At 44.8% G+C, this 72089-nt stretch overlaps 1 long non-coding RNA gene across 2 annotated transcripts; it reads left to right on the forward strand.

Moving 5' to 3' along the window:
• Nucleotides 1-9148: 9148 nt before the first annotated feature.
• On the forward strand, nucleotides 9149-27074 carry LOC309868691. Of its 2 annotated transcripts, none has more exons than XR_014313785.1 (3): nucleotides 9149-9381; nucleotides 10051-10187; nucleotides 26933-27074. It is a non-coding gene; the product is annotated as an uncharacterized lncRNA (long non-coding RNA). The 2 variants fall into 2 exon arrangements; XR_014313786.1 differs by lacking the exon at nucleotides 26933-27074 and adding an exon at nucleotides 16485-16756.
• Nucleotides 27075-72089: the final 45015 nt, after the last annotated feature.

Genomic DNA, 72089 nt, shown 5'->3' on the forward strand with positions numbered 1-72089 from the left:
ACACAAACATTCAGGCGATAACATATAAAGTAAGACCAGCAGGAGATCAACATGATTGGATTATCAGCTGTGAATTTTAAAATGATTAAGTTTAATATGCTTGAATATAAAACACAGGACAAAACAACAAAGGACAAACAAAAACAACAATTTAAAAATCAGCAAAACATTTCTCTAGGGAAAATGTATAAATGGTCAGAAAGTACGTTTTCTAGACATTTCTCTAAGGAAGGTACATAAGTGGTCAGAAAGTACATGAAAGGAGGTTCAACATCATGAATTATTAGTGAACAGAAATAAAAACCACAATGAGATACCACTGCCTGCCCTTGAGAGCACAATTGCTATCAAACAAGCAAGCAAATGAACAAAACAAGACCAGTGAGTGGACAAACAAGATGTGATCTATCTGTACAAGGGAGTGTCATCTAGTCCCCAAAATGGAGGGAATTTTGATATAACAGGTGAACCCTTAAGAATTTGCTCAGCGAAATAACCCGTCACAAAAGAACAAGACTATCTGGTTCCAGTTACATGCAGGACTTAGAGAAAATTCACAGAAACAGAAAGTAGACGGTGGGTGCTGGGGCTGGGGTGGGGAGCTATTTAGTGGATTTGGGGTGCCAGGTTGGGTTGATGATGGTCTCTGGGGGTAGAGGCTGGCGGTCTTTGGGAAACAGGGTGAATGTGTTGAATGCCACTGAATCGTCCACCTCACAAGTGTTCAACTCCTAATTTCTGCAGTATGTATGTCATACCACAATTAAAGATAAATTAAAATGAAAATAGTAAAATTCTTTACAGATAATTTCTGAAGAGAACTGAAAGTGACATAAAAGAATCTTACTAAAAAACCCAGCACTTAAAAACACAGTAACGGTAATTACAATGATCAGAGAATTTAACAGCATATTAAAGACAGCTGGAGCTAGAGCTGACAAACATTTTAAGCCTGAGGCACAAAGAGAGAGGAGAAGTCAGAAAAAATGAAAAGGAACCAGGACATCGAGTCCAGCTCATTTGTAAAAGCCATAGTCTCTGTAGAACTGATTTGAGACTGCAAGCTACAGATTTGAAAACCTCCACAAACTCAAAACAGGGGAATGAAGGGGAAACCACCCAGGTTTAGCCTCGTAAAAAGTGCTGTAAAGCAAACCCAGAAGAAGTCTTAAAAATATCCAGACCAAAAAAAAGTCATTAACTTCCAAAGAAGAGTATAGTATCTGACATCTAATGTCTCAACAGCAGCTGTAAAAGCCAGGAGACAGCAGGATGACATTTCTAAGACGTTGACAAGAATTATGCCAACACAGAGTCCTATTGCAAGGGAATGCCTTCTTCACAAATGAAGGCAAAATAAAGATGTTTGGGGGAAAGCAAAAACTAAGACAATTGTTTATGAGCAAATACCCAGACATTTGAGGATAATTTTCAAATAGGAAGAAAATGATCCGGCATGGAAGGAAGGTGACAATCATCAACAGAAAGAGTCCATGAGTGGGCAAATCTAAACAAATGCTGATTGTACTAAATAATTAAATAATGCCATGTGAGATTGAAACTATGTAGAAAATCTAAACACATACAAATTTCACAGACCAGTTTTGCTAACCTTCACCCTAGTCTTGAGTTAGATTTCTAAAAGACCAGATAATGCAGAAGCTCAAAGACTAGGGAATAAAAGTAGAAAACATTAGTGCAATTCAATTAAAATAGACAAAGTGAAATTGAATACTGTAATAGGAGAGGTAACTAGAATAACCTTTAAAATTAAGACAGAGACTGGGAATTCGTTATGGGACAAAACACAGACGTTTAAGAGAGACATAGCATTAGCTATAGAAACAGAAAGTTGGAAATATTAGTACGGAAAAAGTTATACCATACCATAACTCCCCAAAATAAAAATATGTTATTATCTTAATATCAAAGTAGACTTCCTTAAGCAAAGATGCAGTATGGGAGATACAGAGGAAAATATTTTAAGGTAAGATTTTAACTTCCCAAGAAAAAGTTTGTCCCTTTAAAAAATAGTGTTACTATCGCCATTAAAATCTGTCTACAATAGACTATTATACAAGTGGTACCTAGTGGTATGTAAAGAGCTAATAGTACAAAGACACCAAATTCAGAAAGGTTGTAAAATGTTTGAACTACACGATGAACTAATGTTATCTCACCAAACATGAAAATCACTGCACCTGAACAACTCCCGGGTACACGTTTCTCTCAAAGACCCAAGATATACTTCCTAAGACCAACCATAGGCTGAGGCACAAAATAAGTGTCAACAATTACCAAATGACTCACTTCAAACAGACAAGAGTTTCTATATTCAGTGAAATTAAAATGTACAGGGATAAGGAATCCATTTTTTAGAGTGGCGGGAGGGGTGGAGAGAGAGAGAGAGAGAATATCAAGCAGATTCCCCTCAATTCAGAGCCCAAGGCGGGGCTCCATCCCACATCCCCGAGATCATGACCTGAGTTGAAATCAAGACTTGGACGCCTAACTGACTGAGCAACCAATGTGCCCCTAAAAATTTTTTTTTTTTTTTTAAGATCTTACTCATTTATTTGCCAGAACGAAAGAGGGAGAGAGCGAGAGAGAGAGAGAACACGGGAGCGCACAAGCAGGGGGAGGGGCAGAGGCTGGGGGAGAAGCAGGCTCCCCACGGAGTGCAGGGCTCGATCCCAGGACCCCGAGATCATGACCTGAGCCGAAGGTGGAGGCTTAACCCACTGAGCCACTGAGGCATCCCCCTAAAATAATTTTAAATTCCACTTGTATTTGAAGATTAAGCAGTACATTTTCTGGATAACTTAGAGGTCAAAGTATAAGTCAGTGTGTATCAGAGTGTCTAATTCACAACATCAGAGTCTATTTTGAACTAAACAAAAGTTTTAAAAAATATGGCATCGATGTCAATCTGAGCTTTAGAGAAAATTAAATCTTTCAGTATGTATATTAAAAGAGACTAGCTTGGGGTGCCTGGGTAGCTCAGTGGGTTAAGCCGCTGCCTTCGGCTCAGGTCATGATCTCAGAGTCCTGGGATCGAGTCCCGTATTGGGCTCTCTGCTCAGTGGGGAGCCTGCTTCCCTCTCTCTCTCTCTCTCTCTGCCTCTTTGCCTACTTGTGATCTCTCTCTGTCAAATTAATAAATAAAATATTTAAAAAAAATAAAAAAAAATAAGAGACTAGCTTATAAACAGGTATGTCAGCATTGACGTCAAGAAGCTATAGAGAGCACAGCAAATTAAGCCCAATGCAATCACTCTATTTGTGTAAGAAACAAACTCAAATTTTCATCCAAGTAATGAAACAAAAGACATTTAAGAAAACAAAACACTAATTTGTGACAAAAATCTATTAGCAAATCAGGTAACAGAAAAAAAATCTCTTTGCTATGATAGATTATCTCAAAAAAAAAAAAAAAAAAAAAAAAAAAAAAAAAAAAAGAGGAAAGAGCAAGCTCAGCCACCGTAATAGCTAACAGTGAGAGCCCAGCAAATTCCCTCTGAGATTAGAAACAGGACAAAGATGGATTGAATTGATTCACCAATTCAAGAAATCATTGTTCTAGAGGTCCTAGTCTGTGTAACAAGGCACAGAAAAGATAGCAAACAAATACAGATTATAAAGGATTAAAGAAAACCAACATTAATCATAGATGTCATGTTTGTTTTTGGAGAAAATCCAAGTGTGCCTCCTCCAAAGAAGGAATTAGAATTCCACAAAGTTAGCAATAAGACTGACTATAAATTGTATATATTCCAAAAAGGAATTTTATTTTATAAATGCCTACATGTAACAATTAAACAACAATGTTTTAAAAATAAAATTAAAAAAAAAAACCGTACTGTTTACAATGACATCCAAGCCACAGGGCTTATGAATAAATCTAATAAAAGACAGGCAAGAATCTACTGAAATTGAAACTGCTAAGACAGACGAAGACATACTTTAAATAAAAGGAGTAATATTCCATGCACATATTTTGAAAGGCTTTAAATTATAAAATGGTCTCTCACAAAATTCTGCAGAGATTAAATGAAATCTCAAATAATATCCAAGATAGTTTTTCTTTTATTTTTTTCCCCAGTGAGGTAACTGACGGGCATACATAACATACACACGGGAATGTAAAAGGCCAATGTGTTGAAGAAAAATTTTAAGTAAAATATGTTGGGGAACTTAAGTTACCAGTACTGAGACATTTTAAAGAGACCTTCATGAAGATGGTGTGATGTTAGCACGCGGGGAACCAGCTAGGCCAACAGGATTGAACGGGCAATACCAAATATAACTAGATAGCTAACTAAACAAACAAGTAAAACACCAACAATTGATTTAAGACAATGCCTAGACCTAATACAATAGGAAGAAGGGGAGTCTCTCTCCGTAATCTGTGCTTGTCTAATTAAAGACACCCACATAGAAAAAGAAGGGGGGGAAAGTAGAGTCTTCCTACCACCTCACAACATACTCCCAGACTAATTCCAAATGAATTGTTGAGAAAACTGTGAGAGATCAACACGACGCGTTTTCAGTAAATGTCAAGATGGTGAAGCAATACGGCTCTGCCATCCCTAAGATCTCCGTGGCAACTGATCACCTACACCTTTGCGGGGAGAAGGCAGCTGCGTTTAGGATGGGCAAGGCTGGTTGTAGCCTGTAGGAACAGTTAAGGAGAACGGATTCATGACCACATTGTAAAGAAGGATTTGTTGAATACAGTGCAAAAAATGGAGCCTTAAGGGAAAAGAGGAACAGTATTGATTACGTCTAAATTAAGAATTTCTTTGCATCTAAGGATGTCATTGAGAGAAAAAAAAAATTGCAAGTCGCTGGCTGAAGTGACCCACAGCGTCCTAGTTCCCTGCCCCGGGGAGCACAGGTGGAAACCATGCTGGGAAGTAGTTTATCATCGTCTCGGAAGATGAAGGCTCCTGCTCTGCTGCTGTTTGTAGGTCCACCCTTGCGGGACGGATGTTTACAGACACAGGCACAAAAGTGTGTGGCTACATTCAGAACAACGTTATCTTTGTCGGCGACCTAAATGCAACAACCCAAGATCCTCCCCACATGGAAAAACAATGGGAAACCTTGGAGTATTACATTGAACTGAAAAGGAGCCGCTAACGCTGCACGAACGTGGAAGAATGAAATATGGACATACTGATGTGGAATGAAGCAAACAACAGAAAATAGACCTGATCTGACTATAAAACAGACCACATCAGTGAAATTGGGAACAGGTTGATATAATGATTGGAGTAGAAAATTGGGGGTGTCTGATACACTATTAATTGGCCTGCATGGTGTTTACACGCTCTAATAGTTCATCTAGCTGCATACCTTGATTTATGTAATTTCCCATATTTATGCTAAGTGACTTTATTTTTCTTTAAGAGGAATTAATAGATACTGTTTTTTCCAATATTCCTTGAGGTTAAAATATCCAACTTTTAGCTCTGGGATTGTATTTAGAGTGCTCGGAGCACAATCTCGAGAGCCAGACATTCCAGGTTCAAGTCCTGAATTGCTTTGTACTGACCATATGACCTTGGGCAAGGTGACTGACATTTTTGTCCTTCAGATTCCTCAGCTGAAATGAAAAAGCTTATGATTTCTGTTGAGAATCGCACACCATAGTGTGTGGACACACACAGAGCACGACACAGAGTAAACACTGAACTTGGGTGGATTTTTCTGCATTTCAATTTACATTTTATTCTTATCAGGTTTAAATCTTGAGTGTGTTTCAGTGTTGTCGATTTTCGTGACCCTTCCAGTACAGGAGCTTTAGCCAGCGGTCATTATCTGGATGTAGCAATTATTGAAACATCGACAATAAAACATAATTGATGCCAGCTTGTTGTTTCGTAATCTGCAATACTAGCAAAGTGTATTTGCATAAAAATGTGTGTTTTAATGTTCAATGTTTGCTCTATAAATCCCTAGCATAAATGGGAGTCAAAAATAAGCTAATTTTTTTTTTCAGTTATGATTTTGTGTGGTGGTCGTAACAGATTCTGTTCAGCAGGCAGCACTCGGGGGTGGTGAAGTTTCAAGAAGTGTGCTGGCCTCTTTTTAACTTCTGTGTCCAAAAAAATGAGCCACTGGCTCCAGTGAGCGGCCAGTTTTGCTTGACAACTCGCACAATCTTCCCTTGTGTTATTCTGATGCCATTCATGGAATCTAGGAGAACATTCCCCCTCTTTTTCTTGGATAAATTGTTTTATTTAACACAAGAAAAAATACTCGACTTCCCTTTGTCACTGGTGAAGACACAATGCAGAATCAGCTATGTTGGTGAACTAGCTATATTCATAGTAGAGTTGCAAGGATATTGGGGCAGTTAAGCAAGGAATTTAGATGGAAGGAACCCATATGGATTTGCTCCAGTAGCTTGTTGACGATGCCACGACATTCTCCTAAGAGCGTCTCCTCAACCCACAGCAGAAGCAAACAAAGAAGCCAGCTATCGACAAATCAACAGAAGGGAGCACGTGTTTTCTGGTTGAAACAGAGGATGCAAGGAACGTATGAAGTAGGACGTGTCTACGCAACCAGCCCCATCAGGGCACCCAACCCAGGCTTGGGAAGATCAGTGTGAAGCAGAGGGGCCAGGGTGAAAACAGGAAATGCAAATGTGTTGCCTTTCACCATTTTACCTAGAATCGGCTGTGGCTTTGTGCTGAAGCCTTTTTAGAAAGATACGAAGCATTAAAATTACTAATTATAAGCACACTTTACACCATTCCGTGAGGCCTTTATGATTACAGAAAAGCAGCACACTTTCTAATTGCTGCTAAGGGACCTGTGGTGTCTAATATTGTATTAAACCACGGTACCAACCTTTTAGTTACTTATGCAAAAACCACATCTGCAATTGATAGAAATATTTATCAGTGTGTTCACTAAAATGAAAAAGCACTGAAGCAAGTAATAACATTTAAAACAAATAGGAAAGTCCAAATGAAAATGAAGCATTTGAATAATTACACAGTGTGTAGCCCAGAATAAATGATATCAAAATCCACTTGTGTTTCAAATCAACAACACTGAAATGTGACAGAATCTTGATGATACAGTATGACAGAAATTTAATCCATAAAAATATACTTGTAAAACATTGCAAGACAATGGGAAATTTGCCACTTTTCTTTAGTGGAGAACCATTGGATGCTGGGAAGCATTACTTTTTCATAGTTTATCGTCTCGTGTAACGCATATGGTCCAGATTAAGATTCTGGTGCTTTCAAGACTGTAGGGGTTAGTGTAGGTTTGCATTTATTTCAGAAGATTGTGAAGTCGGAGGCACGAGCAGATGATCTGTCAATCCGGCGTCACGTCCAAGTGCGAGTGCACACACCAGATGCCCTTCCGGTTGTTTGAAACCACTTCAGGTTAGCGATTTCCAGCAACCCGACCTCGTCTCTTCCCCCAGTCCTCAAAGAGCTCATCATGACAACATTGCAGGAGGCTTCCTGGTGTCTTTCCAGCCAGTGGTCAGTTCCCCAGCAGCGAGACGGTGGAAGTGCACAGATCCTACTGATGTTGTCTAGCGCAGAAAACGAGCTTCCGTGTGGGTATTCGTGGTGACCGAAAATCAGCTTCCAGGCTCCTGTTTATGTCCTCAAAGAAAGGTTTCTGGTTTCAGAACTTCATGGCAAACCCTCACCTTGTTCTGGCAGAGTCTGAGTGTGAGGAGCAGGTCCCCGCAGGGCCAGCCAGACCAGGCTGGTCCCTTTCCAGGGGCTGGACCTGCGGGGAGGTGACAGGCCGTCCAGGAGCATCTGTAGGAGCAGAGAAAGCCGCTTAAGCTCGGAGTGAACTGGCAGAAGGCAAGCGCAGAGCGTGGACAGGACTGTGACAGCCTCCAGGACGCCTTCGTGCCGGCTGGGCGTTGGCAAGTCGGGGTTTTTTCCAGCTTTCCTGAGGCTTAATTGACAAAGAGAAATTGTCTTGTTTAAGGTATACAAGGTGTTGTTTGATATGCATGTAGACTGTGAAATGATCTCCACAATTTAGCTAATGAACACAAGCATCACTCACATCGTTACTGTTCTGCAGCCTGTGCAGAGAACATGGTCTCATCTCCCAGCAGATCGCAAGTATGCAATGTAGCACGTTAACTGTTGTCAGCAGTGCTGTGGTTACATCCCCAGAACTTACTGGTCTTGTCACTAGAAGCCTGTTCCCTTCGACCAAAATCTCCCCATCTCCCCAACCCCCCCCCCCATTTCCTGACAACCACCACTATACTCCGTTTCCAAGAACTCACCTTTTTCAGATTCCACATGTACGTGAAGCCGTTGTGACTCCCATTTCCCTGAGGATGGGTGATGCTGAGCCCCTGTTCAGGTCCCATGGGGGAGGGCCGTAGGTCTTATGACCGACACTCGGTTGGTGCTTTTTCCATCACACACACTTCTCACACCACGGGTCCTTCATGATAGCAAGATCTCTTACGATGGCTAGAGTCCTCAACTTGACAGATCATTGCTCGCACGTGTGCGTGTCAGTTATCCCCACTTGTCAGCAGACGCTGGTGAGTCCCCATGGAAATGGCTGGCATCTCCCAAACACACAGCTGGGCTCTGATGATGAAGATTCCAGAATCCAGGTCCTTAGGAGAGAAGTCTCGGGCTCTTTGAGTTGTGAGGTAATAGAGGGGCGGCACACTGGAGAGGTCAGCCCATCAGTGGGGAAACGGGTGAAGTCATCTGCTAGGGCTGCCGCCACCAAGTACTACAAAGGGGGTGAATTGCAACAACAGAAATGTAGGGTCTCACAGCTCTGGAAGCTGGAATCTCAGGATGAAGGCATCATCAGGATGGCTTCTTCAGCCAAGGCTGCTTCAGGACTCCCTCCTGGCCTCTGGTGGTGGCGGCCGTCGTGAGCCTTCCTTGGCTGACAGACGCTTCCCTCACGTAGCCCATCTCCAAGGTTTTCCCTTTGTCTCCATCTCTGTGTCCACAGTTCCGTCTTTATTAGGAAGCTGGGCTTGGATGAGGACCCACACTCATGATGTCAACGTAACTTGGTCCCTCTGTAAACACCCTATTTCCAAGGAAGGTCTCCTTCCAAGGTACGGAGGGTGAGGATTCCAATGTAACTATTTTAGGGACACATTTCTCTTCCAGCTTGATCCCCTGAAAAGCTGGTGTTCAAGATACAATTTCAAGTTGTCTTAAGTGCAGCAGCGCTGGCCTTGACCTGTGCAAACAGCTGGGATTGAAACACGCAGACGCCGGTCCCCACGCACAGAGGGGAAGCTTGGAGGTGCTCAGCATAATGGATTTCCGTGCTCAGCTCTCGCCAAATCCACGGCTGTGTTCAGCGCCCCCCTTGCTGGGGCTGCTGCTGGCACAGGTTCGGCATAGGTGCCCTCCACCCCTCGGCAACAGGCGGGCTGGCCACGTCCCAGGAGCAGCAGCTCAGCTCCGAGCCACGCTGGGGCCTCGGCCCCCGGTGCCTTCTGGCTCCTTCTCAGATGGGACAGAGAAGCAGCCACAGGAAAAACCATGTCTGAGGCTCCAAGGTCCTTCTTACTCAGTGAGGATTTACATGTCCAGACTTGGAGATTATTTAAAGTGGGAAGACACTGCACTCATTCTTGTCGTGTAAGAGCAGAAATGAAATGATTTTTTTTTCTAAATCCCAAAGATGGTCGTCCAGTCAGTAGAATCCAGTGGTCCCCGATGGTCAAATCCAAGGAGAAATATATATTTTTTTGTACAACTCTGATCGACCATCTTAGAATAGAGTAAAAAGCTTAACATACATATGAGGCCTCATGCAGCTTCGATTCTAGTTGATAATTTCACGTAAACCACCGGCAACTCCGTTAAATACAAATTTAACGGCCAGTTGGTGTAACACAGCCAAGAACATGCAGAACGAGGACAGGAGGGTCTGACTTCAGGCATTTCCATCTCCGTTTCTCTGAGTTTTCATCTGCCCGGAGCTGGAAGCAGCACAGAATGTATCCTCTAATGAACTGGAACTTTGGATTTTTTTTGTTTTCTCCGACCATGCCAGGAAGGATGATCCGCCAGTTGCATTGTACGCTGATAAGATGTTCAGTGGTAGGAAACAGGCATGTGCTCCAGCCGCCAATGGACCAGGTGTTCTACGAGTTCTGCCTCCTACGGGGCTGTGTGACCCGAGGCAATCAGGTTTGTGAATTTCATCTCCAGTGAAATTAATGCTGAATTCACACTTTCTGACATAAGATACGTGGGACTTCTCAGAGTAGGACACGTGTCACAGACCCCGCAACTCAGGTTTGCTTCCGTGGTTTTTTTTTTTTTCAATTTATTTATTTTCAGAAAAACAGTATTCACTATTTTTTCACCACACCCAGTGCTCCATGCAATCTGTGCCCTCTCGAATACCCACCACCTGGTACCCCAACCTCCCACCCCCCTGCCACTTCAAACCCCTCAGATTGTTTTTCAGAGTCCATAGTCTCTCGTGATTCACCTCCCCTTCCAATTTACCCCAACTTCCTTCTCCTCTCTAACTTCCCATGTCCTCCATGCTATTTGTTATGCTCCACAAATAAGTGAAACCATATGATAATTGACTCTCTCTGCTTGACTTATTTCACTCAGCATAATCTCTTCCAGTCCTGTCCATATTGCTACAAAAGTTGGGTATTCGTCCTTTCTGATGGAGGCATCATACTCCATAGTGTATAAGGACCACATCTTCCTTATCCATTCATCCGTTGAAGGGTATCTTGGTTCTTTCCATAGTTTGGCGACCGTGGCCATTGCTGCTATAAACATGGGGTACAGATGGCCCTTCTTTTTACCTCATCTGTATCTTTGGGGTAAATACCCAGGAGTGTAATTGCAGGGTCATAGGGAAGCTCTATTTTTAATTTCTTGAGGAATCTCCACACTGTTCTCCAAAGTGGCTGCACCAACTTGCATTCCCACCAACAGTGTAAGAGGGTTCCCCTTTCTCCACATCCTCTCCAACACATGTTGTTTCCTGTTTTGTTAATTTTGGCCATTCTAACTGGTGTAAGGTGATATCTCAATGTGGTTTTAATTTGAATCTCCCTGAGGGCTAGTGATGATGAACATTTCTTCATGTGTCTGATAGCCATTTGTATGTCTTCATTGGAGAAGTGTCTGTTCATATCTTCTGCCCATTTTTTGATATGTTTGCCTGTTTCATGTGTGCTGAGTTTGAGGAGTTCATTATAGATCCTGGATATCAACCTTTTGTCTGTACTGTCATTTGCAAATATCTTCTCCCATTCAGTGGGTTGCCTCTTTGTTTTTTTGACTATTTCCTTTGCTGTGCAGAAGCTTTTGATTTTGATGAAGTCCCAAAAGTTTATTTTCGCTTTTGTTTCCTTTGCCTTTGGAGACATATCTTGAAAGAAGTTGCTGTGGCTGATATCGTAGAGATTACTGCCTATGTTCTCCTCTAGGATTCTGATGGATTCCTGTCTCACGTTGAGGTCTTTTATCCATTTCAAGTTTATCTTTGTGTACAGTGTAAGAGAATGGTCGAGTTTCATTCTTCTACATATAGCTGCCCAGTTTTTCCAGCACCATTTATTGAAGAGACTGTCTTTTTTCCACTGTATATTTTTTCCTGTTTTGCCGAAGATTAATTGACCATAGAGTTGAGGGTCCATATCTGGGCTCTCTACTCTGTTTCACTGGTCTATGTGTCTGTTTTTATAACAGTACCATGCTGTCTTGGTGATCACAGCTTTGTAGTAAAGCTTGAAATCAGGTAATGTGATGCCCCCAGCTTTATTTTTGTTTTTCAACATTTCCTTAGCGATTCGGAGTCTCTTCTGATCCCATACAAATTTTAGGATTATTTGCTCCAGCTCTTTGAAGAATACCGGTGGAATTTTGATCACTTCCGTGTTTTATGTCAGTGATGTGCTGGGGTAACGGGCAGACAAACTAGCTGTTATTTCCCATTGGAAAGCCCTTAGTTAAAATTTAAATGGTGAGGGGCACCTGGGTGGCTCAGTAGGTTAAAGCCTCTGCCTTCGGCTCAGGTCATGATCTCAGGGTCCTGGGATCGAGTCCACATCAAGCTCTCTGCTCAGCAGGGAGCCTGCTTCCCTCTCCCTCCCTGCTTGTCTCTCTGCCTACTTGTGATCTCTGTCTGTCAAATATATAAAATATTTAAAAAATAAATGGTGAAATAGACCATTTTGAAGTATCTATAGACTGATATACAATTATAAAAGCTCACAAAGGTTCATTATCACTTTTTCTGTATTTCCAAATTCTAAATATTTCTAAAAGCCTAAAGATTTCACTTTTTGCAAGTTGGCATCCACACATATATTTTTAAAGATTTTATTTATGTATTTGATACAGAGAAAAAGAGAGACACTCCCACAAAAAGGGGTGGGAGAGGAAGAAGCAGGCTCCCTGCTCAGGGAGCCCAACTTGGGGCTTGATCCCAGGACCTTGGGACCATGACCCGAGACGAAGCAGATGTTTAACTGACTGAGCCACCCAGGGGCCCCTAATCCCAACATTTTTAGAGACCAAACTAAAGCTGGCATGAGACTATTACAGTCCTGTTTTCTTTAATCTTACTACTGGTAATAATCATGTACTTCATTGCTGGTATAATACGTGTTTGCTCATGTGAGGCTGCTCTATGCTTTACCTGAAATTCAGTCAATACACATTATCTTTCAAAAATTCTGATGGTTCCAAATGCCAAAATATATATGGCCTGAAAACTTGTAGATACTAGATTTTGAAACACTAAAACTGTCTTGTATCATATTTCTTGAACTAACACACAGATGAAACTGCTAAATAAAATGACAAAGAAAAACAAACAAACAAAAAAAACAAACAGAAACTTCTTGAGTATAGTAGATACTGACCCAGCAGAGTTTAAAGCACTTGGAGAAGTGTGGGAAAATCTTTGCAGTGTTTCCACTCATCGTAAGAGCCTGTCCACCCTTCAACTTCTACCATTCATGAAAGTGAGCTGTCATCCTCACTGAAGTAAACGCTTCCTGAAGACGAATGCCCATGTGACATGGTAACAGAGTCTAGGAAGGCCTCCTTGGTGGCTCAGTCGGTTAAGCATCTGCCTTTGGCTCGAGTCATGATCCCGGGGTCCTGGGAGTGAGCCCTGCGTTGGGCTCCCTGCTCAACAGGAGCCTGCTTCCCTTCTCCTTCTGCTTGCCGTTCCCCCTGCTTGTGCTATTTCTCTCAATAAATAAATAAAATCCCCCCAAAAATAAAAAAGAAACTTGCTTGGATGTGAATTAAATGGGATCTTCTCTCAGGAATCCTGGGATTCCCTCTCTTAAGGGAGTCTCCTATTCCCTTAAGAATGATAAGGGGACATAATGATTCTTATACTTTGTCTCAAAATGCTGTCCAAGATGTTTTGTCAAGTTGATGAGAGAAGAATGGAAACTACCTTGAGAATCAGCCATGGAGGTTTGGTCCCACTTCTCAGAGTGGTACCACACTTGTCTGTCAGCAAAACCTCCTGGGTATGATGAGGGGCTAACCCGCACCCAATTTACTCTTCATTTATTTTTTTTAAAGATTTTATTTATTTATTTGACAGACAGAGATCACAAGTAGGCAGAGAAGCAGACAGAGAGAGAGGGGGAAGCAGGCTCCCTGCTGAGCAGAGAGCCCGGTGCGGGACTCCATCCCAGGACCCCGAGATCATGACCTGAGCCGAAGGCAGCGGCTTAACCCACTGAGCCACCCAGGCACCCCTACTCTTTATTTATTAAAGGTTTATCTAGCCCAGTTACAGTGAGACAGATACAAAATATGCAAATTAGTAGATTCTCTACAACATCAATAAACAAAAATAAAAACACCTTAAAATTTACCACTTAGTATTGCAACAGAAATATAGGGAATTTAAAAAATACAAGTATGTAAAAGATACTGACAGATCAACATATTCATCTTTATCAAAAGTTGTGAAAAACTACTCATCGGAGAAGTAGATCAGTGTTCATGGATAGAAGGAATCAAAATTAATATACATAAGGTGTTTTAAAACCATCAGTAGATTCCGTGCAATTCCAGACAAGGTTTGAATCTATTTCAGATTCAGAGATCTTTATAGTGACCATAGACAAAAGGTTCTCCTCTGTATTGCTGAGCTCTGGCTGCCATCACAAAATTCTACAGAGCCGGAGCTTAAACAGACGTTAGCCTCCTCACAGCTCAGGAGGCGGGAAGTCTGAGATCGGGTGGGCATGGCCGGCTTCCGGGGAGGGCCCCCTTCCTGGTGTGGATGCCACCGTCTCACGGCATCGCCGCATGGTGGAGAGAGGTTGCAGGTGGCTCTTCTTTCTCCTAGAAAGGCCACCAGTCCTACCAGAGCAGACCCCCACCCTTCTGAGCTCATTCAACGTTGACTACCTTCTGAAAAGCGCCATCTCTAACAGTAGTCACGGCCGGAATTGGAACTTAGCCCCTGACTGTTTGGAGGACACGGTCCAGCCAGTATTTACTATCACAGCAGCTCTGCCAGGTCTCTGCTTATGAGCTTCTTAATATCCATCATAAATAAAAGAGTCTTCCTGAGAGAGCTGTGGTGAAAATCATGGCCACCAGGAAATGACTTAAAGGTGTCGGATGCTCTAATCCACCCTTCTAGCCCCTCCTCTTATGCCTCTAGAAATCATTACAGTTTTGTTTTACATGAAATACAGAGAGACATCACACAAAACCATGTTATTTGGGGACAGTAGATTTAAACTGCGGTAACGTGAGATGTGGCAATTTTTTTTTAAGTGTACTAATTTTACACTATTTAATTTCAAAGGCTGGCATCAAAAAAGATGCATTTTTTAAAGAAAAGTAACGATTTAAAAGAAAATACTATTTAATCCTGGTGTCTCTAATCAAATTAGAGTATTAGTAAATTCCAAAGCAATGTTAAGTAAGAATTTTGCAAGACATCTTTATATTTTCAAAAAATAAGCAATGAGATGTGATAACCATATTGAACATTTGAATATGAAATAATATGGTTGAAATCTTGAAACCGTAGATTAGTAATATCAAACTACTGATACAAAGCTTTAAATTGTATATGTACTCAAAATGATTTAAAGAAAATGATTTACATTTACATACCATATATATTAATTCTATTCTTAATAGTTTAGGAGAAGCGTGAGTATCACACTTTGTCCAAGACAATGGAAATGTCAGAATATCAGAACTCTGAGCTCCATTAGTTGCTCTCGTGTTCTGTTTAGACAGACAGAAGCTCAAGAGCCGGAATGACCAGGCTGTGGGCAATCCTCAACGAAAACCCAAGGTTAGTGCCAAAATATTTGCATATTTTAGTCATCATGAAAAGGCTATATAATTTAACAAATACTTTTTATGCAGAATACATAAAGACAAGCCAATGGAAAAAATGGATAATGACTTGAATATACAGTTCATAAAAGGAATATTAAAATGGCCTATAAATATTTGAAAAGGTGCTCCGTGACATCAGTCACCAGAGAAGCGTAATAGCCATGATAAGGTGTCTCTGCACGCATGCGAAAGGCTAACGCACAATGAGGGGAAAGGAGAGTCTGGGCCGTGGGAAGCCTAGTGCGCTGCTGGAGGGAGTGGGTTTGGATTGAGCAGCCTGGAGTCTGTCCGACAGTATGTACTGGGGTTTGCCTCCATGCCTGATATCTCAGCCAACCAAAGACAGGTAAAAGGAGGCCCGTGACCTTGCTACACGCAATAGCTCCAAACCAGAATCTACATAAGTGACCATCAGTAGGACGGATGGATTCCACACCGGAATGGAATATGAGACAGTACTGAGAGCAACAAACTCACGTAATCACAAAATGTCCTATGAATTGAAGAAAATACTGAGCAAAGGTAAGCATTTAAAAAAGGAATACTGTATGCTTCCCTTCCTAAAGAAGTTTGAAGCAAACACGAAAACGTGCGAGGTTAGAAATTAGGAGACTGGTAATGCTTGGCAGAGTTGGGAACTGGATGGCAATGCAGCGGTTTCTTCTAGGGCGCTGGCATGCTCCACACCTCTGTCCGGGCTATGGTTAAGCTGGCATGTTCATTCCATGAGCATTTATCCAGCTACCTACCTATAATATGGCACTTTCCCACATGTACTTAATACTCAAATAAAAAGGCTCGTTCAGAGAGATTGTGTTCCCTGGGCAATAAACTACATTCACAACAATCAATTCCCCTGTTAAGTATCCTCTGAAAGTCAGGACGATTTCCCACTTAAAAATAATGTAGCCAAATGACTATTTCCGGCCTGATTTCTCATAAAAGGGCTGTCTCTGTCCCCTGTGACACGAGGACAAAAGCAGGGACCTTCTCCTCCCTTTTCCATGTGAGGACAATGACACAGCTCTGACCAACTAAGCTTTTGCCTTTCTGAAGGAAAATGTGAAAATGTATCAAGATACTTCTCATTACTTTATTTCCCTTGATTTCCAGAAAGTTTACTTTAGAAGTTACTACCTAAATTGATGATAGCCATCGCAACTTTGCCGCAAAATCAGCAAAAACCCCCTTCTGCAACCTGATGCGCGCTTTCCCGTGATTGCTGATGACGACGAGGAGGAGGAGACTCACAACCCATCCTTTATTCCCAGGGCAGAGGACGCAGGTCTTTCTTCCTGGCCCCTTGTTCTTAGAGACTCAGGTGCTTTGCTGTGTACGTCCCCAGCCTTGTTTGAGAGTTTACCTCCCTGGTCTCGTGTTTTGTGACCAGCAAGTAAATCCTTACCAGCCCCCTCGGATCAACCTGACGGTTCCTCCAACACACTGGGAGTGTGGACTTGCTCGCTGGTGCTCTTCATTTGCCTGGTGCAGTCACGTACTCAAAGCCCGAACTGTGAAAACAAAACAACAATATGGTGACTAATTACGCTTGTCCAGTCTGCAGTAATGAGTTGTGAAGGGCATTTACTTAACATGCCCCCTCTGACGCATTAGAACATGATTGCAAATGACACGTGTGACGTCCGGTAGTCTTTTTTTTTTTTTTTCCTCCAAAATGTTTGCAAGTTATACTGGGAAGTGGGAACACGGAGGCAAAGTGACAGCTCCCATCACTTAATGAGACATTTATTAAGAAACCAGGACTGATGATAAGCTGCAAATTAGCCATAATATAAGTAATCAGCGGAGATGTCACATTGGTAGAGGAAAAATGATAAACAGCCAAATGCTCATCCCTGTGCTCATCAGAAAGTACCTGCAGTTCATTACAGGCGGTAATTTGCTGGAATCCCAAGATGTAGGTAGAGGAAGCCAGTGCTTTTTCTGAAGTGCACTCATCAGTGCTGGTCTGTGGTTTCAATGCGGATTTCATAGATTCCTCAAATCACACCTCTGAGGTTTATAATTTCACCTCAGTACTACCGGCGTGAGTTACAAAGTATCAGTAGACTCAGAAACTTCGGGAAGTGTCAATAAAATTAAAGAAATAGTATGCCAGGAAAATAATTCAATAATATAAATATTTTCAAGTACTCCCAGTGGGTACGTAGACATATTGGAAAAGAAATCACTAATTGCTATTATAATGGATTTCCAGACTATCTACACGCCCCCAAAGAAGGCTATAGAAGGAAGAGACCTATAAAATGGGTCATTAAAACCCTTATTAAAGTACTCAGGATTAAAGTGTTCTAGAATGATGGAAAATGTCACAGGTAAGATTTCTTAATTTCCTAAAAACTTGATCAGTACCTCTGAAACTCTTGCTGGGCCATCCCCAAATGGGAATGGGAAAATCACGTTATCCATATCAGACATGTTTCCAATTTGCTTACATGATAAAGTTACCCCAAATAAGTTCCATCCTTTTCACCCTCCAACCTAACCACTTGTCACAGAGCCAGAAGCACAGAAGATAGTAGCAAGGACCATTCTGTTCCTGTGCTGACCGAGCACTGTGGGTGTGGAGGCTGGACGGTGCTTTGTAACCGGTGTTCCTCGGTTTTTACAAGGGAAATTTATGTCCCTAGAAAGCTATTTGTGCAAGCTGAACACCCCCTTCTGTTCCAACCCAAAGATTTCAAATGCATATTAATTGACTCAAAGAATAAACTAAGTAAGGAAAGTGAGGACAGAAGGAGGAAAGATAAACATTTAAGCATGAATTGGGTGAAGTAATAACCACCGAGTATTCTGTCTTACAAGTGATTGCCACACCCCGGCCATCACCGCAAAGAAGCATCCGAATCAGCTAGACTTACTCAGTTCTTCTGTGTGTGTTTTACAATCCCCCATCCCCAGCCATTATTAAATTAGCATCTAATCTCTCAAAACATAATTTTTAAAAAACTCTAAATTTACCAAATTAAATGCTCATTGATCAGTGTTTTCTTCTTTGACCCACCTGAGCCAAGCTTTCATGTTCAAAGTCCACATTCCTTCTAGTGTTCCCAAATGACCAGTACCAATGGGGAGGGAATTATATAATAAAACAGAGAAGAAAAATACTTATGTCTTATGTGTAATCTCAAACACTTACATGCAAATAACATCATATAACGTCATATATGATGATGTAATACATCTTAAATAGATTTTATCTGAACTCATATTGGAATCATTTTCAGATTGATATTTTCCACTTAAGAGATACACATTTAAATTTCCCCCATGTGTTTTCATAGCTTGATAGCTCATTTCTTTTTAGCTTTGAATAATATTCCATTGTCCTAGTGGACCATACTTTCTTACCGATCTCTCCCTAAAGGACATTTTGGTTGCTTCCATATTTTGGTGATGATGAATTTTTTTTTTTTTTGAAGTATGCTCCATGCCTAACATGGGCCCCCATGTGAGTTTGGAACTCAGGACTCTGAGATCCAGATCTGAGATGAGATCAGAGTTGGACATTTAACCTACTGAGTCATCCAGACACCCTAAATTTTGGCCATGATGAATAAAGCTGCTGCAGACATCATGTATGGGTTTTTGTGTGAACATACATTTTAAACTTCTTTGGGTATGGATTAAGGAGCATGATTGTTGATTTATATCATGAGACTTTCATAAAAAAGAAAAACTCTACCTAAAACCTTTGTGAAAAACTGACAACTGTCTTCTGAAGAGGGTGTACCATTTTGCCTCCACATCGATGAGTCAAGTCCCTGTGGCCCCACAACCTGGTCAGCATTTGAAGTTGTCAGTGCTCTGGATTGGGGGCACTGAAATACTTGTGTCCTGGGAGCTCGCTGTGGTTTTAGACGGCATTTCCCTTATGACCCAGAATGTGGTTCATCTTTATCTGTTTGCCATCTGCACATCTTCTTTAGCAAGGTTTCTGCTAAGATCTTTTACCCGTAATTCAACTGGGTTACTTGCTTTCTTGTTTGGTTTTAAGGACTCTTTGTATATTTTGGATAAGCATTCATGGTCAGTCAGGTCCTTGCTAAGATTTTCTCTCAGCCTATCGCTTGTCTTCTGCTTCTCTTAACAGTGTCCTTTGTGAGAAGTTTTTAATTTTAATGAAGTTGCTTAATAATTCTTTCTCTCATGGATTGTGTCTTTGGTGTTGTATCTAAAAGAGGCATCATTATAGCCAGATTTTCTCCTTCATTCTCCCTACAGAACGTTACGTGTTTGTGGTTTACATTCATGTCTGTGGTCCATTTTGAGTTTATGGTGGTGAGGTGTGTCTAGATTTTTTTTTTTTCTTTTTGGCATGGTGACACACAGTTGTTCCAGAGCCAGTTGTAGAAAAGACCATTTTCCGTCCATTGCATTGTTTTTGCTCCTGGGTCAACAACTTAGTTTTAGTAATAATGGGCCCGTATTCTCTCAGCAATTAGAACAAACGAGCCACACCAATGCAAGGTGATAGTATTGGAGGCAACTGGGGAAGAGCAATACGGCAATTATCTGTACTTTCAGCCAAATTTCTATAGCACTCAAACTGCTCTTGAAAAAAACACCACCCACAGCATTCACATTGCCATCTAGCCTAAGATCATCTAAGTATATAGATGAGAGCCTATATGGTCTGATCTGGAGGACAGAAGCAGCAGCAAGAAAGCAGACACCAGCTACTGACCTGACCAAATTTGCATCACAGCTGGGACATTATGAAGTTTGCACTTTACCCATAAATCTTTTACATATACAACACGTTTTCCCTGAGGAAATAGCTAATAATCTGGAAAATAATCAGAAAAGATACGGCGTTGCAATAATGCAGTGGCTCGGGACAGGTATGTTGAAATTAGCACCGCCTCTGAGACACCAGGCCAGAAAAGCTTTGAAGGGGAGCAAAGCCATCCAGCCAAATTTCTATGCTTTTATCTACGATAGCCCTCTGCCTCACTTCTTGCTGCAGTCCATGTAAAACACCGGCCCTCCAGCACAGAGAATAAAATAGTCAATGGCACCTAATTCACTGAACTTAAAAGGTGTTACAGAGTTAATACGCAAATTAATTTATCATCTTCCACCAGAAGAGTAATTAAACTCCAGAAGAAATCTGACTCGTAATTGAAAGTGAGTAATGAGAAAGCAGGATGTGAAGAGGATAAATAAGCGTCGTCATTAGGAGAGGAAGTCAGTCTAACAAGGGGGCAGAACCGTCCTGTGTCCGTGGAGTGGGGAAGCTTCGCGGAAGGGGCCCAGGGCAGGCCGCGGTGGAAGCTCTGGTGGGGGCGGGCAAGGCTGGTGTGTAGGAGGCAAGTGCCCAGCCCCCACCGCACTTAGCCCTTGATGGCCAAGGAGTGCTCGTCAACAGCAGGCGGCCACTACGCCAGCAAACTGAATCCAACATTCTGAATTTACTTACTCGAGACTAGTGACCTCAGCCTGGGAAAGACTGAGGATGACCTCAGGAACGGCCAGTTTCATAAATCTGGGCTTGATTCAGGAGCTTCTGGAATTTGGTCCAGATTTTGCCTATCCAAGGATGGAAAGATGTAATCTGAAAGTGTCTGCCTTTTTTTTTTTTTTTTTTTTTTTTTGTCTGTTCATGTCAACAGAGTTGGGTATGGTGTGCCTGCCCGGCACTGTACAAGAATCCTGTGATTCTAAGTAAGGCAATGAAACGGGAGACGTAGTCGGGGTAATTAGAAAGTAAAATCAAACAAAGCACCAAAATGGTAAGTAGATAAGACAGAAAGTACTTGCGGGGTAGGGGACAGATCGGGCCAAGGAGGATGACTTGGGTCAGCTTCGTGGACAAAAGGCTGACCTGAGAGATGTTTTGGGGGGAGGACAGTCAAGTCACCAGGGAGGACATATATTTTATTAGCAGCAGGTGTGCCTAAGAGGCCAGGACAGCTGACGGTGTGTGTAGGCAAGGCGGGTCTGGAGGTGGGCAAGTGCCCCTTACAGTCGGACGAGACAAGAAGCAGCAGAAGGGCAGGAGGAAATGGGAACTGAAGGAAGAGGAGGTTCAACCTTAATCCCATGGTGGCTTGTTTTCCACATCTTCCTGTAACTCCAGCAAGAGCTCGTCTGTCTTAATGAACTGATTTCTGATTCTATAATGTTCAGTTACCACATTAGTTGAGACATGGAGAAATGTCTAAAACCTTATCCTACTTACTGTGTTGACCAGAGATGCGTGCGTTGCTCGTCCCGGGATGTCTGCTCATCCGAGGCAAACCGTTGGCATCAGGGCGCCGGCAGCGCGATATTTCTTTCTCCAGTTATGCCTCTGAGACTCCGCACGGTCGCTTGGACCGGCGTATACGCAGGCTCTCCTTTTCCAGTCTTTTGTGTGGAACCTAGCGTCGCTTTGAGAAGCTATTAAATTATTCAGCTTTAAGTTTCTTTATTTGCCACCCACTGCCCTGTGCTTTTTATAAAAATATAGATTTTAATCAACATTTTCTTTTAGAATTGCTTTAGTTGTACCAAAAAATTGCAAAGATAGTATGAATCTCCCTGTCACCCACCCCTATTCCCCCACTGTGAGATGTTACTAATATCTTCAGCATGACACACCTGTCACGATTAATGAATCAATACGGAACATTGTTACCAACGAAGGTCCGCATTCTACTCAGATTGCCCTGGTGTCTACCTTACATGCTGTTTTGGTTCCAGGAGCCCATCCTGGATGCTACATTAAAGTTAGTCGCCATGTCTTCGTAGGCACCTCTTGGCTGTGGCCTTGCAAATACTGAGAGATAGTAAGATACTGTATGGACTGCACCCCCATTGGGATTTGTCCCACATTTTCTCCCGAGGAGATGGAAGCTAGAGGCTCTGGAACACAAGAGAACGGAGGCGAATGCCATGCTCCTCACACTCCATCAAGGTCTGTGCTGTCGACACCACCCGTCACTGCTGCTATTACCCACCCTTGCACCCCATGTCTGGCAGCTTTCTCGGTGGTAGGATTACTCCCCCACCCCCCTTTAGACCACGTGGACCGTGGGAAGGCAGCACTGTCAGCCCAGACTCGGCGAGTGGGGTCGCGCTCCATCTCCCAGAGACGGGATTCTGTACAGAAATGCTTTGGTGTTTCTCTGCACCAGACATCGGCTTGGCACGCATGTTTCTTCAGTCAGCGATTTATCCCCGATGTCTGCTTTGTGTTTCACAGTGTAACCCAGCACGGCCTGACCGACTTCCTGCTTCCTGCGGTTTCAGCTTCAGTCCCTGAGTGTGTGTTCAGTCCCTACCCGTGCTCTTCGGAGAATTCACGGACCTTGCTTGTTTAATTTGGGTTTGTTCTGTTTCCCTTCTACCCCTGCAAGAGACACCAGGCTCCTCCTCGGTATGAAATGACGATATTATGAATGAAGGCCCAGAGTTTGTTCAGATTTTCTTTGTTTTCACAGGCTGTCCTTTGTTCTGATCCCCTGGCACACCTCGGGCATGCGTCGGAGTGCAGCCATTCCGTGCATTTCCTTCTGCTTTCCTCGTAAAGCCTCGGCTCCCTGAAGGTGACCGACGCTGCCACATCAGTCAGTGACACGGCACCCTGCTATCCCTCGTGAGCCGAGTCATGCATCAGTATTACAACTCCTTTATTTTGTCATCATTGGTCTTCATTCCTGGAGCTCCCCAACCTCTTAAGAGATTTTTCTTAATTTGTGTATGTGAAGATTCCCTTTCTGGGCTACGAAGTTCCAGGAGATTGATAAATACTCAATGCCAGGTGTCAGTGTCACACAGACTTGTCTGTCCCCCAGACCCCCGTGCGTCACCTTCACCTTCTGTTGCACTGTCTAGTGTTACTGGTCATTTGCCATGTTTGTATTGTTGTCTTTTTTACACCATCACGGGTTTGGTATCGTACACCGCAGAGCTTCTCCAGACTGGCCTCTTTCACTCAGCAGCAAGCCTCCCCTTTCCCCTCTGTCTGTGCCTTACAGCTCACTTGTCCTGATTACGGAGCAACATCTCAGTGTGTAGATAGATCAGGATTTGTTTATCCCGTCACCTATTGAATCCATCTTGGTTATTTCCAGTTTTCGGTGTTCGTGAGAAAAGTGTCTGTGAGTGGCTTTTTTTTGTGTGGGCACATGTTTTCAGGTCAGTCGGAGAGACACCAGGAAATGCTGAAGACTTGTGCCGTGGGACTATGTTCAGTTTTGGAAGCAGCCACCAAATCGTCTTCCAAGGTGGCTACGCCATTCCTCGTTCCCACCAGCACTGAAAGTCCCTTTTGCTCCTCCTCCTTGCCAACACTTGGTATTATCAGAATTTAGATTTTAGTCATCCTAAGAAGCGTGTAGCACTATCTCGTTATTTCAATGTGCAATTGCGTATTGACCTATGGCATCGAGTGTCTTCTCGTAAGCCTGTTTGCCATTTGAGTGTCTCCTACAGTGAGGTGTCTATGCAGCTCTCACTCCTTCCCTCCTTCCTTTTTAGCTTAACTGAAACTTTATGCGTGTAGATTAACAACTCCCCCACCGCCGTATACGCCATCCCGTCTTTGACCGCCTGACTTTGGCTATCGCACACATCACCTCCACATGCAACCACTCAGTCCTTGTCCTTCTATACCGATGTGTGTCACTCCGCATAATGCTCTCAAGGTCCATCCGTGCTCTCCTACCTGACGACTGTCCTCTTTTTAAAGCTTAATACTGTTCCATTGTCTTTGTCTTTGATTTTCTGTATTTTCCTGAATTTTGAATATGATGCAAACTGGTGATTTTGTTTTATTTTGATATTTCCTGCTTGGTGTTTTCTGGGCTTCCCAGATCTTTGGTTTAGTGTCTGTCAATAATTTCCAAACATTCTTTTCCATTATTGCTTCCAATATTTCTTTGTTTTCTCTCTTCTCTTTCTACTATTCCAGGTATGAATGTGTTTTACGTTTTGAAATTATTCCAGATTTCTTCAATATTCTCCCCCCTCTCTCTCTCTCTTTTTTCTTATTTTTTCTCCTTGTATTTCACTGTGAGTACTTTCTGTTCAACTACCTTCCAACTCACTGGCTCCCTCCTCAGATATGTCCTACTTACTGGTAAGCCATCACATCAAAGGCACTCCTGATTTCTGTCAAAATGAATTATTTTTAAATTTCTAGCATTCTCTGGATTTTTCCTTAATTTCTACTCTTTGCCTACATCACATATTGTTGCTTGTTGTCTGCTTTTTTCCATTAGAATCTGTGAGTACTTATTACAGTCATTTTGAATTCTCTGTGTGCGCAGAGGGGAAGTTTTCTATAATCCCATGATTAAATTTCATTTTTTTGGTGGTCTTGTGTCCGTGGGATGTGTTTATCAGCTGTTAGGTTTTCCTTAGGTGAGACAGGTATCCCAGTGGGGTTGGCAGGAGAGTGATTTTCCATTTCCCAGGATGAAGAAAAGGCTGACGAAAACTTCTATATAGCCTTTTCTTCTTTTGAAAAGGAATTACCATTGGGAAAATTCTGGAGGTTTTTGAAAATGGCTCAGAGCGATGAGGGTTCTTGAGAGTAGAAGCCCCTGAGGCTCCTGGAGGCACAGCCCCCACCCCGTGTCTGCAGCCCTGGGAGCTGCTCCTGCCAGGCCAGACGTGGCCAAAGGCGTCACCCAGCGGCATCGGCCGTGCGCGGCCCCAGCACCTTCAGACCCTGGTGATGCTCCCAGATGGTCTCCCTCCGGATGTCAGGGAGGCGGTGTGCTCTGCATCCTCAATTTTCTGAAGTTCATGGAAAGTCAGTTTTTAACTTTTTCAGCATTTTTAGTATTGCTGTTAAGGGTACAGAGTGACTGCTTGCGATCTGTTTACATGTCAGACCCGAAACCCGAAGTTTGTCCTTTTCCTTTTATCCTTTATGAGTCTTTACCTTTAAAGGGAGTTTCTTATAGAAAACGTATAGTTAAGGTTTATGTGTTTATTTTTGTTTTGTTTTGTTTGAAGATTTTATTTATTTGACAAGGAGAGAGAGAGAGAGGGAGAGAGAGAGAACACAAGCAGGGGGAGAGGGAGAAAAGCAGGCTTCTCGTGCAGCGGAGACCCTGATGTGGGCCTCAGTCCCAGGACCCTGGGACCGTGACCTGAGCTGAAGGCAGACACTTGACGACTGAGCCACCCAGGTGCCCCGTGTTTATTTTGTTTCTAGGGTTTTTTTTCTTATCCATTCTGCCAATTCCCCTCATTTTTAAAAAAATTTTGAGTATATAGAACAAACACATTTAAAGTTTTATTGACACATTCAGGTTAGTACCTATCATATTAATAACTGGTTTTTATTTTCATTTTTTTGTAATTATTGCTTCTATTTTGTTTCTTTTTCCCCCTTCTTTCTGATTTTTCTGGTTTTAATTGGTCACTTCATAGGATTCCTTTTTAACTCTACATGTTTTATGAGCAAAATATAATGAGCATGTCTCTCTAAAAATTTAATTGTAATTTATTTCCTCTGGAAGTCTTCATTTTTCTTTTAGTATATAGCAAATTCTTTGAAACATTGAGAAAATTTCCCCTGCCTCCTACAACGAAAGAAAGAAAGCCAACCCACACGGAAATGTCGCAGCTTTCATGTAAGTGGCAGTCCTATGCTACCTTTCTCTTTGTTGAGTAAAAAAAAAAAAAAAAAAAAAAGGAAGAAAAGAAAAGAAACGAGACCAGTGTAAGGAATTGGGTGAGAGTCACAGAATAATGGTCCCCAGCCCTAACACCGTGGTGCCTAGCTAGCCGCTCGGGAAAGGAAATGACCAGGAAGGTCTGAGTTAGATGATGTAAATTTACCAGTGTCTAGTGCATCGCAAATGCTCTGTCTGTGGTCATTATAGCCCGGTTTCTCACAGTTACTATTAGTGAATAATAAATGGCAGATTTGTAATTCCTATTAGTTGCTTTCAGGTAAAATAATTTCAGATCTATTTTCCTTACAAAAGTAGTGGTTTGCTGTTTTGATTCCCCAAGAAGAGCCCAGCATCACTTTTATCAGAAATATGTGACCTCATGGCAATCATGAGGAAGCTTGAGACAGATACAAATGAAAGCCTGTTCCGCCAAATAACTAGCCTGTGCTCTTGTGAAATGCCACAGGTAGAGCAGGAGAAGGCAGGCTGTGCCCCTCAGGGAGATTGAAGGGGGCAAAGCGCCACGGACACTGACGGCTACAGGGGCTGAGACTGATTATTGGTGCTTTCTCCCGGGAAGACAATTATTGAGGAAATTGGCAAAATATAATGAAGGTCTGTGACTACAAAGTAGTTAGATTAATGTCAATTTCCCGATTTAGTTCATTGTACAATCTGCAACTTAACCATAATGATTCACAAGAACGTGAGACGCACATAGAGCCGTGGTCAAGCAGCCGCGGCCACTGGGCTTGTTAGCAAGGACGGGTCCTGGGAAACAGTGTCTGGGACTTCTTGGTATCATTCTTGGAGCTTTCTGTGATTCTGATGTGATTTGAAAAACAAAATTATATAAAAACAGACCATAGCGCTAATGTGTTGTCTTGAATTCTGAAATAAGCAATCTTCAATTAATTACAGACAGCACGACGTGATTCTTCACATCCTGTAGCTGCTTTTTCCTTGTGAGAAGAACACTGTTCACCTGTAAGTTTCTGAATATTTCACCTGCAAAAAAAGAAGGAAATTCTGCAGCTCAATTATTTTTTAATGAAATAATAAAAAAAAAACCCTTCAGAACTTTTTCTAATAAACTTGTAGACAATGAGATCACGGTTGTTTATTTACAGAAAGAGTCCATAATTTAATTCTGTTTAATGAACTATAATAAAACAGGTTGGCTTTGCTGAGAAGACATTGTTATTATTATCTGTGATATACAATGGCATCCTTCCACTCTGCTTTGGCAAACACTTTTTTATGTGACAACGGCGTAGACACTGGGTTGCAGACACCAGTTCCTTCTCTGGCCGTTGATGATGCTGCTCTCTCCTTCTCTCAACCAAAACGCCTCCCAATCTCTGCTGTGTTTACGCTGGGCCATCGCTTCCCTTGAGTGCCTGTGTCTGGGACTGGAAAGCATATCGTGAGGACACCGTATTCTAAATTCTTACCTAAACACCAAAGGTGAAACTTACCAGCCCTTTGGGCCAGTAGGAAATATTTAAAAATAGATTTTTTTCCCTTGGATTTGACAACCTAAAATGTTTATTTTAGTAAGATGGGTTCAAGCTTCATAAGGATAGAGCCAACTGCCTAAAGTAGTTCAAGCTGAAAATTCACGGTTTGCTAACTCCCTAAATTACCTGGCACCCTGTGTTCCTGATCCCCGCTATTCTCCACATGGGGAAGAAACAGGCTTTAGGAAGGCAGTGTGGGTGTCCAGAAATCTGAAAATGCAGCAGAAACTACTTTGAACATCAGATGAATCCTCCAGATCTTATCAGTATGTTGGCAAACCTCATCTTTTCTGTGCTACCATGAAATTTCAAATGCGTAGATAACAGCATGTTGGAAATGGTCTTCGCGGGAAGCATTTACATGATGCCACGGGCAAGACTGGAGCGTACGTCATTCTTTGCAGCTCATGCTTTATTCTGATACTTAGGAGGAGATGCTAGTATCTTTTCAACGTGGCAAGTACTTTCTAAACAAACATGGGCTTAGTTTCCATGTCAGTTACTGAGAGGATCGCCGTGAAAACCTAGGCTACTATTAAATCTGGGAAATTGCATTTACTGTAGAAAGGAAGGAATGTGGATGATGACTGAATCCTGGTTCTGTCACTTACCAGCCAGGTCACCTGAGCTCATTTCTGCTACATAATCCTCTGCCTACCATTTTTAAATATATTAAATGACAATTCTATAAACATACACACCTTTTAAAAAAAGATGGAAGTATCCTATAAATAGGAAACAATAACCAAATATCAATCAGTATTAGTCAAGCAAGGAATGTATTGAGCCCTGAGCTTCCTACTACTGTTTTATGCCTTTCCAAAAAACCATAAATAATATTAAAAACTTGGAGATTGTGCAGTGTAGCATGACCGGGAGGAGTCAGTGTGTAGATTCCCATTGCTCTCCTGGGTTGTAAAGATGCTTGATTCGATACTATAACTGCACCTTCTTCTGCCTCTGCTGCCCGTGCCCCAGCTGGGTGAGGGACAGGGAACCCGAATCAGCAGGGCCCGCGCTTGTGGCCGGCCAGAAAGGCTCTGTTCCAAACGCGATTTCTTAAATGCACCGCCGTGCTGTGGGAACACTCCATCTCTGGGACTGATGGGAGTGTGTGAGAAGATGCCGGCAGATTACTAGCACAAGGCAAATGAAATAAAATGAGCCTTGTGGCCGCCGGGCATCTTTGGAAAGCAGAACAAAGCCAAGACAAAAGACAAAACACCTTTCTCCTGGCAAGAGGGGGTAATTTATTCTAAGGGTTCTCTACCCGTCTCATCTCTTAAATGGCATGAAGTGGACTTTATGGAAAGGTTTTTATGCAGATAATTCTTTGAGGGCGGTAAGGTATTCTGCAAAGCCACTGCTGTTGGTCAGAGCTTGTTTTTCCGTCTGTATTTTGAATGATTTCACTGCTGAAAGCCTGATGGAAAGATTGCTGAGACACATCAGGGTAAAATAAGGCAAAAAGGGGAGCGGCGACCTTTGACGTGGAGAGACACGCTCTGTTCTACAGAACGGCCGTCACCACGGCTTTCTAATCGAAGATGGTATGAATGCGGACATGGTTTCAAACTCTCAAACGCAATAAGAACACTCATTTTTATGTGAACTCACACTGCTTGAACGTTAGAAACTACTTTCTTAAACCTGTTTGTGATAGCAGTAGCGATTAAGCCGGAGGATTTTAATAAAGCTGCTATTTGCAACAGCTCTACAAAAATATAACATGTTCAGGAATAAATTTGAAAACTGTGCCAACACGGTACATGATGAATGTTTGCTAAATAACACGGAAGCTTACTATGTAGCTATGTATACTACGTGCTGGGTACAAAGTTATAATTTCTTAAGATGGCCATTTTTCCCAAACTGACATGTGGACTTATTAAAATTCAAATCCTAATTCAGCTTCACTCAGTTTGCCTGCATGTATGTCATGGTCTGTGTCTATGTGTTTGAGGGACCCTTGACAAGTTATTTCTTCAATTTACAGAGAAAGCCTACACATCAATAAATAGCAGGATTTTTCAAAAAAGATGAATCCAGTCCTGACCCAGCTCCCCCACACTCCCAGAGAAATGCTCTCAGAACATCGTCATTAACGCCGTCTCTAGACCCTTCTGTCTCCCCACTTGCGTATCAGCTGGGGTCTGGCTCTCTGCTGCGGACGGCCCTGGTCTGCAGCCTGGCTGTCAAGGCTGCGCTTCCCGTACCTCTCAAGATTCAGGAGTCTGGAAGCCCCCAGCTCCCATCACGTCTACTCTGCAAAGTACGCGGAGAGCTCCGGTTCACCGGCTCCTGTTCTCTCTCTATCGATAACACTGTCCACTTTCCTCTTGTCCTCTAGCACCATTATTAGGGAAAAAAAAAAAAAAACCCTTCTCCTTTACAACAGTTTTCCAGATTCTTTTGAATAAAAATTAATGCCTTTGCTCTCTACATCATTTTGTAAAGAAAGGTGTATCTTTCTTAAAGTTGCCATCCGAAATATTTTATTAAAGGAGCCGGTTGAGCGTCCACTTTATTATCAGGATTTGACTCCTAACGTTCTGGGAAATATGACTTGGAATTGTCTAAAGTTGCCTAGAACATGATATCCAGAGGGATGTTTCAATGTGTATAAAATTTCTAGGGAAACTGGGGTATTTATTACCATTCTGGCAGAGCATAACTTGCTCAACATCAATTCTATCAAATAACTGGAGAAGTAGAATATTGAGAAACAGTTTTTTTTCCGATTTTATTCTCTTACTTGATAAAAATATTTATCTCTTGATAGTCTGAGCCTTACGGTCCTGTAGTCAGGATAGTGTAAGCAGCAGGACGACGAAGGAGGTGCTGATACCTGACTCAGAGGAGGGACCAGGGAAACTTGTTTCTGGGACCCCACGGAGGCATCCCCACATGGCCGGCTGGGTCCCAATGGCTCTGTGGCGGGGGACGCCTTTCACTCTCCCTCTGGCCCCCATCTTGAACGGATCTGCGTAGAGCTGCTCCCTTATGCCTGTCTCCCCAGTGAGGGCTGCGTGGATGGGAAGACAACTGGTCTCCGATGTCACCTTCACCCGAGGACGGAGCTCAGGCCTCAGGAGCTGTACCTAACAGATGATAGCCTTGAGCCTGATTTTGATGATGAGATTTTGAATTTTGAGAGAATGCCCTAGTTGGATAAACTCCCGCCGAGGGCCGGTATACTTGCTCTGGGAAGACGAGACTCACTGCAGGACAAAGGTGGGCTGTGGCCGGCAGACTTCAATATGGTGCCCACCATCCCTACCTCTTGGGGCTCACAACCTCGTATAATCTTGCCCCCTTGAGTCTGGGAGCAACATGCAACTTGCTCTCAGCCCATAGAATATGACAAAGGAGATGGGATCTCCCTACCTTGACGGCATTATTTTATAGAGGACGCCATCTTGCTCCCCATCCTGGCTTTGAAGAAGCAAGCCGCCATGAGTCCGATGTTCCCAAGGACGTGGATTCTGCCGAAAAGACTGAGTAAATGTGGAAGGGGACCCTTTCCCAGTCCAGCTAAGATGAGAAGCCCATCCTGACTGACACCTTGATTATGGTCTTGCTGAGGACCTGGTTAAGCCGTGTCAGGACTCCTGACCCAGAGAAACTGTGGGATCGCAAGCGTGTGTTGTTCTGGGCAAGTACATTTGCGGTAATCTGTTACACAGCACTGAGCACTAATGCGGTCGCGATGGAGCTCCTGGAGAGAATAATTCTGCCCACAGTTTCTTGCTTGAGCTTGGTGGACATTCATTGCCCACAGCTAACTGCGGTTAAGAGGCACTATTTTGTTTCTGATAAGTTTTCTATATTCCTTGGAGAGAAATAAAGAGCTGTTCTGATTGATTTCTGGCTATGAGTTTGGTTTAATATAAAGAATCTCCAGGAAGTCATTGAAGCAATCAACACATGCAAAATGGTGGCAAAAACACATTAGATTAACAGCTCATCCCCTCCAAGGATGCTATCAGAGAAAACAGCTGTAAACATGGCATAAATTCGATTCAAGTTAAGCACAGCAATCTAGTTCAGGCTATTGATCTTGTCCCTAATAAATTAGTGGGTGAATGCCTGGCTGGGCAGAACAAAGGTTGCTGAAAATTCCTTACCTATAAACACTCTTGAATGATTCCCAACCCTATTTTCCTGACCTGATTGTGTAAAACAGAGCTTAGGAGCTAATTCCCAGTTATCCAGGCAAAGGTTTGTTGTTAAAAGAAAGCAATGCTTTTAACCCCAATTAATGTAGGGTTTGTAGGGTCCCATATGGTGCACACACGGATGGAAGAAATGCACGGATTAAAGCGGAGCTGAGAACTAAGTGAGAGCAGTAGGTAAGCGACCCTTTGCCAAACAAAAATGTGTGTGGACTTGCCGAAATACTTCGAGGCAGGGACGAGATTTAACAAATATATGTGTGTTGTTGGTTTATTTATTATAAAAATAAATTTGGTAAACTATCATCGATGAAATGGTCTGGTAGGTTAAAAAAAAAAAAAAATCCCTCCCGGTCTCTGCTAGAGTCTTCTAGAAAATGAACAAATGCAGCTGTAAATAAAAGAATAATACATAAAGTTAGATGTACAACAGTACTTACTCTCCAAATGTGGCCTTCAGCAATTTATTGACTGCTGAAAAGAACATATGACAGCGTGAAGCCAGCAAGCCGCAGATAACAGACTATCTGGAAAGAGGATCCTTTATTCTACACACAGCAGGAGGTGATAAATGGCTCTAATGTCCGCATTTACCAGTGTCTCCTCCCACCCCCAACCCAGCGTCCCTGGGATCAGAGACTAATAGCCCCCCAGGAGAAGGTGTTTTGACACAAGCCCTTCCCACTGGTGGAAATGGCAGGAATCAAACATCTGTCAGTAACTTCCGATGGGGACAGGCTGAGAGCCTGTTGTGTGTCTACCAAAACATTCGGTCTTTTCAGCTATAAAACAGAGGAGAAAGGAATGCCATGTAATTTATTTCTGCAAAGGGCAGAGCTTGAATGATCCTGGAGCGGGAGTGCGGCCAGAGGCCCCGGTGGTATTAACCCTTTCTCTTCCCACGTACCCCCGGATGGTGACATCGGTCACAAGGGGGCCCCATGGTAAGGGGGAAGCTCACTTCTACACCGCCTCCTCCTCGCAGGGCTTCTTGCAGTCCTGGGCTTTGAGGAGAGGGAGAGCAGACAAGGAGGTATCCGTTAACGACATCACTCTGACATGGAGTTGTAGGGCATTTCTGGGGCCCCGGGCGGCTCCGTAGGTAACGTAAGCAGGTCCTCGGGTCCCTGGAGGCAGTTGCCCCACACGTGTTCATGAACCTGGGCAGGGCCACCAGCCAGCCAACGGGCCTTCCTCCAAACGGGCTGCGGGGTTGGGGGGGGGGGTCCTTGCACAGTTAGCCCCGGGCCCTGCCAGTGCGACATCCCCCCTGGTTAAGAAAATAGGTATCTGTAGGGGCACCTGGGTGGCTCAGTAGGTTAAAGCCTCTGCCTTTGGCTCAGGTCATGATCCCGGGGTCCTGGGATCGAGCCCCGCATCGGGCTCTCTGCTGGGCCGGGAGCCTGCTTCCCTCTCTCTCTGCCTGCCTGTCAGCATACTTGTGATCTCGGCCTGTCAAATAAATAAATAAATAAATAAATAAATAATCTTTAAAAAAGAAAGAAAACAGAACTCTGTGATGACAGCCAGCTCCCGTTTGTTTGCTTGTCTTCAAGAGTCGCTCGGCTCTTCAAGAATGTGCTGGCAGGAGAAGGGGGTGCTTTCTGGAAATGTGCTGTGACCGTGGGGGAACGTGAAGCCATTTGGAGGAAGGGACTTTAGTGCTGTAATGAAGACGGAGAGCAATTAAGGGCTCTCGAGTCATTTAATGAAGAGACGAGATTACGGAAGGCGAGGACCCCTGGGAAATCAGCGCGGAGCGGTGAGCTGCTGAGTCAGGGGCAGCACCATGCACTTCGCTGCACTTGGGGAAGCGCTGCCCAGACTCACTTGGGGCTTTTCCTTACGTGCAGCTGGGAGTGAAGCTGGTGGACAGGCCGGGGCTGTGAGGCCCCGGGAGAGCCTCAGAGGGAAGGAGAGTCGCAGGACCGAGCCTCTTGGGGTTCTGCTGGCGCACTCGATCACTCAGGGATGGCTTCCCCTGACCCCCCCCTCCGCCTGCCACGAGACGCTTTGGCCCCTTCCTCCCACCCAGGATGGCATGTGGGGAGGGGCTGTCCCTTCCCCAACACCCCCATGGGCTTGGCTGGGGACCCACGGAGGCCTCTCTGCAGAATCTGTGACCCAAAGGGGCGGCAGGACCTGGCTCGCGTCACCCCTCGCATCCGGAAAAGTACAGGTAGCCCTGAGCTCTGAGGTCCTCGGGACGGGAGCAGATTGGAGTTTGCACAACGGGAGGGCTCTCCGCAGACCGAGGGTGTAACACCCGGGCAAGGACCCCGCATGGGAAAGAGGACGGGCCTGACAGCGCAGAAATGCCTGACCCCACGTGCTGCGCTCGGGGAGAAGGCGGATGTGGGTCCTACAGGCAGAAAACACACGGCAGGCCTGGACGGTGCACCTTGGAGCAGAGCAGTGAGGACCCCCGTGAAAGGGGTCCTGCGGCGGGGGTGGGGGGAATCTCTCCTGCAGGCCGGGGCTGATGGTAGGCGATACCGTTCCAAACCAGGCTCACAGGAGCGACAGGGGTGGTTGAACCCCAAACGTGGAAGTGATGGGCGATGCTGCCGCAAGCCAGACGATTAAAAAATGATAGTGGCCAGTGCGGTTGGGGTGGCAGCCGGGGACTCTGGGCCTGCAGGGGCTGTGAAGATTGTTAACGGCGCACACGGTCCCTAGCGGCACGCTTCTCCGGCTGTACAGTCACTGGGCTTCAAGCAGGGGCGGTCGGGATGCTGGGGGCACAGTCCTTGCCATTTTCCAAGTGGACCCCGGTTTCCAGACACAGAACCCATTGCTTAGGAGAGACGGTAAGATCTGCCTCCCCTCAGTCATGGGGGTATGAGGGAAAGCACGACTCTCTCCCCTCCGCTTGGAAAGCTCCGAACTTAGGGGTTTGTCCCATCTCCGGAGCCCTGTGTTGGACGGGCTGAGTCTGCCATGGAGACTGACTCATGGCCCAGCCTTCCCTCTTCTCCACAGGCATGTGATGTGCAGGAGGAATTAGTCCAGCCCCTTCTTTTTGTGATGGATTCTGACCCGTTCCCTGTCTCACAGAAGACCACTTTCTTCATAAAGCCCAGAAGCTGATACAAGAGATGGAAAATCCTCAAGGCTCCGGCGTGAATGAATTGGCAAGGCTGAGCAGAGTGGCTGAACTCTGCATGGGCAAACAGAGCGTGTCCTTACTTACCTAAACCAGGCTTCAAGGTCAACCTGTCCCCTTCAAGGTCAACCTGTCCCCTCACCTGAACTGCTAACTCCCATTTGCCCGGGAGTTTAGGACGGAAACTGCGGGGTTCACACCATGTAGATCTACAGCCCAAAGTAAGTTTACGTCCCACGGAATTGTTTTAGAATGAACTTTTCCAAAGAACAGCCGTGTCTCAGTGCCAGATACACTCAGAGGAGTCAGGTAGATCGAAATGCAGTTTTCATGCAAACTGGATTTGCATCTAGGGCTGGACATGTTTGTCGCTATCACCGAGACAAAACCTGGACTCCCCCGGCTGCATTTTCTGCTTCGGTCCCAGTGGTTCTCTGGAGGCACACTTTGCTTCTGGTGTGGTACAAAGTAGGGACGGTCCCCTTTGCTTAGATTCTTGAGGCATAGTTGAAGTTAGAGAGCATGGATTGAGCACCAGCTGAATATGATTAACAGAACTGGCTTTTTATTTCAAAAATCCTGCCATGGGATGTTAAATTGATGGGGATTTCAGATTGTGCCTAAGAAAAGCTCATTTTCTTCTTGCCGAATATTCAGACAAATTATCTCACGGGTGCATTTGGCTTCCATGACCGACAGCCTCCTGGTGGAGTTTCACAGTGGCTGAGCAAGGGCACGGGGCTCCGCCTGTATGCCACAGCCAGAGCTCCCACACTCCTGTCCTGTCATTCACTGTCCCTTGCAATGTCAACTTCCCCTGGGGTAGAGGAGTGTCTCCCACACCCGCCACGGGCGAGTCCATGGGTCACAATGTTGCTCTAGTTGACATCGAAGGGCCTCAGTTTCTAAGCTTTGCATACATTTTAAAAAATCATAGCTCAGATTTGCTTATATATTTTCAAACAGATCGATTTAAGCCAGTTTCCCCCTCTAACTCCAGGCTCTGTGAGAGATTTAATTAATGCGCATTAGCGGAGAAAAGCTTTAAAAGTGAGCCATTTTCTAAAGACTGTGAGAAGCAATCTTACATTTCATGTGATTTATTTTAATTTTATTTTAAATCATAATACTTATGTTGGAAGACGAAAGAAATAACTTATGTGCACTTGCGTATCATTTTATTTCGGATAGTTCAAGCACATTTAAACCTAGGATATTTGATATTTCCCGGGAGTTGAATGCTGAATAATCGCAAATTTATATTCTAGCTACTTGGCATGCATTTTCCACTGTCTTGTGCCTCACTTTCAATCTTGTGCTGATCGCAAAATTTCTGAAGCTTGAAAACTTCTGCATGATATCTATCGTCCCCCCAAAACTCTAGAATCACTTTCTTCTGTTTCGAACATTTTTTAACAAACAGAGAAAGAAAAGAAAAGCAAAAACAACAATGATGTTAAACCTGCTCTCAACTCCTCTGCCTCTTTGTCACCGCCCCATGGCTCTGCAACCCAAATTGCCTTTCCCAGTATTTCCCTCTGAATCTCGGGAAACCCTTCTGATCAGACGGGTGCCCTGCAGTCCGAAAACACGAATTTTGTCAAAGCCTCCAGTGACCTATCTTCTAGGAACCTAAGGGTCACATCTCCACCTTTATCCCGGCGGCTTTGCAGAATCCATGATTCCCTATCTTAGTCAACGCTTCCCTTTCTCGCACACCCCCTTGGTCTCCTTGGGATTTTCATTACGGAGTGCCGGGGTTCACTTCCGGATGCCTTCTCTCTTCTCCTCTCCATTTCCTTGAGGCTCATCCAGAGGGGAGGGACGCATGATTGTAACTTTCATTAAACTTCTCAAGGACGATCTGTTAGCTTTATGAAACAGGTACTGTTGATGAGGGAGCAGAAGACAAGCCGAGGGCCAAGGACAAGATGACACATGCAAGCCCTGCCCCCCACCCCTGCCCTCCACCTGGGGGGATACGTGTGACATTCCGCAGGCATTCCTGGCTTCCCAACCACTGGGAAAGGAAAAACAACCACCACAACCAAATGGTCAACTGATGGAGATCAGGGCCAGCAGGACGGGAGTTTCCATCAGCTTACAAACGAACGTCTTCGTCACTTACAAGGAGAAAGCATTCTTTTCACTAGCCTAACTTCCAGAAACCCACAGGCTCGATTTCCTGGGGCCCTAACGTCACCCTCCCCTCAGGAGTGAAGTGGGAAACAGAGGCAGAAGGGAATGGGAATAAAATTAATTGTCCTTGTACCCTGCAGCCCCCGGCACATACCTGAAATAGGCAGAGAGTAACCTTCCTCCAGGAGACTCGCAGCCTTTCTGAGCCTTGCCCTGCTAGAGGGAAAAACAACCTTTCCCGACACTAGCCAGTCCTCCAGGATCCCATGAGTCTTCTTGAGCATCTGAAAGTCCTTTTGAAAACCTCCCTTCGTCCTTACGTCCCCAACTCCCAAGCATGTAGCCAGTCACCCCTCTCACTTACGCTGTAGCTCTTTCTGCCCAGGAGTCCTGACCCTGCGCTTTAATAAAATCACCTTTTTGGGACTAAAGATGACACAAGAATTCTTTGTCTATTGACTCTGAACCCCAACCCCACTTCAAACCACATCATTACGGCAGGTAGTGTTTAGAATGAAAAAGATAAGTGTAAATTATTTCGGGTCACTTTGTCACTTGATGTTAGAAAGAGGAGAACAGGGTGTATGCAGAGACTAATTTCCAACGGACCAATATTTTATTCCCGTTTGTTTGAATAACTAGCAGAATGGGAAGTTTCCAACCCAAACCATTGCGGGCACATAGTTCATGCCAGAGGACGAAGCCTCCTTCTAGGCTTTAACCCTAAAGAAAGGTCATTAGTGACAGAAATCTCTAAGTTGATACAAAGGACACATATTTAACTCAGACTGGCCAGGACAGGAAGATCATGAAAATGCCATCCAGTAAGTGGACTTCTCTGTCAAAGACTATTTTCTCTTGGAATCTACCCACCGTGCTACACCGGAGAGTCTGCCATCCGCCCAGCGATGAATGAATAAATCGCAGGTCTGCAGTGAATGGCTGGCCCTAGGGTATGTCAGAGTTTGTGTCACTGTCGGGAGAGTGTCGAACCAGGTCTGGTTCCACACAGACTCAAGACAGAGCTCGTGTTCTCCTGGGGGGACAGGAGCCAGGCCGATAGAGCTGACGCTGTATGAGGCTGGGAGACGGCACCACAGCCTGTCTGTAGCCACTAGCCCAGCAGCCTATCTGCATCTGAAGGAGGACCTACAGTACTCAATGAAAACATAGAGCTTACTCACAAATTCTAGAACTTGAGAAAGGAAGACAGAGAAGTATTTCTCGATCAGTCAAAATCTGCTTCAAGCCACCTCTAAGAAGCCAATCTGATTTTCACGTCTAATTCACATTCCAGTGAAGGGCCCTGGAATGCCATCTACTCGAGGAACCGGAAACCAAACATGAAAGAATCACTGCAAACCAGGAGTCCGGCAGGTTCAAATTCACTGGGAAACTTTGAAATGGGAAGTTGCATAACAGACACCTGCACAGCCAGGACTGGTAACTAAGTGAATGATGATGTCCTACTCTAGTCCCTACACATCTGATTTAATTGCAAAGAGTGACACAAAACTCTACCAGGTAAAGCCCAGCCCTTTGTGTCAGTCTCGACCTCTCCTTGCAGCGTCGAGAACACACTTCTGAGCTTGGACTGTGTGACCATGAGTGATACACCTGATACACCTGTTTGTAGACACAGTCCTAGAGCAAATGGAACCCCACGAAAGAACATTTCTGCAACATTGTACTTTTCCTCGACTTATCCCTGCGCAGAGAGATGGATAGATTCAGTTAATTCTAACTTAGAATGTTGATATAAAAATATCACCATTTCTTCTATTCCCCTTCCGAAGCACAAGAATTTCATTTCCAATCATTTCTATTACAAACAAAGCTCAAGTGCCATTTTTACACAATTCCATTATGCCCATATAAAAATGTTCTCTGGAAACCTAGAATTTTCTGGAAGCATTGAAGTGGATTTGCTATAGCATTCAATTTTAATATTGTTGCAGAATTGCTCTCCAAGTGATTTTACCAAGGCACATTACCGCCTGTGACCGGTAAGAGCTCCGTTCTCCAGGTCATCTGTGCTAACTCTCACCATGTCACACGTTCTTTCCTACAAATCTGATTACTAAGAAGCAGACCCTCAATTTTCATATTTTGCATCTCTTGGATTATCACTGTGGTTTTAATCCCCAGTGGCTTCTGCACTCACAGGGGCTGGCCTTGCACTGAGGGTTGTTGGAGTTTAAGCTTTAACATCTTCACAGTTGATCTACCGATGTCACACGCCTCTCACTTTCCAGCACCATTGACATTCTAGCATCACTGCTTCTGGTATCAATTTCAATTCTGCTTTTGCACCTTGGGTTTTCTTATCCTTGTCTTCATCCCAGTAACAGAAACATAATGATTCAGCTTAATTCTCACTGCTCCTTAGTTTCCGGTAGAATCGTCCTCTCTCCATGTGCCAAAGATACCTTCAGTCACTCGCAAGTCTGGCACCATTCCTCCAAGATCAATGCTAGGAAGATAACCTTTCTTTCCAATTGTCTGGCCACCTTTCTAAGAGCAGCCCAAGCAGTACCTTCCGAAGTTGAAACCATCTGCATTTCTTCCTTTGTTCTGAACAGGGCACACGAGATCACTCTCCTAAACCAGAGGAACCTCTTCTCACTGACGCGCATTTAGAAGCCCCTGGTGTTGTTACTGGTTCTCTGTCTATAGAAGCAGGATGGCTAGACTCCCCCATCGTTGGAGGAGGTCCCATGGGATGCGGAAGCCCGTGACCCATGAAGCGGCTCGGGGTAATCAGAGGCTTCCCCCCTCCCCATCTTTGGAATATATGCTCTGCACACCATTCCCCCAGTGGGAGCTGCTGCAAGGTCACGGTTTTGAGAAATAAGGTGTTACTGAGACCATCTCAGCTGAACGCATGACTGAATGTAGTTACAGACTTTATATAAACTTTCAAGATCCCGATGGTGGATGCGGAGATCTACTTGTCTTGCAGCCGTCCAAGACAGCCTCCCGCGCATGTTGCCTGGCTTGTTCTACTCCCCACCTACCAGTCTGGAGTGGTTGCCTCTTTCTTCTGTCCATCCTGCTCACCGCCCCCCAGCAGTGTGTGCGGGCCAGCGTGTGAATCATCACGAGCTTACGGTTCTAATCAGTGACTTGGTGCAAAAGTAGGCATCGCTTGAATGCAATGTGACGTACGGGTGGGTCATGAAAGACACGGGCTTTCTGGGGGAAAAAAAAGACCCGTGAAATAGAGAGCCAGCTGACGCACTTGTATTTGATGGGGAAGTTGAGGGTTTCCAGATGGGAAATGTGCACGTAAGTGAGGTGAATTCCTCTTCTACAGGTCCCGCCGTATCTTATCAGATCTGCATGTGCCCGTTACAGTGGCGTTCAGGGACATGAGAAATGCTCTCCACTGTTCCCAATGGGAAGCCTTTGGTGCTCTCTACAGTTTTGCTTTTCTTGGACTTTTCATGAAGGTTGACGCTGGAAGGTGGAGTAGAGCCAGACACAGCGCGTTAGCCTCCATCCGAGCCTCAGAGCAAATCACTGGGTATCACAGGGGCAATAACACTGACTTATCCTATGAAAAATGCCAAATCAGTGCTGAGACGCAATCTCCGCCCAGTGAAGTTGCGACAATAACATGTGTGTCCGCCCATGTGAAGATCCAATAACACGTGTCTTCACCCACGTGAAGATACAATAACATGCGTATCTGCTCGTGTGAAGATACGACAGTAACACACGTGTTCGCCCATGTGAAGTTGCGATAGTGACATGCGTGTCTGCCTGTGTGAAGATCCAATAACATGCGTTTTCGCCCATGTGAAGATACAATAACACACGTATCTACTCGTGTGAAGATGCGACAGTGACACGTGTGTCCACCCGTGTGAAGATGTGACAGCGACACACGTGTCCGCCCGTGTGAAGATGCGGCAATAACACACGATCAGGCACACAGATGCTGAATGTGAACCCCAGCCCCTCAGTCCAGTCTTGTGACCCTGAGCACACTAACCTGTCCGTGACTGTTTCATCTTCTAAGTCCATGGAAAAATATTAACATCCTCAGGCTGTTACTGGGAGCATGCTACAAGGATACGACACGTTATGCATCTCTCAACAGTGTTGTGGGATGAAGATCCACGTGTGAAATTGTCCTGATATATAAATGTGCCCCATGCATGCCGTTTCCGATAAACCTTGCTCTGTCAGGTCACTGACATGAACATGAATCACCGGGTGATTCCCACGTCTCACCCGTCCAGTCTCCTGTATTCTCATTCATGTAACGGGCCTTGAACCTTTGGTTTTCCTTAAGGACTTGAGGTCCCTGAAGGCACCGTGGCTTTCTCTGACCTAACGTGCCTGTGCCGCCCACGTCTTACTCTGAGGTTCCCATAATGGTATGACTTCGGTGGCTTCTTTTCTAGTCAGAAAGAGCTGAAGAGACGTCATCTCAAGAGGTGCCTTTAGACAGATTTGGTCATTTCTAATTTGTTGAATATGGATTAAGTTTAGATTTACGTTGACGTTTAGCGAAGGAGAATTCTAATAATGAGAGAAAAGACACGGACGATGATCATGATGAAAACCAGACCCTAACCTCCTTCAAAAAGCGACTCCATAATGACGCTGGTCTCATGAGTGGGTTTTCTTTCCAACATCACCTGACACACATCTATCCCAGCTTGGAACTGGAGACCAGTGATCCTTTTCAAGTCCTTGCTATTGTTTGGGGCATTCTCGGAAGCATAACTGTTGGGCTATTTACAAGCCATTGCATTTCACGAATGTCCCCAGTACTTAATTCTGACGGGTTTTGCAAATTGAATGCTAAGAGATTATCCAGTCCCCTGGAATCATGAGCCTTTCGTCTTAAGCAGCGTTCAAAGATTTCAAGCCAATGGCTTCTGTTCTTGGTTCTGAAGACCCCCCCCCCGTGTTACGAAGTCTCACAGAGACCCTGGAGAGCAGAATAAAGTCGTCTGAGAGAACAGAGAGAGATTTGTGGGAGAAAAAAATTGAAAAGAAATAATAAATTCTGGTCTTCGCTCTGTCGCGGTAAGAATGTTGGTCCTGAGGCTCTTTCCCTAAGATCTTAATTGACCTTTTATAAAATAAAAATAACAATAATAGCTAGAAAGACTTTTTACTTCACGATTGTTTGGATCAAAGGAGAAAACACGTGTGGAGATACTTCATGAACAAGAATCGCCGTCGAAGTACATTATCACTGAACTCCTCTCGCTAAGGCCTGAACACCCAGCTGTCGTGTGAAGCCCACACCCAGAACGTCCTGTTGCAGTCGGCCGGGTTTTAGACTGGGTCTCTCTCTCTCTCTCTTTCTTTTTTTTTTTTTTCCTATAGTAGACTACTTTTTAAGCTAAGTGACACATTTGTTTCGGTTTTAATTAGAAAATAGTTTTATTTTGTAAACATATAATCGGGTGAGCATGAATCCCAGGCATGAGGATCAACCTGAAAACATCACCAAATAAGATGGAATCAGTGACTCTCCAGAAGATGAAATATGCATCAAATTAAATAACTCAAAATCATATTTGGAAAATGTAATGAAAACGTGTTTATTTAGCTGTGTGGCTTCTATAAACTGATGTTTCTATAGAGTGATACCCATTCCCCAGGAAAATTATGATGGACATTACTTATAAAATAATTATTGTAGGCTTTACACCTGTAATTGTTGAAATTTCTTTGCTACCTAATGCACTTAAAATCAATTAACTTTTGCACTTCATAAATTGTATTCAAATAGTCATATATTATGAACAATAATTTGCATTGTTTGTTCATTTAAAAGCAAACACTCATAAAGTCCCTGCTACCCAAGAGAAAATGAGTGGGCTCGGAGTCTGAACTACTACTAAGAGCTTAAGAAATAAAGCTTTTCAAAACCCTCAGATTGTGGGAGGTCGGGGTACCAGGTGGTGGGTAGAAATAAAGAAAGAAAAGCTTTTAAAAAAGAAATAAAGCTTTTCTTTCTTTTTTTCTGTCTTTTTTCTCTTCTAGTTTTTTTTTCTTTGTCTTTTTCCCTCAACCTACCAAATAGGGTTTATTTGTATGTATACCATTCTTGTGTTAAATTTTTGTTAAACCAAATAAGCATTTTTAAACTTCAAGTATACTTAACTGGACATGATTTTGAGGAACTAGTGAATTTTTTCTATCGTAAAGTTTCACACGTCAGAGTTTGGGGCCGGCCGTGACTTGTCTTTCTCGTCCCTACCACTTCACCTTACTCCCCACACAGCTCACGTTCCTATTTGTTAATACGATCTGTTTTCACTGAGTAAATATGCTTTTGCAGAGACGTCTCTGCTGCATAGAAGATCAGACGATCGTGAAATTCGGGAAATGTATAGAAATCGTGCTGATCAGAGAATGAAAGGAGAAACGGGAAGAAAGAAGAAAGAAAACATGCCCTTTCCCCCACAACGGCCGAGGAAAGGTGGGAACACAAGGTCAGAGGAAGGACAGAGGAACAGAGGTTGAGGGTGATGAGAGCACTGTGGGCGGCAGATGGGGGGGGGAACAGATCGGGAACCCCTGATCCTCCTGCTCGACGCGAGGCTCCCCAGCACCTTCGTCGGATTGGAGCCGGGATCAGTGATTCACCTGCCTCATTCCCAAAGGATTTTGGCAATGAATGCGAGTGCAGGAAACAAGTGCTTGGATCTAGAGAACGGGTCTTAATTTAGATGGGGACCAGCCTTGCTCTCAACTGATTAGCTTTCAGGCTATCAGGGATGGATATTTTTTCCAGTTGAGACTGTTATACAGTAAAAGGAAATTTGAATTCTGTGTTGGAGTCTAAAATTTTATATTTATTGCATCTTCCCTCTGGAAAAAAAAAAAAAAAACAAAGGAAAACCACGGCTGGCAAGTTTGGAGATGAAAGCAGGTCCAGCCGGAGAGACAGGAGGAAAAGTGAACCCGATTTGGCATTTTTTGTAACAGAAAGTGCCTGAGAGCAAACTTACTGAATCTGCCATTGGCGCGAATGCCATCTTTTGCATATTAGAAAAATGAATTCATCTCTGTGGATCCCTAAGATCAGCTTTTTTGTTTTTGGAAGAAGTGCGCTAAGTGCGGTCTGCGTAGTTTTTCTGACTTGGGCTCACTACGGAAAAGAACAGGAGAAAAGAAGTGCATTCCGAACCTTGAAAGTAGCTTTTCATGTAGCCTTGGCAAATCATTCTTTCTCCTTGGACTCAGATTCTTTAGCTGCAGTATGAGAGGTTTTTGGACCAACTGCTTAACCATCTCCATTATCTGAGAGGGAAAGAGAATAAAGCTGACTACTTTGAAGAATGGTATTTAATAATACAAAAGTTAATTATCTGAAATTAGAAAAGCTACAGAAACAACACAAGATGTGTCGTCTCTTGATTTTGGCTTCGCTAACGGTTTCTTGTGAGAAAAGATGATTGCAATAAATCTCAATAAATATTATGCCATATTTAAAGCTTAAAAATTGTTAATTTGAATTTTTTTAAATATATATTCACCAAGGCATGAAAACCTTTAAGGAGCTGATGGTGGCTGGATACACGGAAAGCACTGGGGCCTTCCCATGTAATATCTCTTCTCATGCAGGTCAGGATCTGTAAGGTCATGTCTCCCAGATGCAAAGCAATTCTGAAAATAACGTGTTTATACTGAAGTGTATCTTCACTATATACTATACTGCTGTGCTTGTATATTAAATATATCATTAAACAAGTACATTTATAGGAACACAAATCCACTAGAATGCATAGCCTGATGTAAACCACAGCCACAAGACCGTCCATGTAACAATGCCATGGAGGAAACCGAATGACAGTCAAGACAATCAGGCTTCCTGAATTCCGAGCTCCAGCGGAAGTGAGGCCTCTGCACAGGGGTCCCAGGAAGGGAGACCCACCCTTTGTCCAGGACCTACCGTGGACACTTCTCTAGACCCCACGCTAACTTCTAGATTGACACTGTGATGCGACACTGTTGTGAAATCTTCACAGATCAGAAACGAGTCGTGTCCGGAGATGCTCGGGTTGTGCAGGCCGTTCTAACTCACACCATCCTGCAGTGAGTCTGGGCTCACGGGACGTCGGGTGTCCTCATCAAAGGACGGACGTGCAGGGGTCTCGACACCACCGAGTCACAGGGTGGGAAAGGGGGTAGTAAAGGAAAGAGTTAATGCGGGCAAAGACAGAAGAGGAAGGCACACAGAAGAATGGAGGAAACAGAGCGCGGAAGTGGAGCGGCCGCTGCAAACCTAACCCTGAGCAAAGTCGCCAAACCTAAGTAAAGGGACCTTCCAGCCAATAGGTGGCCACGCGCCTTCAGCCCAGCCTGGGAGCCTGTGCTGAGAAACTCTGGCTCTCGGGGCACCAGAGTCCCTGGTGAGCTGGAGGCCATGGGTCTGACGGGGGAGGACACCTGTGGGATGAGACCAGTGAGATGTTTGAGGAAACGGAGTCATGAAACTGAAAGCACCGGCTAGAGAAAGGGACTCGGGTCCCCACAGTCCCAGGACCCAGTCAGCGTGAGTATGTGCCTCTGAGCTGGGAACATGCCCCTGAAGGACACCAGAAGGGCACGGCGGGAAGCAGGGGGTGCCCCGGCAGGTGGCCTCTGAGGTTTCCTCCTGCCCGACGGCTCACCACTGGCTGTGCTCCTGGGGGCCCCTGGCTGTAAGCAGGCGCTCAGGAAGGGAGACCCTACTGGAAGAGACTCTTGGGTGACAGACTACAGGCCACAGGAGGTTGGGACTCTGAAGCCCCCTGCTCCAGAATGGGGATGATTTGGATACTTTCTGTGCAGGTGTTCTTTGTGTCAGCTTTTAATAAACACGACAATGATGGTCAGGGTCTGAAGAACAGCTCGATGCTGTAGTGGAAGACGTACGAACGTACGCACGCAGGACGGTGCAGAGAAAAACTCTAATACGCATGCACCGAGACAAGCACCCATGATCCTATCAGACTAACTGCAGCTTACGGCAAGAAGTACTACCAGATGTGTCCTGGTAAAGGTTGACGTAACACCTCTGATTGTCTTTGCAGTGAATGAGAGAGCCTCAAAATATATCAAATGTGGAAAGCCAATATGACAAAAACCTTTCAGAAAGCACATCAAAAATCCCTAGAGAAGGGAGAGAAGAATTTGAATCTACACAACAAAAGAGAAATTTTATAAAAGAAACTTTCCAATTAAAAAAAAATGAACTCTTGGAAAGTCAACTGTAACTACTGTTGAACAGAACTATCAATGCACTGAAAAATGCAAACAAAGACGTTTCGCACAAATATGAAGAACTATCGAAACAATGGCTGGTAGGAAGGAAAACTCAAGAAACGTAGAGATCCATCCAGGGAACCAATATCCGATTTATGGGAATTCCGGAAAGACATATCCTCGGAAGAGTGTGTACCACTTTCTGATTGTTATTGACATCAGAGAACATTTTTTAACATTAACATACTTCATTTTCCAAACTGAAGCCGCCCACCCAAGAATCTGCTAGGAAGAACGAACAAAGAGCATGCTGAGGCACCTCGTCTGAAATTAGGAGAACGCTTGGAAACCTTCAAACGGAGAAGAACATGACTGTTCAAGTACTAAAAATCAGGGCAGCATCGGACTTCTCACAGGGGTCCCGGAAGCTGGAAGAGAACATAGCGATGCTCTCAAATGTAAAAGGGAACAGTTTTCCAATTCAGAATTTCTACCCAGCTGAAACATCAGTCAGTATGTGGGTAGAATAAGGTTATTTTAAGACACAGTAGTTCTCAGAGCATCTATCTCCTGCAGACCTTTTCTCCTACACCCAGAACCATGTCCCTATAATTGAGGATGAACCTCAAGGAGCAAGACAGAGTCCTGGAAACAGTGCCCCTTGCAGGAAAAATCTCAAAGGACATCAGAGTGGCAAACCCAGGGAATTCACCAGTCTGGGTTGGGAGGGTGTCTGGAGCCGGGCAGGACTCGTCACAGCAGGCTGATTCAGCCTTCTGGGCTTTACCAGCACTCCAGGGACATCTTAGTGGGGATGCCGGAAGAGATGCTGGAAACGTGCAGGAGGAAGAAAAGGGAAGACGATTTTATCAATGCCAGGAAAGACAGAAGGCTTATAATCACGGAGAAGGAAGGAAATGCAATCACGACAGACGGCCAGGCCGAATCCAGCAAAACGGAGCCCATCAGTTTGTGTGAACGAATTGAGCTGCCGCTGTCTTGCCGGGATTCGAGCGACGGAGACGTGAGGCGGGGAGGGAGACGGTGGGAGGCAAATCCGTCTTTTCTGGGATACTGTCAGTGGAACCTGCTTATTAATGCTTGATGGAGACAAGCAACGATCAATGGGAATAAATTACAGAAAAATGATACTAGAGTAAGGCTGAGGCGCCTGGGTGTCCAGTAGAACCCGACCACACCCCTGGCCTCTTTAGAGGACATTGTATTTGTTTCCTGGGGCAGCTAGGAGAGAGCACCACAGCCCCAGCGCCCAGGCACCTTCAACATTTGCTGCCTCGTGTCCTGGAGGTTGGGAGTTCAAGGTCCAGGTGTGGGCAGGGCTGTTTCTCCAGGGTCCTGTCTCCTGGGCGTGTAGACACCGTCCTTTCCCTGTGACCTCACCCGGTCGTCCCTCTGCGCGTGTCTGTGTCCTGCTCCCTCTTCTTATAAGTCACCAGCCAGACTGGATTGGGGTCCACGGGGGACCTCATTTTACCTTCGCCTTCTGTGCAAATGCCCCGTCTCCAAATAGTCTTCTTCCGAAGCCCTGGGGTTAGGACTTCCACACGTCAATTTTAGGGACAAAATTCAGTGCATAACATGTGTGCTCATGCACAATTTACAATAAAGTAAAAGTACGAATTAAAGTAGATGTCAAGGGAACATGTGTATTTACTAAAACACATCACGTTATACCCGTGAGTGTAGGTATTGCTCTGTATGGAAACGATACATCACAAAACAACAACAAAAAATAATACCTGATGTTAAGAGCATGTTCACGGGGGAATTTAGAGTACATTTTGTTTGAACTAAGTGCTACGTAAGTCGTTGTTAGAGATACTCGTGCTTCGGCTTGTCATTGTTGAAATTCTCTAGACTAGGGAAATTGTATTCCCGGTTCAGCAACCGGAGTTCTAAGGACCGTGTTTGCGCCTTTTCGTGCGCCCTGTTTGCCACACGCGTTCTGGGCGGGAGGGGGGGCGGCAGAGCCCTGGAGCTCCTCACTTGGCAAGTACATCCCCGAGGAGGCAGATGGAAAGGGTGCAGGCGGCGGGGTACGTCGGCTCCCCTGTCCCCCGTGCCGGGCCCCACGTGGCCGTTCCACACGGCTCTGGTCACCGCCACTGTCTCCCAGAACGACTCGCAGAACAGGCGGGCGTCTCGCCTTCTCTCTCTCCATCAAGCCTCGGTGAGTGGGGTCCCATCAGTGACGATTCTTCAGAATGTCCCTTTCATGTTCCTTGTCTCCTCCCTTCGCTCCTGGAAGAATGACCGACGGCGTCCCCTCCGAGCCGCTCCCTCCAGCTCGCCACCTGGATAACTCACCCAGGACGGCCGGGCGGTATTGAAAACACGAAGGTTTCACTCATCAAAAGCGTGTCTGAGCCACGTGGACAGCCCAGAGGGAAGGAGCCGGTAAGCAGGGATCCCGGGGTGCAGCGCCCGCCCTGACGTGCCCCAGTGTCGGCCAGGCTGGCTGCTGTCACCTGCAAAGTAGCTCATGAAATAGTTCGGGGCTACGGGACCGCACCGTCGGGAGGAGAGCAAATGTCCGAGCTCGTTCTTTTTCCTGGTAATACCGGGTGAACTTGACCCGGCACTCCGACGTCCGTGTAAGCGTGTTTCCAGACTGACTAGCAGAGAAGAATGTACGTAACGGGTGCGGGGCAGGTCACCCAGGTTTGTGCACAGACTCGCCACGTAGGAACGGCTTGAAGACGAGTCCGCGCTCCTGCCTTCGTCCTTGGCTGACTTTGATGGAAACTGTCCCAGCTCCAAGTGCTTTAATCTCTGGGACGTTCAAGAAGCGTCCGGCGAGAAACCACAGGACTGTCATATTGGTCCCGGCTGTTTTACTCACGTCATGAATGAGAGCGTCCGTTGGACACCGGCTGTTCGTAACGCAGCATGCTGCACGCTTGAGACAGAACAGGACTGCTACGGGCTCGTTAGCGGACTTTATGTTCTAATTAGCAATGTTCTTACACACCTATCACACCACTATAAGGTAAAAAACCCAAACTGGTAAATATCAAGATAGCGACGGAGAAAAAGCTGGGACACTCGTGTGGTCACTGACACGCTCTATTCATATGATCAAGAAGTGAAACGGCTCACAGCTCCGTCTCTGTGGCTTGGGCTCCTTCAGAAATGACCGAGGCCAAGTTCAGGGAACGCATTGAAGTGCGTGAACACGCTGACTTCCTCTAAAGGAAGAGGGGCACTCGGTCTTCTCCAGCTCTCCCACAGCATCCATTGCCTTTGGAGAAGTTAGATTAAATCTGCTAGAGAATAAAAAGGAAAACAGAAAAAAAAAGTTTTCTTTCCTTTTTATTTTTTTTTTCATTTAGAAATATGTCCCGCAAAGCCACGCTTTCCCTCCGCGCCGCACACCTTCTGAGGTGTGTTAAAGGAAGCTGGTGAACGGGCGGGTGCCTTCGACGCATGTGGCATGGCTGATGGTTGAGTCGGCAGTGGCCCCCTGCATTCGGGACCCTCCTTTGCACCGGGGTCTGGGCCCCCGTGAGGAGCAGCTCGTGCCTCCGTGGGGAACGGTTCTCCCGGACAACCTGGAAGGCTGCCATCAAGATGTGTGAGCGGAGCGCCCCGTGCCCCCTTGTATTTATGCCCTGAAAATGAGGTGAGAAGAGCTTGAAGTACCTCCCGGCTTGTGCACGGAGCATGTGATGGGTCCTAATTGGGCAGACGGTCCCATGATTCATGGCTTGTAAGGCCACTTAGCGGGGCCAGCCACCTGGAAATTGTGTTGCTGGAGTCTGAAGATCTGTGGGGCTCGTCCCTTCTGGAGGTGACCCATGCTGTGCTGAGCTCTACAACCTGTTTCTCGGGTGGCTCTTGTTGGGACGGGAGTCTCTAATTTTGTGTGACACGAGAGGAGCAAAAGCGGCCACTTCAGGAAGGTTCTGTGCTCTTAGATGAAAAAAATCTAAGGTCTATGAGATGCTCTTCATTTAACAGCAAAGACCTCCGGGACACTGGCCCACCTGAAAGGCAGGTGATTTATGCGTTTTCTTCTCTCACCGTCACCATGGCTCCCAGTTCCCACCTATGTTCCTTCCTGCTCTATCGTGTCCCGCCGTCCGGACACGGGCTTCTCTCCAGCGAGCCGTCTTTGTGCGGACATGCAATTAATCTACCGTCCTGACTTCCCCAGCCCCACATCTCACCTTTGTCATGACGAATATCAAGCGAGCTCCAAGGGTGAGTATACAAAGAGGAGGCTTCTCTCCCAAACGTAACTGTAATTTTTAACGTCTGAACACGCAACTGTTGTGTATTGCCTCAAAGAAATGTCAAGTCAATTCACATAAAGATTACAACTTCCAGTGGACAGAAGGGGAAACTGAAACACAAGCATTTTAAGGTTTTTAATCCAAGAATGATTTAATGTAAAGGATGGACCCAAAGTATAAACTTACAGCTCCCGATTCTAATGCTTTTCTGATTGTGGCATTCTGGAGGCCAACTTGCGGGATTCATTTCTCTGTGCATAGACTTCTTACCTGACCACACGTCAAATAAGCATTACGTGCCGAAAAATGCTCATCAGCCAATTGAGGAGCAAGTTATTCACAGATGTGTTATACTTTCCAAACTTTGTGGCAATTACAAGGTTTAGATAGAGTAAGATTTACTTTCCATTCTTAAATAAGCACTTTTGGAATATAGCAGATGGTGCAAATTATTTAATGGGATAGAAAAAGTGTTTTACAATGAAATAAAAGCATATATCTTGATACTGTAGTTATTTGGAAGGAAATCCAATATATTAGAATCTTTATTATGTAGGTTTTTAAAATTTCAAAATGTTTCAAAATAACCATTTTGAAATAGAAGATTTTTAACTTTACTGAAAAATGCAAAAATAATACAGAGCATTCTGATGTGCTACGTACTTGATTTCTTCTATTAATAACATCTTGTATTGGCATGGTAACTTTGTGGCCATGAATGGACCAATACCAAGATACTCTGGTTAACTAAATCTCCTGATTTGTTCAGACTCCCTCGGTTTTTACCTAGGATCATTTTTCAGTTCTGGGGTCCCATCTTATATTATATTATATTATATTATATTATATTATATTATATTATATTATCATATTATACCACCTTATATCTTTTCTTCATGTCTCCTTAAGCCCCTCATGGCTGGGACAGTTTCTCAGCCCTTCCTTGCTTTTGATGACCTTGACAGTTTCAAGGAGGACGGTATTTTGTAGAATGTTCCTCAGCTGTGACTGCTAGGATGTCTTCCTATGATTAGAATGGGCTTAGAAGTTCCTGGGGCCAAGACCACAGAAGTACAGAATTCTACTCCAGAAACTAACATCGTACTGTATGTTAACCAAAATTTAAATTAAAAAAAAGAAGAAGAAGAAGAAGAAGAAGAAGAAGAAGAAGAAGAAGAAGAAGAAGAAGAAGAAGAAGTAAATGTTCTTCTCAACAAATGGTGTCAGAGAGCGTATTATCACAATGACCTGTCGCGGCTGATGGCACGGACCACCTCGCTGAGGTAGTTGACGTCCGTGTCTCCACGGCCACGTTACTCTCTTCCCCTTTCCCATACTTAATTCATCCTCAGGGTAGAATTTCCAGGTAAATCTTTAGAAGATATTCTAACTCTATTTATCCCCATGTATTTATTTAGTTAACAATTAATTTGTATCAGTATGGATTCATGGAGTTTCATTATATACTTTGAGCTGTAATCAAACAATATTTATTTTGTTGCCCAAATTGTTCCAGGTTTTGCCATGGGCAACTCTTGCAGTCGGCTTCTGAGTCCCTTTGACATACCCTCTTAACGTGATCATTATTATTTTTTAGTCTTTTCAGGGTTCTGGGAGGGCTTGCTGCTGCTGGCCTGTTACAGTTTTGGGCTCTCTTTATTGACAGAGCAAGGAAATACATACGTGTATACAAAACTGTGTTGATGCACATGCCTACAGATGTTTCTACATGTGACCCTCTGTGTCTACATCAAGCTGGGAGTTCCCGGTGCTGTCGCCACCAGGAATCCATCCCTGGCTGGATCATCCTACCCACTTCCGTTTCTGATCTACTACCTCCCCCTCCGACAGTGAGGAACATGGCTTCTACAACCCACTATCTAGGCTATCAGACTAGTTAACACACATACACACGCCCCCAAGGGGAACGTCCTTAACAGCTCCAGGACACCGTTCATCTGCCCTGCGCACTTTCTTTTGTTTTAGATCTTAAGGTCTGCAATCCAAAGTTGCTTGGGGCAACAGATTTCCCCAGCTCCTCTTCAGGCAGGGTGTTTTATACTAATTGTCACTCGGATAGATTTTTGTCACTTTCCACATTCCATTCTGGGATTCCCCCAACCTCCTAAATATTTCATTTAATTAGTAGACATTAGGGTTCATTCTCTGTGCTGATAAGGTCTGTGGATTTCGAAACATGCATAACGTCATGTACCCTTTACACTACTGAACAAATAGTTAAATATAATATTTGTTTTATTTTTTCTTTTCATTTCATTTTATTTTCATTTCATTTTATTTTATTTTCATTAATCTTTTCTTTGATGCTCTTTGTTTTTTTATACATCTGAGTTTCTGACCTGTATTGTTTTTATTCTGCCTGCCTGTTTTTAACATTCTTATGGAACAGATCCATGCTAATGGATTCCCTTATATTTAGTTTATCTTAGAGAGGGTGATTTTGCTGACTATGGGAATTCTAAGTTGATAGATTTTTTTTTTTAATATTTCACTCCACTGTCTCCCATGGTTTCTGAGGTCAAGTTTGCTATACTTCTTATCCTTGTTCATTTGCAGCTAAAATTTTCCCTAGACTGTCCATAGATTCCCTTCTCCAGAATGTCATGTCGTTGGAATCAAGGGTACAATGTGCACACTTTCCAGACTGGCCTCTTTCACTTTGTAATATGCACTTAAGGTTTCTCCATGTCTCTTCATGTCGTGATAGCTCATTTCTTTTCAGACAAGATCGGGTGCGTTCAGGGTGGTATGGCTGTAGACAGCTCATTTCTTTTCAGTGCTGTATAATATTCCACTCTTTGGATGGACCATGGTTTTATGCATTCACCTACTGAGGGTACTCTCTGCTTTTGTGTTGTGGAAATTTTCCTCAGCTCTAAATTCTAATTAATAACTCTTCTCCTCAACTGATAAATCTGCTATTTGACTTACGTATCTTAATGATTATATTTTTCTTATTAGAAATTCTACTTGGTTATTTTAGAAATCCTTTTTCATAATATCCAAGTTAGTTCATTACTTATTATTTTAATTCATTTTATTAATTTAAATCAATTCTCTCTGTTGTTTTTTTTTTAAGGTTTTATTTATTTATTTGACAGACAGAGATCACAAGTAGGCTGAGAGGCTGACAGAGAGAGTGGAGGAAGCAGGCTCCCCGGTGAGCAGAGAGCCAGATGCGGGGCTCGATCCCAGGACCCTGAGATCATAACCTGAGCCAAAGGCAGCGGCTTAACCCAATGAGCCACCCAAGCGCCCCCTCAATTCTCTCTGTTATGTTAGTTTCATACTTCAGGTATTTTTGGTTTTTTAATTTCTTTTTTGTTTTTGTCATTATGCTGGCTTTTAATCCTGGTGGATCATCTCCTCAATTAGTATCAAAATTTTCCTGCGGGTTTATCTTGTTAATCATTTTTTCCCACACGGGGTTATTCCTTTGCCATTTGGATTGTAACAGAGTTACGCTAAAAATAGTTTTTTGAATGGACCGCTCTGAGGGTGGGGGATATGATGATGTGGAGACCACACATGTGTAGGGGTGGGGAGCAAACGAGAAATCTCTGTACTTTCCACTCAGTTTTACTATAGAACTAAAATCGCTCTTTAAAAAGATGAAGACCTGGGGCGCCTGGGTGGCTCAGTGGGTTAAGCCGCTGCCTTCGGCTCAGGTCATGATCTCAGGGTCCTGGGATCGAGTCCCGCATCGGGCTCTCTGCTCAGCAGGGAGCCTGCTTCCCGCTCTCTCTCTCTCTCTGCCAGTCTCTCTACCTACCTGTGATCTCTTTCTGTCAAATAAATAAATAAAATCTTTAAAAAAAATTAAAAAAATAAAAAAATAAAAAAGATGAAGACTAATTTAAAAAAAAATTTTGTGTACGTTCATGCCTCAGAGAGATCACTAACTCATAACCTAATTTGCATACTTTTTTCTTATATTTGCGGATTTCCATAGAAATAGAATATGAAGACTTTAGTTTTTGACCACTTAAAGCTATTATTAAACACTGACTTTCTTGTCCTTTCCTCTGTTTGGTGGATGGAGATGGAATTGAACTGTTCCTCTTTTGCACTGGGACGCTGATCCCATAAAACCATTTTACCGCTGATCCCATAAAACCATTTTACCAGGCTCAGTTCCATTTCCAGCCACCATGAGGGATTGCCTGCTGTGTGCACTTGGACCACCATCACCGTGGTCTAGGCTCTGTCCTCAATATCATCCTATCATTACATATCCAGGGCTGGGGCAGTATCAACTTCTTGACCTCTAGTAAGAAGCACAGTAAGAACAGAACAAGACCTTCTTTCTTCTTGGGTGACTTGCTTCAGGGGACCATGACATTCTGGGAGTATCGATTGTGTGGCAGCACATGGTAATAGAGCTAGAAATAAGAACAGAAAACAGAGAGACCAAGAGAGGGTCTCTAGGTATTGAGGGTTAATACCTCTCAGTTAGACTTAAAATGCTTTTAAAGAACTGGCATGACCTAATGACCTTGATTCCTTTAGATATTTGAGGGAGAAATGATCTTTAAATGTCACACTGGATGTGAATTTTGTTGTTTGTGGTCATGTGTGTGAGGGGAAGATTCATGACTCCCCGTGGCGGTGTAAGGTTTCCAGGAAGCGTTCGGAAGGCTCTCTGCGTTCCGAGTGCAGCGTCAGACCACGGGAGCCGGGTGGGCTCTATGCACAAAATTTCAGAGACAGAGACCCTGAGAGACCCTCACATGGCTGGAAGAAATGATGCCAGCGTTTGCTCTGTCAAAGACTTATTTGAATGCCTTCTTTTTTTTTTTTTTTTCAAAGATTTTATTTATTTATATGACAGATAGAGATCACAAGTAGGCAGAGAGGAAGGCAGAGAGAGAGGGAAGCAGGCGCCCTGCTAAGCAGAGAGCCCGATGCGGGGCTCCATCCCAGGACCCTGAGACCATGACCTGAGCCGAAGTCAGAGGCTTTAACCCACTGAGCCACCCAGGCGCCCCTGAATGCCTTCTTTTAAAATATATTTAATCACAATATTTCAAATATTGTCTCCTGGGTTGCTGGAAACATTAGATGTACCAATCATTTACGTAAGCAATGACCTTAGTCTTAAAAAGTAACCGCGTATCGATAACAAATGGACTCAAATACACTCTGGGGACAATATGTGTGAAGAATGTGACGTGAAGCTTCTAAGCTTATGAAGAGACCTGGTAATCAGCTACAGTTATTTCCATAAAGGGACTATTTTCTTTTTTAAGACCTGTGGGGCGTCTGCCTTCGGCTCAGGTCATGACCCAGGGGTCCTGGGATCGAGTCCCCCGTGGGGCTGCCTGCTCAGCGGGGAGCCTGCTTCTCCCTCTGCCCCTGCCTTCCCCTCCCCAATGCCCCGCTTGTGCTCTCTGGTTCTCTCTACCTCTCTGTCAAAGAAATAAATAAAGTCTTTAAAAAAAGAAAGAGAGGAAGAAGGGAGGGGAAGAGATGGGGAGGAGACAGGCTTCCATCCGGCAAAAACCAAACCAGACTCCAGGAAGTATACACGTACAGTGTCCTCTCAAGTCTCTTTCTAGGCAAGGATGCTTCCGAGATGATGGGATTGAACATGAAGGTGTGGATGGGTCTTGCCATTAGGGGAGCTTTGCCAATTGAACGGAAAGCCCTAAAGCGGACAGAACTGTGGTCCTCCTGAAGGGGGAGTGGCCCAAGAGGCAGTGGTAGGAAGCCCAGGCCGTGGGACACCTGCGGACAGTGAGGGGCAGAACGCACTTGACAAGGGGCAGAACTGCAATACAGGTAGCATTTTCTTCAAGATGGTTTTTTGTTCATTTGTTTGTTGTTTTTGTTATTGGTTCTCCTATGAATTTATTCATTCTTCCCTTCAAAACTTATTTGTCGGGGCCCATCTGCCAGGCACGACCACATCAAAGACAAAATAGGGCACAGCCTCTGTTCCGGGGGCGCGGGCCAACACTGCTGTGGTGTCATGAGTGAACAGCCTAGCTCGTGTGGAGACTCGGCCTGGGCGACACAGAGGAGCTGCTGACGCCGCGGTTCCTGTCAGTGTCTTTAAGTATTTCTGTACCGAGTAATTATCCAGGACCTTCTCGTGCTCAATGTTAGTTTGCATCTCTAGGTGTTTCTTCGGGTCACTGTATACTTTCCACGTCTGCACACGCTCAGTCTGTTCCCAGGTGCCGCACATATGAGCCACGGTTATAATCACGATGTCTTCAGTAACCAGTTCTATGATTGGCACCATTTCTGGGTTGGTTTCCAGTGATTGATTATTCTCTTCATGAAGGGTTAGTTTCCCCTGCCTTGGCACATGTCTGGTAAAGTTTCACTGCTTCTGGGACTTTGGGAAATTAATCTTGTGGGCTGTTGGATATGTTTGTGTTCCTACACATATTCTACAGTTTGGGTCTGGGAGGCAGTGAAGTGATTTAGAAACAGTTGGACCCTATAGGGTTCTGCTTCTAAGTCTGACCGGGTGAGACCAGAGCACGATTAAATCTAGGGCTAATGTTCTACTTGCACAACTCTACTCAGTCCTCCTTGAGATGTGAGAATTCCCAGTCTTGCTGGTGGAATGTGATTGCAAGCCGGTGTGCCTCAACACCCTCTCCAGAGGTCCTTTCCCCGTGTGGCTGCCACCTCGCTTACCCAGACCCGTCCCCAGGGGAAGACTCAGAGGGGAGATTCCAAATCATGTCTCTCCCCAGCACTCTGCTACGAGGACCCCCCAGCCTCATGTCCCCCCGGCTCCTGAATCCTCTCCCTGCTCCAGGTCTGTAAAGTCTCTCCGAGCGCTGAGCCTGGGCAAGCGTGCGTTCACCTCTGTCCTTCTCATCTTTTAGGGTCCGCGCTCCTTCACCGCCTGATGGCCAATGACTCGAATGCTGCTGCTCGTACATCTTGTCCATGTGCGTGTTCCTAATTTCAGACAAAAGGGTAAATCCAGTCCCTACTGGTCCATCTTAGCCGGTAGACTCCCATTCGTGCATTTTTGGTGATAGAACGTCGAAGATATAATTCTGATCGAAGATGCACCTGTCGTATACGATGAGACGCAAAAAACATGAGCTGAGACAGGAAGTGCTATTTCCGTTAGAATAAAAACTAGATGTTAGATCTATTATGAGTCAAAGGTTTGTAAGGGTATTTCTATCAAATACATAACCAAAATTAATCTAGTTACATTTATATTGCAAATAAATTATGTTCATCCTCTCTGGACTTTACATATGAGAGTGCTAATTTTTATTAATACCTTTGCACCCTCTATAATACTGGGCTTACATGTAAAAAAACATACAATGTATATGTGTAACTTTATTTAGATCTCATTAAAAAGATGCACATTTAGGTACCATTCCAGAATAAAGGAGGAGGAAAGTATAATTTAGGAAAAAAAAATGGTTGACAAAAATGATTACCTAGGGAATAGGTAATCTGAGATGCAAAGCTAACGGTCTAATCCCTAAGCACAGTCTTCTTTTACTAAAATATTATGCCTTAAGTATACTTACATTTTTCTTTTACACATTTATTTTAAAATAAAAACAAATTTGAGTAATGAAAATGTTATCTTCCCCACCGATGTTTCACGTTAAATCTAAGAGGTGAAGCTTGGGTTATTTTATTTTATTGTATTTCTCAAATAAAAGCATTAACAACCTAATGATATAATTAAAAATCATACCTATAAGGCCTCATTGATGGAACCACAAAGGGAACATTTAAATTAATAACCCGTGATTCGTATTTGAAAGAGAAACTATTTAAGATTCAAGCTTGATGATAAAGCAAGCCCGTTTCAGTAAAAGTTCTAAGAGAAAATTATGAGCCCAAACTCCTAAGGAGATTATACTGCTATAGATTGGAACATAAATGCTCAAGGAGGCAGATGATGAATATCCTTTAAAGTCTGTGAATCTTTAAATGTAAGCTGGAAAAATAAGGCTGCATTGAATTTTTATGATACTCTCTGGTTACTGGATAAAAGAAAGCACAAAATCAATACTTTCACACTGTATCCGGTTCTTATTGTGATTTCTAGATGGACCTTGATAATTAAATAAATATAAGTCCTTTTTTATGTCTAAGCCATTTGGAAAAATTATTTTAAAAACCTTATGTACATATTGATTTAGGTGAATAGCATCATATACTAATCCTTTATAGTACGTTTTTCCATTTGCAAAATTAATAGGGATTAAGATGAATACTAATTTGGAGATATTTGGTAGAATACAGTTCTTTCGTCCATTGAGAGATGATTAATAATTATAACATGTAATGACTAAACACTGTCTAATGAGCCTGAAAACACTAAGTTAAACAAACATATTAACCTTGTGGCATGAGTTGGTGATCGGTCGGTAGAGCCCAACAGTGCCCCATGATATATTCAGTATTAGCGGAATTCCAAGCCTTGGCTAGGACAAACACTTTCTCTCTTCTCTTTCTATCTCTTTAACAGTAGCTACTGGCGCACATTCAATGTCTTTGATTGTTTATCAGAAACTATTTTATTCTAAGCAAAAAATACATGAGAGTTTATGGAAGGACATCTCATGGCCGAGAGAGAATCCAAAAGGGAGTGAAGGCTTTTTCCTTTATCTATGTTTTTAAAGACTTATTTATTTTAGGGAGAATAAGGAGAGAAGAAGGGAGGGGTAGAGGGAGAGGGAGAGAGAGAAAATCTTACAACCCCGAGATCATGACCTGAGCCAAAACCAAGAGTTGGATGCCCAACTGCCCGAGCCCACCAGGTGCTCCAGGTGTTTTGTTTGTTTGTTTGTTTTTGTTTTTGTTTTTAAATCTAGGTCTGGGGTTGTTTTCAACCAAGTTGCAGGCACAATTGTTTGAACAAAGTTTTCTTCTTTGGATGGTTATGTTCTTCATGGATCTCCAACAAATCTGGGAATAATTCTCCTTGGCGTAGAGAGACAAGTCTAGCAGGATAATCACTTTTCATTTTGTATCTGTACCTGGACAGGGACAAACCATCTGGAGAAAGAACTGGAAAAACGCCAGGCCAGTCTGCTGTTACATTCAATTTAGAGAGTTTTTATGTGATGTGAGCTGCGTCGGAGTCCCTGCCACCCCCAAGTCACCAACTTTCAGCTCTGAAATGCATCACGGTTCAGGTGCTGATCAAGTATATATGTTTACCTCTGGTTCTGATTTAAGTCGTGCAGGTCATTCGGTAGAAAAGGGTAAATGCAAGTACAGCCGACCAAATGCTCGGCATACTCTGCGCATCCCGTGTGTTACAGTGAAAAAATCAATCCTTTCTCCGCCGCTGGCCCCTTCTAATCCCGCAGAAGACAGACATGCGCGCAGAAACACCGGTGCAAAGGCAGAATGGGATTCCTCGTCCTTCATGAATGTATCTTCTCGTGAATACACTCGTCACAATTATAGCAGATGCTGTCATCCTTCCTACTGAGGACACTGCTAGGACTTCCAAGATGATTTCTGCTGGAACCCTGCCCCCCTTTAAATTATCTTCAAGAATTACAGTTTTAGAACAAACTTCTTCTTCCTGCTGGTTGTCAACCCCCAGGGTCTGAACCTGCTTCAGAATAATTTGAGGCCTGCTGGAACATCACCCTCGTGTCCTACCACCTCTGCTCTGGGGTGGCTGTTTGCCACCACTGACAGCTTCTTCCCCCTCCCAGAGGCAGTCATAACACACATACACGCACACGCACACGCACACACGTGCACACGCACGCACATACACGCACGCACAAACACACTCACCTCATGGAGATCCCTGATTTTCCAGGATGGAGTCGTTTCCTTGTTCCAACATCTCATTCATCTTGGTGTGCTTTCCAGGGTCCAGGATATTGTCTGGGGAAAAGCAAGTGTTCAGGAGTCTATTATACAAATAATTGTCCTAATAAAAATGTAAACCGTTACAGAGGTACATAAAAATAAATTATTTTTACAACTGGGGTTAAAGAAGAATTTATTGAAGGCGATGACGTATTAATTTTGCCCTGACAAATGAGTAGGTGTTTTTAAAGGCAAAGACGAGAGGAAGGAATAAAACAAGGGCTTGCCAAAACAAGCAGACCCTGCCCCGTTTTCCTCTTCTTTCAGACCAGGGACCCCCCTGGCTGGTGTGAGGACAGCAAGCAGTCCCAACCGCAGTCCTGCACCGTGCCTGTGGACGACCCTCTCAGCTGCCGCCTGAAAACCCACCCTCTTCTCTTAACTTACAGAATCCTGATTTGTCCCGCCAGCAAGAGTTGATATTTCTAGATTCTTTTGAAGTTACTGATGATCATTTAACCCACTTCTAGGTAAAGAGGCATACATAGAGCTCGCTGGATTTTCTGAGAAAAATGTTGCTTTCTGGACATAAAGTTTGCCTCATCTTTTACTTCATGCATCTTCTGTCTCTGAAGTCGTGAGGGCCAACGCTCTAGCGGTCACTGTCAGAGCGTGGCAAGAGATGACGGAGGCGGTCTCAAGCATGGGTGGGTAAAATGATACAGACGACAGTCTATTTGCAGGTTTCTTGGTGTTAAAATTTAAAAAGAGAGCCAGATTTGCTTCATTGGCTCTGCTTCTCATAGCCAAACACAGTCCTTACCTGAAACAAGCCTATAATGGATATTGCCGCAGACGGAGCAGAAGGAGGTGGGACACTGCCGTGTGGCCTGCTGTGCCGATGAAGTAGCGATGTGTGCGGCGATTTCTAGTCCTGCTAAAAGCCTTGGGACTGTCTCAGGTGCCCGTCAACCAGCTGTTAATGTATGTGAAATGCGTGGCAGTACCTTGACAAAGCAGACCCGTGATCGGCTTGGGTCCCAACGTCAGACTAATCCCATACTTAACACAGTAGCCACCGAGCGGACCGCAGCACCTTCTCGCCCATATCTGTGCGTATCCGTTTAGGCTCCTGACATCCCTCTCTGAGTGGATGGGACAATACGGAATTTTAATAAAAACTGGATTAAATTATAAACCAACTAATCCGATCCCTCAAATTTGTGGCAAATATTTTTGAAGAAAATCAAAATACTATAATTAGGACACTTACCTGACATTCATTTTTAGTGGAAAAATCAATTAAAAAATATAAAACGTCCAGGAGATGCTCCGAGGTTGGAAAATCCCCAGTTTCATACTTTATACTGGATCATCAAAGGCAACGTTTAGAATTACAACATGGTGAGGAAAAACAGACTCACCACGTGGATTCCCTCGTAGGAATTATCAGCAAGATAGACCGATACCTTTAGGGGGATCTTTGCATGTTTTTCCAGACTTAAATCAACAGTACAGCTCTGTGGACCCTTAGTTGAATGGGTGCAGAGATGAAGGGTGAGGACGTCTGTGACCGAGGCAGAGCAGCCTAGATGGAGGCATACGTGGAACCACGCACGGCGAGCGGGTGCAGCCTTGAGGTGAATCCAAGGTTGACCGAACCGCTGTGGAGAGCACAGGGCCTGACCCGCCTGACTGATGCGTGTATCCCGGTTAAACAGGAAACCCATCCCTTCTTCTGCGTCTGTCACGTGCTTCTCTGTCCTTTCCAGAGACGCTTCCCCGGGAGAACTTGCCCTCGACCTTGTCCTCCACCAGCAGGACCCGCGGAGTCTCTCTTGGTTTTATTCCGTAGCGGACTCGGCACAGACAACGCGCTTTTCTATCTGGCACCTGTGACCTTCGCCACAGTGAAATTCTCCTCTTGCCTTTGGTAAACCAAGGTCATGTCCTGACCGTATCAGCATTCAGAACAATACAGGGGGTGAAAGTAGTGTTTCGATGAGCCTCTGGTCAACCTGAGTTGGTCCAGTTAACGGTGAGATGAATCCACATATCTTTTAGGAGAGTACAATTTACTTCAACGTAATTCCTCCCTAAACCTCTGCTGTACTTCAAGATTTCATAACTGTGATCAGGAATTTGGCCTTCCCCAAAAAGACTGGGCCCTGGCTCCTGGGAGGGACCTTTTAAATCCCCCAGTTTCCCAGACAATAGGACTGGCCCCTCAGACCACACCTGAGTCTAAAGTAGGAGGTGACTCACGGTTGGGGGCTGGCTGTGCCAGAAAGACGCCCTGTGATTGAGCCTAGGTATTTGGGGTCAATGGGTAGAAGCTAATCCAGAGACTGAGTTCAAGCCCTCTGACCATCTATCAATCATGTCTCATAATGAACCATCAAGACAAGCTCTACACGCAAAACCCTGTGAGCCTCCTGGGTTGTCAGCGCATGTCCAACATGGGGCCCAGGAGGAGAAAGTGGAGGGAATAGGTTGTGAGAATCACAGCAGCTTCCCCTTTGGAACGCTTCTGGATACCGCATACCTGTGTCTTCCTGTGATGGGTTCTGACTCGTGTTCCCCTGTAGAACATACGAGGTCATTATAATAGTTTCCGGTGAGTTCTGAGTCTTACCACCCTGTCAGTGAGCCTAAGGGTGGTTGCAGGAAAACCCACACTCGGAGCTGTGGTCAGTCGTGGCCGACTGGACATCGGGAGGGTGGGCTCCTCCGTGTCACAATGTGGCTGACTCCAGGTAATCCCTTATTTTAAAGTGGACACATTCCATTCAACCTTACAGCTATCGATCTATCCGAGGTAGCACATCTTTACTTAGTAAAACAAATACATTCATTTTGTCACATCCTTCAACAATCCAGAGAATTTTCTATTCTAATCTCATCCTGCATCTGTCCCATGGGCAGCCTTATTCATCTGAATTCTATTTGGGGAGAAGTTAATTCAGCAATTATCATACAGAGGATGTGGTCGTGTTTGAAAGTGAGATTTTTCTCCCACAGACAGGATCAAAAGGATGTTACAAGACACCTCGGTTTTCATGGAAACCGTGTCTCTTAGATGCTGAGGGCTTTGCCCATTACAGCGCCTTGCTGATTTTCACAACTATCAAAGAAATGCAAGAAATGGAAACCACCTAAGGTTTTCCCAGAAATGCCCATGTTCTTGTGATACTAACACATTTTTAGAATTCTGTCTTATAATATAATAAGTGTTGCAAAGTCCCAGGAACTCCCGAAGGCGTGCAAGGACTAAAACTGGATGTTTGATCAGGTCCCACAGAACGCGGCATCCCCAGATGCAGCGGACACTTGGGCTGTGATGCCCCTGCCCCTTCGTTCTGCAGAGGACAGCTGAGAAACCCTGGACACGGATGCAGGCGAACTTGAAGAGTGTAACTACAGCGGAGACACCGCGGGGAACTCACGTCGCGCCGAGCCTCCTAGAGATGCTACTTCGCTCAGCCCAAGAGCCAGTAGGGAAGTGTTAGCCACGATTGATACTATCACAGTTCCTGTCTCCAGAGGTTAGTTTATTGGCCCAGCATCTCAGGATTCCAATCCGTGTCTTGGATCGCCAGCTTCTTAGGCTACACCGTGCTGCCGTCAACTCCTAACTGTCTTCTGTGACGTCCTTGCCTCTTCCAGAGCCCCGTGTTCCTACTTCGGTTCTCATCACTTATTTTATGATATTTGTGAAATTTTATTTATTTTACCCTATTTTATTGGATTTCATTCATGTTGCTTATTTGGGAGTCTCTCATCAGAAGAAAAACCCATTGATGGGGTGCCTGGGTGGCACAGTGGGTTAAGCATCAGGCTCTTGGTTTTGGCTCAGGGCAGGATCTCAGGGTCGTGAGATCGAGCCCCGCGTTGGGCTCCAGGCACTGTGGGGTCTTGCTGGAGATGCTCTTTCTTACCCTCCCTTTCTGCCCCCTGAGCTTGCTCTCTTTCTCTCTCTCTCTAAAATCAATAAATACATCTTCAAACAAAAGAAAAACGTATTTCTTTTGTAACGAAAACCTTTGGGGGGTTCATGCTTTGAGCCGCAGTCAGCAAACACAGACGCGTCCCTCACTGTGGCACCTCCTGGAGGCGTGAATCTTCCTAATGGCCCTAAGACCATTCCCCATATAATGAGGTGTACACTCCCTTTGTGTAGGCTTACCTAGCCGGCCATTCCAGGGCGTTTGGGATGTAGGAGCCCATCCTCACCATAACAGAGAGCATAACCATCCGAACTGGAAGAAAATTAAATCGATGCGACTTTTACATGGGAAACAGGCAGACGAGGGCCTGATGTGAATGTGCGAAGCGCTCGACGTGGAGGGAAGATGCTAAGTACATTTTAAAAAGCTGTCACAGTGTCATCAGAAGAACAAGCAATCCCATGCTAAGTGCAATCAAATCAGACTCAAGAACACACATCCATAAATGGCTACACTTGAAGATGGGTCTGTTCGACACTCCACGCACGTCTCCACTCGAACATCGCATGGCTGTGGCTGTGGGCATTCCGTGTCTCTTGGGGACTTCTGTTTCCGAGGGCCACCTTGTGCTTTCTCCGTCTGCGGACAGATAGGCTCTGCCCATGGGGGGACGGTTGCCTCTGATTGCCGGTGCCCATGCCCGTGCCCCTTTCTCTGCACCCCCATCCGGCACAAGAGTTCGAGAGATGGCACTACTGACTCTGTGGCCTCTGCCAGCTGAGTTTGTGGTTCTAACCCCTGCCCCCGAAACTTCTCACAAGAGTACCAAGATGGGAGGGAATCAGAAGTCGCGTTCTCTTTCAAACACCGGAGTACGAAGGGCAAAATCCGGCAGACCCGAGACTGGGCAGCGGGTCCAGGCTTTCCCTGCAGAGCGGACCTTCCCCGAGGGCACAGTGCCTGCCCTTTCCTGACCTTGCAGCCACATCCTGGGGTGCAGCCCCATCCTGGACACGGCCTCATACACCTTCTGATTCCCCGTCTCTTCTAATGGCTGAATCATCACCGCACTCCGCCCTGCTCAAACTATCCAGCAATTTCCCCTCCCTGATACAACTGTAAGCAATGGAGCCATCGATCTAGAAACCCCTTGATGACCCTTAGGATGATCACTGCTGATGGCTGATTATTTCATTTCCCTGGTGAAATTCCTTCCTTTGAGTCAATCCTAAAACATGTTTATTTTTCAGTAAAGTTCTCGTTGCTGGATAAAGGCCGTTAGAAGTATGCCCCGAATGAAATCTGTTTGGGTCTAACTGAATACCGGAGCAACCGTAAATAAAAGGGCGTGGACCTCCCACAGATCCGCGGGAAGTCGTCACTGTGTTCATTGTGACAAAGGAGGTGTGGGGACCTGATTCCACCACGCACACCTTCCGTGGCTTTCCTGCGGCGATCACGCATACATGGGTGCATTCGGGAAAGAGGAGACTCCGTGGGAACGGCATCAACGCTTCCCCGGGCAGCGTCTCCCAGCGTGGCTCGAGGGGAGGTCCTTCCGTGCTAAGGCTGTCTCACTGCACTCTGCGCCTTAGTTTAGCTCCACGGACTCCGGCTGAGGTGGGGTCCCGGAGAAGCAGAGTGTGCCCTGGACATGATCCTGTGAGTCGTGCAGGAGGCGCGCTCCTGGGGAAACCCAGAGGAGGGAGGAAAGCGGCTGAGAGCAGAGGAAGGAAGCGTCACACTGTGGTTCGTCAGAGGTCTGGGTTCTGCCTGAGCCCACAGGGAGCCCCGGGGTGGTCGCGGAGCTCCGCCGTCCCCTCTGAGGCAAGGCGCTTCCCACTCCCTCCTGTCGGTTCACTGTGGACGTGGGATGGCCCTGACTGGACACCCCCAGGCATTTCTGGGGAAGCAGCTGGGGCCGGGGTGAGGCTGGCTCTTTGGGGTAGTGTGTGGCTCTAGGCCATGGGCACCCTACGCGCACCGCAGTCGGGGTCTGCGAACACGCGCTCCTCAAAGGGATCCGAGCTGGTCCCTGAGAGCCGCGCTACGCACAAGCCCTGTGAAGTGCTGCTTCGTCTGCAAGTCTGCAGGGGGCCAAAGAGACAGACGGGGGAGGCTCCCTGATTTCTCCTTCCCCAGCCTTGCGGCTCATTTTTGAGTCTTTGATGTATCCATTTTGCTGAGTTTTTTCTATTCCAGATTTCTTCATGCGGATACAAAGACAGACAAATATGTATGAACTGGGGCCTTGCCCTTGCTCTTTATACGCATGCACCGTGGTGTAGGATGAAAGAGCTCGCTCTCTACTGTGCCTTTCTCAGAAATACAGGCGGGGCATGTCTCCATACGGGAACTTCGAGATCGCCCTTGTTCCTCCAGAGAAATGCATGTGAGAAATGCAGAGAGACTCACGTGCTGATGACAATGAATCGCCCAAGCAGGCGCCTCTTCCCGGCCCTCCGTGGAGAGGCATCAGCTAGTCCATGTGGATAGCGCTCCCTTTCTTTGGACATGCCGTTGAATTAACACCACCTTATTAGAGATGCGGTATTGGTGGATCCGCCAATGCGCAGAATAACCTCCAGGTATGACTTAATTAATTAATCAGGTGATTAGCATCTGATCACCCCGATGTGTGCTGTGAAAAGTCAGATGTATGCGCTGAAGACACGCCTGTGAAGAGCATACTCATTTTAGGTTTATTTATTAATGAAACTCCTAATAATGCCAATAAACTGAGACCATTCAAAAGTAGCCCAACAGGACTATGCAACAAAGGAATAAAAATAACGGAAAAGTCATAAAATGTCTCATTGTTCTCTGCTATGAATAGTAATAAGAATTCAGAAACACGGCAGTATGCTCGTTTCATAAAAAATGATTTGATTTAGGTCAATTTAATGCAATAGTAGTCTGATTGGCCTGCATCGCATTATATTAAACTTAATTTGTATCTATTTCAGACCTTGAATTAATCAGCTTTTTGCAAAAGCTTTAGGATTGAGGGATATTTTATGCTACATCGTAACAGAACACCTGATCTCATTGGTTTCTTATTGTGCCACCATAAACCAAATTCTTATTGATGACGGTGCAGGTGAAATTTTACTGCATTATTTTCAACTCTTATTCCACAATGAATAAAACATCTAGACCTCTGAAAGAACTAAATATGCTTTATTTGTATTTTTTACCAGAAGCTGCTACATAGAATATGAACAGAAGTAATAATAATGATGCTAATTACAATCATAGTTACCAAATGATACAAAGAAAACCCATGTTTGTGCAAAATATGTCTAATTGGAAAACGCTTGAATTAAATGCAAGCCATGGTGTCTGGGCCATGGCCGTGTCCGAAGGACTTCTGTCCATCCTCTGTCCATCTTCCCCACGACCTCAGCCAAGAGACCTTCATGTATGCTTGTCTTCTTGCCTCAGTAGATTCATGAAATCAGGATAGAAAAGGTCCCTGAAGTGATCTGCATGTATTGATTACATGTCATGAATGATGTGCTGGGGGCGAAATTACTAGAGACACAGGAAATGAGGAAAGCACAAATGTAACCATTGTTTAAGTGAATTACTTGGTGATCCTGTGTGGCACGCGATGATAAGCTTTCTGTTCACCCCAGCAGCTGCATGACCCACAAGAGGACGTGGGGGAACCGCTGTGCTCCTGACCGACTCCGGCACCACTCAGAACTCCGGCTCTAGAAACCTCCCCATCACCTCCATCAAGCTCTATGATGAAGGAAGAGTCGCTGGCCATATAATTAAAAGCATTTAATAAAAAGCACATAGTTCATAATGGAGATTGGTACTGATGTTTACAAACAAAACGAGAAGACGGGGTTGAGACGGCACAGCCACATCCAGGAGGATAAAGGCAAAAAGACCCACACAGGGGCAGAGAGGTCAGCAGAAATGAAAAATTCAGACCTCACCTAAGGGAGGCCAAGTATTTGATTGACTTAGAAAGAGTGCATCTCCGTAAGTGAAGGCAGAGAATAGTTCTGTTAAAGTTCACTTGGTCCTGGTGCTGCCTCCCTGCCACGCCCCGAGAGCTCCTTAGGGCGAATCTCTTCTGTGTTCAGGAAGATGGTCTGGGTCCTGCCCAGTCCCAAGAACTCTGGATGCTCCTAGTCATGTGTTTATCCCAAGTCACCCTGGAAACACTCCGGTTGCCTCCTAGCACCAGGGCATGCAGGATGCCAGCAATTACCCACCCTGTGACAGTCCTACCTTGCCATCTTAGCTTCCTACTTCCTACTTGGGTAAAAAGTAGCCTATGGCCTGAGACTTCCCAAGGGCCTTGGGATGTCCCAGGGACCTTGCATCTTTAAGGGAGCTAAGGGCTTTCCAAGGATCAGATCTGTTCACAGACTAACATGCCAGGACGTAGCATCCTATGATTCTATGAGACTGTGTATAACAGAGGTGACAGAAGCACGCAAGAGGAATGGGTCAAAGCCACCAGCAAGCAGACAATGGGGACATAAGGAAAAGAAGTCTAGTGTCCCACTCTCCGCAGCAATGTCAGTACCGGGAGGCAATATACCACCGAACTCGGTTTGTGGAGTATTTTCAACATAGAATTCTGTATAGGAGAACCTCCTGAATCTCGAGTAGGATAAATAGAAACAATGACAAAAGTCCATTGCCAGCTAGAGCCCGATACCTCCGTAGCTCGATGTGCTGCCGGATGGGAAATTCAGAGAGCATTTAAGTGGGGCAAAGTCAGGGGTATAAGGGACTGAGACGGCACCCGATGACAATCTAGCATGTCAGCCCACAAGTTCGGAAATGACAACAGCCTGGAATCACCTTAGTCGGTCTGGGTTGCTCCAACAGCATAACAGTGGATGATTGTAAGTGACAGACGTCTTCCTTTCATGGTGCTGAGGATGGCCATCCGCACCTCTCACAGAACCCCGGCCATGGTGACCCCTGACCTCAGACTTCTAGCCTGTGGATCGTGGCATGTATAGAGGGGCAAGAGGTGGTCTGGGGTCTATTATAAGAGCACTATTACCATTAATGGCCACCCTACCTCATGGCCTAAACTCCTCTGGGAGGCCCCGCCTCCTAACACACATTGAGGGATAAGTTTCAACCTGTGAGTTTGGGGGACACAGACCATAGCAGACATGAAATTCCCGGATCAGAGACAAAGGTGTTGTTGCTCACGACACAGCAGGCAACCTGAGCTTCCTGTTCACATGGGCGTCCGCCAACCCGAGTCAAATGCAAGCAAGGATGAGGGGCCAGGTGGGTCCTGCACACAGGGTGGGTCTGTGACATAGCTGGGGACCCAGGTAGAAGCTTCTAGAAGGAAGTGTAAAATAAATTATGGGACACTCAAAAATCAAGTACAGTTAAGGGCTACACAGACTACAGCTTGTAAAAGTCAGATAGAACTTAAATAGTGCATTCGTGAAGTCATAGTCCAACCACATCTAATGTACCTGATCCAAGGTAGGAGACAAAGCCAACAGAGTTCAGGTGAAAATGTAGAATAGAATCGTAGTGATGGAAAGAATACGGCACAGCATCACTATTTTGTGTTTTTGTTTTTGTTTTATTTACTTTTATACATCGAGTAAAATATATTAGGTTCCAGTGAAGAAGGTGACCGGTGACTGATGATGAGATACAGGGAACCAGATGTAGGTCATAGGGTGGACCAGAAAGCCCAAGAACAACAAGTTTCCTAAAGAATTATGGTTCACATATGGAGCATTAAATGGCACTCTGGTGAGATTCGAGCCCTCAGTGCATCTCAAGACAAACGTGTATTTGAAGTCTCTCTTTGTGGCCGCACATAGATGGTGGGCTTGGAAGCTCCGTTATCAACCAAACCTTGGGCTGTGCTAATAGGATCAATGCTGTCTATTGATTTTTTCTTTTGACATTAGACTATAGATAAAGCCTGCCATTTCTTTTTTTTTATTATAAAAATAATACAGATGAAAGTAACTTTGTGAAAGTCAAAGGAAAATCGGCGGATAGTTGAAAAGTGAGAAGGGGGATGTTGGTAATAGTCTCATGGTACTAAGTTAGGAATCAGAGCTGTTGTGCGAAGTTTGTCAAGGAAGATGTGGAGGTTGAAGTATATATGATAAATTAGGAACAGATGAAATATGGACAACTGAAAGTAATTATATGGTTATGTCGTGAGGAATGCAGGAGATTGGGGAAGACGAGAGAGGTGTGAGCAAACTGCATCTTCATCAACCGGAGAAAGAAATCTATGAATAGGATTGAATCACAAAATAAGCACAAGACCGCAGGTGGTAAGCCACATGGGAAACCTCCAGGAGACCGTCTCCCGCGGCTCGGTCAGTCATGGGGACACGAGCCGGAGTGTGGGTTTCAGGACGTACTCTCTGTGCTCTTTGATGTTCTGGTTTTTCTTAAAGATGGGAATTAGAGGATGAGAGGTTTCTGAACGTGATATCACTCATTACTGAGGAAGGGGCCAGAAACGGAGTGCGGGTCTCAAAGTCCGGTTGGGCCGTCTCCACCATGATCGTTCTGAGGCCTGGGGAGAGATGGGGGTTCCCTGGCCTCCCCTGCCGGTTGCCACCTCAGGAGGGCTTCCATTCTGTCTGGAATCTGCCTCGTTCACACACGTCAGGATGATTTTCCTTTCACAGCTCATATGGTGACAGCTGTAACTGCACCCAAACTCGGTGATTACACAGGCGGTGAGACGTGGGCTTTCACAACCGCCCCAGGGTGCTGAGTGATGGCACTGAGATGCCTGGAGAGTCAGTCCTTCGGGAAGATCATGTCTCTTGTGTTTTCTGTGAGCGAGGCTGGGTCTGGGAAGCAAGCGGAAGGGGTGGCTGGCGGTCTCACGTCTCCCTCAGTCCGCAGCTGCTCTTCAGTCCATTGTATTGATTACAAGCAGCATTAACGACCATAATCGTGCAGAAGTGGAAGTAATTCATACTAATTCGTGCCATATGGATAAACTTTTTGTACTAGCCACAGACAAGGCCATTCAGAAGAAACTTCAGCAGTCAGATTTCATCAGCGGCACAAAGACACGGATAGACGAATGATCCCCCTAAAGGTTTAGCCTGCGTGATTAATTTTCCTGCCCTACGTGTGTGTCTGTGTGTGTCTGTTGGAGGTGTGGAGAGAGAGCCGCTCTTCTCTCTGCTCTGTGCAATCCTTCTCTCTGCGCCTCTGCCTTTTGTGTCTTTGCAAGGTCAACCTTCACATTCCTAGAGGTTTGCTCTTCTCCAGGTGGTGCTTTGTTCCTGCCCTTGGTCCTTGAAGGACTGATGAGTCCTTGTTGGTTATTTTGAGCTTGCTGGATGCTCTCCAACCTCCAACTTGATAAATAATGAGTCCTTTTATGTTTCATGGTAGAAATCAATAAGTGGCACTTTAATTGCTCAAAGGAAAAGGAAAAGAAAGGGAAAGTGCAAAGCAACTTCAGGAAGGGTTAATTTCTGCCTATTTAGAGAAGAATGAGAATGAGGCTCCCCCAGGGCTTGTGCTTCCTCTGAGCGTATTGAAATGTAAGTTGCAACCAACAGTCTGGTTAATAACAATTCATGCCACTGTCAATCTTTTTGACCAATGTCATCAATATTTTACACTGCAAAATAACAACAATTAAGAATCAGGACCAGGAGAAGCACTTGGGGGCACACGTATTTCAGAGGCGACAGTGAAATTGAGGAGGCCGGGCCAGCGCTTCCCCCAGCCGGTCTGGAAACGGTGTGCCGTGATCTTAGCTTCCAAACGGTACGAACCAGCACTCGTGACTCCTGAGGTAACGTGAAACAGAGGGAACATACCACAATCCCCATCTGTAGAAATCAAATAAAGGTGATTCTGGGTCCCGAAGTCGTGCCAGGAGTAGTCCGCGTGTACTCTGGACTCACCTGGGTGA

This window comes from Mustela nivalis, assembly GCF_964662115.1.
Source record: "Mustela nivalis genome assembly, chromosome: 7".
Taxonomy (NCBI): Eukaryota; Metazoa; Chordata; class Mammalia; order Carnivora; family Mustelidae; genus Mustela; species Mustela nivalis.